The sequence below is a fragment of the Panthera uncia genome, chromosome E1 (genome assembly GCF_023721935.1).
Source record: "Panthera uncia isolate 11264 chromosome E1, Puncia_PCG_1.0, whole genome shotgun sequence".
Classification (NCBI taxonomy): domain Eukaryota; kingdom Metazoa; phylum Chordata; class Mammalia; order Carnivora; family Felidae; genus Panthera; species Panthera uncia.
Window position 1 is genome coordinate 6,502,266 of NC_064814.1, and position 53,695 is coordinate 6,555,960.

The window sequence follows — 53,695 nt, forward strand, 5'->3', positions numbered from 1 at the left end:
GGGGGCAGACCTAAATGACAGGCTCCTGAAGCCACGAGGACTGTGATCAGCCCAGGGTGCTGCCGGATAAGGATCCTCGGCCCAGCATTGGGGTTCAATGAAGGCTTCCTGGAGGTGGTGTCTGAAGAGACCCAAGGGAGCTAGCCCTGCAGCTGGAAGGGACTGAAAGGAGTAGAGGGAAGGAGGTCGTTACTGCCCGGACCAGGTCGTGAGCGCAGACTTGGTGCGGCGGAGTTCCGGAGGAGGCAGTAGGGGTGGCGGGGCTGGTACTAGGGAACCAGCGCGGTGACAGCCGGCCCGGGGCCCCTCGGGCGCAGCGCTCGCCGCAGCGGCCAGCTCACCAGCCCGTACCTGGGGCTCGCGGCGAGGCCCGCCAGGGCGCAGGGCAGCAGGAGGCCGCGGCCCAGCCAGGTCCGAGCGCCCAGCATGGCTGCTGGCGGCCGAGGCCGGGACGCTGCGCACCGGGAGGAAGGGCGGCAGGCTGCGAGGGGGCGGGCCCCGGCACCCACCCGAGCCGCAGGCGGGTCTTCGCCGGGACTCCCGGCCGCGTGGCCGGTCTCCGCGCGCCGCCCGGTGGCCAAACTTGGGATTGCAGACCGGACCGCCCGGGCTTGGGAGGACCGGAGTCTGTGCGCAAAACTGGGCCGACTCAGCGAGGCCTAAGCCAGCGGCCGGCGGGAGAATAACCCCCCTGAGGAGAACATGGGCGGTTATGAGGATGCCAGGGCCTCGGGTCATTTTGTCAAACTTCGCTCCTTTTACAAATGAGAAATGAGGCACCAGCAGAAGGCATGGCTTGTCCAGGCCCGCCTGGCCAGTGAGCTTTGGCTCTGCCCCTCCCTCTCGAGGGCCTGCCCAAATCCCACCCACTCCAAGAAGCCTTCCCTGAATAACGACGACGAGCCAACTTTGTGTCCCATCATGTACTTTTACACTTGTCTCATTCGCTACATTTTGCCAATATTTATTGAGTGCCTGCTGCCTGCCAGGCACCCTGCTTAGGTACGAGGGTGGGTGGAGAGAGACCAGGCTCCTGCCCTTGTGTTGCTCACAGTCTGTTGAAGGAGACGGAAGCTAATCTGACAGCCATACACACGAATGTACAACCACCCACTGTAAGAAGGGCCGTGACTAACAAGGAGCCTGGCCTGGTGGGAGAGGCTTCCCTGAGGAAATCACATCTGTGTAGCAGCCGTGGAGGAACAAGGTGGGGTGTGGAGAGGGCGTGGGAGGAGTGCTGGGGAAGCAGGAGGAACATGTGCAAAGGCCCTGTGGCATAGTGGTGAGTCAGAGGTGAGGAACTACGGAAGGCCGGCATGGCTGCCGGGCAAGCATCCAGGTCTTGGAGGGACTCCGGAAGTCTGCGTAAGCAATTCTGGTTGCTGATGAAAGAAGAAAGATGTTGAAGGGCTTTGGTCAGGGGAGTGATCCTGCGCTTTGGAAAGGTCCCTCTGGCTTCCTAGTGGAGAATGGACTGGAAAGGGGCAGGAGCGGAAGGAGGATTGGTTGGGAGGCCGTAGCAGGACCCAGGGGAGATGGCGGAGGTCTGCAGCAGGTGGACGCAGAGGTAGTGAGAAGGGTCTTGAGGCCTGTAGAGGAGGAAACATCCTAAAAATTGGCAGTGAGGGAGGGGGAGGCATCAAGAGTGGTTTGCAGAGGGGGGATTATGCTGGGCGAGGCCATTTGCTGAGGAGGGGGCACTGAGAGGCTCACGTGGGGGTTCATGACGTCATTTTTGGACATGTTCGCTTGAGGTGCCCTTGGGACGCGTGTGTGGAGACAGCACGGCTCTGGGACGCAGAGGAGAGGTTGGTGGGAGGGATCGGGGTGTTCATTGTGGAGACAGTGCAGGCATGGAAGGGAATCATCTGGGGAGCATCAAGAGAGAAGCAGGCTCAGGCCTGGGCTCAGGGAACTCAGGAGTGCCCCTGTGAAAGAGAAGCACTAGAAGGTCAAGGGAACCCCAGGAGAGGTGGTGTCCCAAAGACAAAGGGACGGAGAGTTGCAAGGAGGGAGGACCTTCATGGTCGGACTCTGGAAAAGCCAACCAAGATGGGACTGAAAAAAGCCTACTGGTTTCAGCATCATGGCGGCCATTGGGTGGGCTTAGCATACAGTGTTCCAGTGAGGCAGGGCTGACAGCAGAAGCCGATGAAGTGGGTTAGGAGGACGGGAAAGAAGGGACATGGGGGGCACCTGGGTGGCTCAGTCAGTGGGGCTTCCGACTTTGGCTCAGGTCATGGTCTCAGGGTTCCTGAGTTCAAGCCCCACATTGGCTTGCTGCTGTCACCACAGAGCCTGGATCCTCTGTACCCGCACCCACCCCACCCACCCACCCCCGGCTCTTTCTCAGCTAGTGCTCTCTCTCTCTCTCAAAATATAAACATTTAAAAAAAGAAAGGAGACAAAGGGAGGTAGTATGGGTGTTTGATATGAAGGGAAAGATGGAAAGACTTTCAAGATGGATGAGGCAGATTATGACAAATATCAAGGGACAGGCTTTGGTTGAGAGAAGGCGATTGATGACATTGATCATGGCAGAGAGGTTGGCAAGCCAGAGGGTATGGTGGATGCCAAGGAATGAGATTAAGATCAGAGAACAGGAAGCCTGCCTTGAATGGGGAGGAATTTGGGGTGATGACAAGCCCAAAAATGTGACCATGGGTGAGAGGTCAAGGCCATCCTCCTGAATAATAGAGTCACGCGGGGTTAAGCAAGATCTGGATGAGAAGACTGTGAGCCAGGCCTGAAGCCTGGTGAGAATGGGGTGAAGCACAGCCCCAGGCAATGAGGAGGCACAGCAGCCCAGTGGCTTGAGCCTCCAAGAAGGAAGGCTCTCATTGGAGGAAAATGGTCCAGAAATAGCTACAGGGAACAAAACTACCAATCTCTTCTTGGTGGCGGTCAAGCAGGACCCCTTGGGAGTCCTGAGGAAAGTCAAGTCCACAGGGAGAGTCAGTTTAGAAGAAGAGGAGGGCACAGGTAGGGAAGGGGTGACAGGTGGGACAGTGGCCAAGAACGATGGAGACCTCCCAGGTGTAGGTGCACATGCCAGAAGACAGATGGCGGCTGGACTCGGCACTGCCGGGCAAGACCAGGAATGAGGGGTATGATGGGCTGACTGCTCAGGGTTAGTCTCTGAAGGGGGTAGGCCCTGGGCCAAACGGACACTGACCCGGGAGGAGCCGCCGAGCAAACCTCATAAGGAAGGAATTCTTGTTCCCGTCTGACAAGTAAGGAAACGGAGGCACAGAGTCATAGAGAGGTTAAGTAATTTACTCAAGGTCAGGGAGCATAACCACTTATTACTAAGTGATTACTATTATTATTAATTGCAAATCTTGGAGCAGAGTTCTGAACTCTGGGGGTCTGACTCCTAGTAGGTGCTCTTGTCCATCCCGCCTGTAACAGTCACAGCAGAACTCCCTCTCTCCCTCTAAAAAAACACCAAAACCTAAACCAAAACCCGGCAGCTCCTTTCCCTGCATCCCCCTTCCACTTAAGAAAGACAGCAGCATCCTGTCCCCCCCCCCCCCCCCAATTTTCTTCTGGCCTATAGAAGGCCATCTTCCCTCAGTAGCAGGCTGCTTGTAGGGCCAGACTCTGAGCACTGAGGACAAATCAGCGGTTGGGAGAGCATTGAGCGGAAAAGGAGTAGGGGTGACCAAGGTGGCCCCAGGATGAGGTACCAGGCCCTGCCCCTCCCTTTGGTTTCTCAGACCCCACGGAAGCCCCCGGGAGGGGTCAGGCTCTCTCAGCATGGCTGAGATTGAATTTCTTGCCCTGGTGAAGAGGGGAAAGGGTAGAGCTAGATTTAAGGTGACTCAGTAAAGCAAAGGAACATGAGGGCTCCTCTACCCGGCTTGTCTCCCCAGAGTTCTGAGCTCCTGGAGGCTGTGGGCTTAGCAGCCCTTGGATCCCTCCCAGGTGAGCCCACCACTTTGTTCCGGGCTGTTAATATTTGCAGATGAAACCGGGGGGCCCAGCCCGGGCGCTCAGGGCTGTGGAGCCAGACAGTCTGAATCGCAGCCCCAGTGTGTGCTAGCTTTGTGACCTTGAGCATGCCACTTAACCTCTCTGAGCCTGTTTCCTCACCTCTAAAGTGACAGCAGGACCGAGGGCTGTACACTTGGTTTAATGCCCTGCTGCCCCCAGTTTGCTATTCTTAATTTGGAGCAAGGGCCCTGCATTTTCATTTTGCACCGGCCCCCACAAATTGCGTAGCCAGTCTTGAATGGGAATAGTATTATCTACCTCAGAGGGTTGTTGCAAGGATTAAATTAAATAATCTGTCTAAAGTGCTTACAGCACAGAGAGCACAATGAGCGGGAACAACTGCCTATTGTTCCCTGCCATTAGATCACCCCCAGTGCAGATCTGTGGTAAATGAATGAAATGAGAGAATGAGGGAGAGCCCGGGGAGCATCTGGAAGCGAAGGTGCCGGGGCTGAGGGGGTGGTGCGGGAAGTGGGAGCATTTTTGTGCCCCACACGGCGAAGCACTCGTTCCCACGGCAGCCGGTGGTTTGCGCCGTGGTCCTGACCCAGACACCACGCCTCGAAACAGTCCACTCGGTGGGAGCTGAGGACGCGGGCGTGGTCTCAGCCCCGGGCAGTCCTCAGGGTCAAGCTTCCAGAGCGGCGAGAGAGGGTCGGCGGGGGCCACTTGGAGCGTCCAGGCGGGACTGGGGGCGGAGTCAGCCCTTCCGACCTTCCCGGGGGCGGGCCCTGGGGTGACAGCCCCGCCCCGCGCCGGGGACGGGCCCTCGCGCATGCGCCGGCCAGCCGGGGCAGGGCGGGGCCGCGCTCAGAGGAAGGGGTTGGTGCCGGGATGTGGGGGCGGCTGGAGCGGCCCCGCGGAGCCCGACGTGGGCAACAGGGGCTGTGGCAGGCTCGCGGGCGGCGGCGTGAAGGCGCCGGCCTGCGGGAAGACGCTGACCGAGGCGGGGAGGGTCACGCCGGCTGGCACGCTGCTGAGCGGGAGAGGCAGGGAGGCGCTGTAGGTCATGGAGCCCAAGGGCGCCCCGACCGGCCCGCCGGCCGCCAAGCCTAGCGCGGGCGACCCGGTGCGCATCTGGTTCAGGGTCGGCCTGGCCTGCTCGCTCCCACCGAACGGGTTGGTGGGGGATGGAGCGCTGAGACCTGCGGAACGAGAGAGGATGGGGAGCTTGGAGTGCGCCGGGGGGGGGGGGGGGGGCACAGCCCCAAAGGGGGGGGCGGGGAGAGGAGGCACGATCTGGGGTCTCAGAAATAGGGAAGAAGAGTAACATTTTTAGGGCAGGGGCTGAAAGGAGGGATGGAGAGAGCAGGGGCCCCCAGTGTTGAGACGCGGCAGGGACAAGGGGTGTCCTACCTGTCAGAAAAGGGTTTCGCGTCTTTGCAGCCTGGGGCGCCTTGACTAATGAATCAAGGTTGACCAAGGAGGAGGCCGAAGGGCCCAGGAAAGACTCAGGAGTCCGGCATGCTCGGGCCTCCTTACTGGGCTGGGTTAGCGCTTCCTCCAGTACACCCAGGTCAAAGGATTCTGGCTCCTTGGTGCCATTTTGCTTGGAACTGGGAATGGGGTCTCCAAACAGGTCCAGCTCTGGAACAGAAATGATTGCGCTCATGGGTAGGGATGGGGAGTGGTCACTCTGGGAAGAAGAGGACAGAGGCCACCTCTGGGCAGGTCCCTCATTCCCCAGAGCTGTATCATCCCCTGCCTCCTGCTTACCCACAGGACTGCCGGGCTTTCCCGAAGGCAGGGCCTGGGCACACTCCGGCCCCTCCTTGGTCTCTGTGGATACTGGAGGGTTGGCAAATGGGTCAAAAGGTGAGGTACCACCTAGAGCTAGCCAAGGAGGAAGAGGAAGATGAGATGGGCTGGCAAAAAGGTCAGGCACTGGTCTGACCCCTTTTAGGCAAGCAGCTGTCTTGACACAGACAGGATGTGCTGCCCCTTGGCGCTGGAGGGAGGGGACCCGGAAGTCCTCCCAGCCCCTCACCCACACCCTCTGGCCCTCTACTTACCAGGTGCATTGGAGGTCTCCACCGAGGCTCCCCAAGGGTCAGCCCCAGTGTCGGGGAGTTGGTGATGGGGGGAGTTCTGTGCCCAGAGGTCTGCGGATGGGGGTCTGGCAGGCAGCACTGGGGTCCGGCCCCAGGGCTCTGAGGAGGAGAGCATAGGGGGCAAGTCCCAGGGCTGGCTTCTGGACAGGGCACTTCCCGAGGGGACAGGAGACCAGGGGTCTGCGGAAGGCCCCCAGGAGGAGCCACTGGGCTCTGTGTTGGGCCTGAGACCTAAAACGGAAACAGTACAGACATGACCCCAGGCCCACCTTTACACCCAGCCCAGGGCCCTTCCCAGTTACCCAGACCAAGTTGGGAGGCCAAGGGTCCCATTTCACAGATGGGATGCTGACTCAGGACCACCCAGCAAGCTGGAGCCCATATTCGTCAAGTTCTGCCAGGAACGTGGAGTCCCGGGCATGGGCAGCTCAGGCCACCTTCCCAGTCAAGGGCAGGGACGGGCTGGGGCTTCAGGAAAGCCAACGTGACCGGGGGAACCGAGAGAACATCTCCGAGTTTTCCATGAGCTGGGCTCTTCAGATGTGCGCTTCCATCCCTCACTACAACCCCATGTCCCAGAGGAAGCTGAGGCTCAGAGGGGTGAGTGTCTTGCCCTCAGCTGGCCCTCAGCTATGGGGAGGGGCTTTCTGGGGCCAGCCTGGAAACCTCTTGCAGCCCTGCATGCCCACCTGGGATGTCCCATGGGTCAGCAGAGCAGCGTGTGGAGGGCGGGGCCGGGGCAGGTACGAAGATGTCTGCCAAGTCCAGAATGGAAGACTGTGGAGGGAGAGAGGCAGCCATGGCTCAGAAGTGGGCGAGACCAGAAGAAGGGCGGTCCTTGGCCTGTCCTCCTCAGCCCAGCTCCTTCTCGCCTTTGTTCACTTCACAAACACCTACTAATGATCCCTTGTCTCCGTACAGTGCTTTGCAGTTTATAAAATGTTTCCTCATCCGCTTGGTGCCTCCACAACAACCCTGTGCACTAAGTAGTGCAGGTCGTGGTGTCTCCATTTTACAGACGCACGAGCGGAGGCTCAGAGAGGGGAAACGGTGGGCAGGGAGCCGCACAGCTGGGGAGAGGCAGAGCTGGGATAAACCCAGGCCCGCCTGACCCCTTCAGTTGTTCTGCTCCCCAGCCCATCCGTGGTAAAAGACAGATTTTATAACAAGTCTGCTTTCCTAAGTCAGAAACCAGCCACAGTGAACACAGGCAGAAAGGGGATAGAGACATCCTGGCTCCATGCACGGCTTTGGAGGGTGGCCTTGTTCCCAGAAGCTACCCACTCCCCTATTCTTGGAAAGTATGTATATGAGCCCAAGATATTGTGAGTACCGTGTGCCTGAGCCCGCCTCCCCCCGCCCCCAATCTGGATCCACAGTATCACGTAATCCTAGAATACCAGAGATGGAGCTGCCCAACTAAAGGAGGAAACCGAGCCCACAGCAGTGATGTGCCCCAAGTCAAATAAATGACAGCAAATCCAGAACCCAAATCCGGGGGAGGGGATCAGGATTCTTTGTATCCCACTTTGCTGTCAGCTCAGTCACCAGCCCATGTGGTCTGGGCCCGAGGGCTGCTGCACCCCCTCTATCCCTCTCTCCATTGAATAAACACTTAAACAGTGCTTACTATATATGAAGCGCAGTTCTGAAGTCTACAAATACCGACTCAGCTCATCTCCCAGGCTCAGTCAGCCGGTGCAGCCCAGCCCCTCCCTACCTGGCTGGTTTTCAGCTTCTCCTCCTTTCCCTCTTCTCTCTCTGGCTCTTTGTCTTGCCAACGGCGAACTGCAGCCCCAGCACCATTGGCCACAGGGGAGTCCTCTCCCCGCCAGGACCTCACCTCCTGTGGAAGGCACAGAGGAGTGAGGACAGCACGAGCAGCCCAGGCTGGACTTGAGGGGACCGGGGGAGCTGGAGTCAAGAGGAGTGCGGGGAGAGAGGTTAGGCACAGCGGGACCACTGGGTGCAGTGGGAGGAGCCTGGTTAGTGCCTGTGTAGCACCTGCACCAGCACCCGCACCAGCACCTGCACCAGCACCTGCACCAGCACCTGCACCAGCACCCGCACCAGCACCAGCACCTGCACAGGCTCGGCCTGCTACCTTCTCGTGCTCCTGCCGGCTCAGGCGCAGAGCCAGCTGCAGCTGCAGGTCCTCATCCCTGTGGGAGGCTGGGGGGACGGGCTGCAAAGGAGGAAGAAAGGGGTGAACTCGGCCCAGTGCTCCCACTCCTGGGCGGGAGGGCAACGTAGCCCCGCAGGGGGAAGGGAGGTGGAGAGAGAAGGGCCCACCCTGAGCGGATGTGGGCATCCTGACCCCAAGGCATCAAGATGTGTGTGGCCTTCTCCCTGCCCAGGTCTGCGATGCAGTTTCCAAGATCAAGGAGATTGATCCTTTGCTTCCGGGTCCCCTGAGCGTCCCCGGGCCCTGCTGTGTGAGGCCCGGCTGCTTCCTGCCCAGTCTGCCGGGATCGAGGGGGGGGGGGGCGGGGAGGGGGGGGGGGGGGGGGGGGGGGCTATCCCTGCCCCCCTAAAAGGACAGCAACCCCACAGCAGGGGTTGTGGGGCGGCATATCTCTGGGTCTCCCAGGAATGTGTCTGTCAGCGCACTTGCCTTCCCCGGGGCCGCGACAGGCCCGTAAGACACATACGTGCCCTCACCCCACTCAGCGTTCGCTGCCCTTTCCAGGCGCAGCCAGAGGGGACCGCAGGCAGGGAGGCAGTCCCTGCCAGGACAGTCCCGGGGACACGGACAGGCCCTGTGCTGTCCAAAGTAGAGGAGCCTAGGAGCCAAGGGTGTGGGGCACCAGTGCCCTCCCCAGGCCACCGGGGGGGCCCTCACCTTCTCAGCCTCCTCGCGGCTCATGGCCAGGGCCAGCTGCAGATGCAACTCCTCTTCTCCTGACGTCTGGGGCCGGGCCTGCTCCAAGTCGGATGTGTATCGGGGGGATGAGGAGGAGGCTGCAATGACCGTGGACCGTGGGCCATCGTGGCTCCTGTGACCGCGTGCCTCCCCTCCCCTGCCCCTCCCCCCACAACCAGGAAGCTCTAAGGCTCAGAGGGGGAAACTGAGGAAGGAAACGACTGGCAGCCAGGGCCCCAGGGGGACTGGCAGTGTGCTTAGCACTCTGTGTGAGGCTTCCCATGCCCCCCCCCCCCCCCCCCCCCCCCAACTAGAGACTCCGGTCCCTCCTTTACAGACGTGCCAATATCCAGAGGTTGCCTGGCCAGGGTCCTAAGGTAAGACTTGGAGCCAGGTCCCTTCCGGTGGGGGGGGCGCGGGGAAGGGGGGGCAGGGTGCCCATCCTGCCTGGGGTCAAGTGAGGTGGGAGGGAGAGAGTTCCAGCCAATCAGGGCCACGGCTCTCAAAGCCCTTGGCACACTGTCAAGGGCTTTATGAAAGGAGGACCATCCTGAGTACCCCTCAGATCCCAGAAGCCCGCTTTGGGGCAGGGAGGAGAGTCCAGAACTGCTCTGCAGGGGCGCCGGGGTGGCTCAGTCAGTTGAGCGTCCGACTCTTGATTTCGGCTCAGGTCACAATCACATGGTTCATGGGATCAAGCCCCATGCTCGGCTCTTCGCTTACAGCATGGAGCCTGCTTGGGATTCTCTTTCTCTGCCCCTCCCCCACTCACATTTCTCTCCCTCCCTCTCTCTCTCTCTCTCAAAAAACAACAACAACAACAACAACTCTGCAGCACCCTGTTTTCAGGAGGGGGTCGTGAGGAATGCCACTGATGGAGCACCTTGTGCCCTGTGTCTGGGCACAGGGCCAAGGGCATTCCTGAGCCTGGTCTCATTGATTCTCACATCCAACACCTGAAAGATTTTCCCTGCTTCACAGATGAGGAAGCGGAGACTCAGAGAGGCGGCCGTCTAGACCCCTCCGCTCGAAAGGGGCAGAATGAGGAATGCTGCTGGACTCCAGAAGCCTGAGCTTCTGCTACCACAGCAGCCCACGGGGCATGGTCCCACTGTCGTCTGCGCTAACTTGCGGGGCACCTGCTGTGCCAGGCATCCTGCCTTCCATGCTCCATTCGTCACCTCCCTGAATGCTCGCGGCATCCCTCTGACCTCGGGCTGCCTCCTGGCCCCCAGCCACAGCCCCGGGGCTCACTCACAGTTGTAGGAGGACGGGGATCCGTGGCGGCGGCCCAGGCCCAGCTGCCCGCTGCCGATGCCCATGCCCTCCAGCGCCATGCGCTCCTTGGTCTTGAGGGCGTGGGTCCGCTCCTGCCGGAGGCGCTCCTCGTCCCTGAGCAAGGCCATCACCTGCTTGACCTTCTCGCGCACGTTGACGCCCTGGTCCTTGCCGTCGCGGTCGATGTACTGGAAGTCCTTGAGCGTCTGGATGGTGTAGAGGTTCTCGCGGCACTGGTGGGCCACCCTCTCGGAGCCCGTCTTGAGCAGGTAGTCCAGCAGCGTTAGCGCCTTGTACACGTGCCGCCAGTTCTTGCCGCTGTCGTTGAGCCGCCGCCACAGCATGCCCATGACCTCGGCGAAGGCCACCGTGTTGAAGGTCAGGTCGGCAATCTCCGACATGAGCGTGCTGGGCGGGCCCCACGGGTCATTGCTGGTGGCCTCGCGCACCTTGATCTCGGCCTCCGAGTAGTTGTGCACGATGTTCTTCACCTGGCGCCGCAGCGCTGAGGTCGTCATGGCTGGGGACTTGGAGATGGGCGGCCCCCGCCCCAGCCGGAGGTGGAGGGCCGAGGGCCACCGTCTCGAGGTCACGGTCTCCAGGGATGGGCCACCGAGCTCTCAGCGGGGCGGCTGCGTCCTTGGGTTCCACATGGGTCTGAGGAAGAGAGGGACTGGAACTCAGGAACTCAGGGGCAGTGGCTCACCTGGACAGCCACTCGGGCCTGGCCGGGGTCCCCGCTGCCAGGAACAGCCTCTGGCAGGTGCTTATTCTTATTTTTCTTATCTTACACATTATTCAGCCAACACTTGCAGCTTTGCGTGCTCTTTGCTCTTTTACAGTCCCGCTACAAAGACGGGGTGATTATTATTATCTCCATTCACAGATGGGGAAGTGAGGTTCAGAGAAGGATTGAGTGACTCGTTCGAGTTCGCAGAGCTGATGCCATTGGGAGTGACCCCGGCAGACGCACTCCCCACATCCTCACCCTTAGCGACAGGCAGGAAAGCGACCCCCAGGAATGCCTGCTCACCTCCCTCCTGTTTAATTACCTCTCCCTCCCGTTTCTGAGGCCAGGATCTCACTTAGGAGCTATCCCTCCCAGCTCCTCGTTCCCCACTCCTCGTTTCTCAAATCACTAGTTTGTGCAGCTTAATTCATTCGGCACCTAGTTCCCGGGGCCTTCTCTGAGCCCGACATTGTGCCAGGCACAGAGCACAAGTCCTGGTCCGCACACGTCCAGATGCGGGGCATAGACGATCCAGCCTAACACGGACATGCACAGGAACACCCAAGCTAGGAAAATCAGGGGAGACTTCCCAGTGGAGGTGACAGCCTGAGATCTGAAGGGGAGGGTGAGGAGGAGCAAAGCCACAGGGCGTGGAAGGACAGATGGGAGGGAATGCTTGAGCTGGGCCAGAAGGCCAGAGAGGGACATGGGGCAGGAACGTAAGCTCCCTGAAGGCAAGGCTGGTCTGGGCTCCCCAAACCTGAGGCCCTGGGTGCGTGGTCGTCTCCTGATAGCCCAGGGGGGAGGGAATCAGGGTCAGCCCTCTGCCCTCCCCACAGCGTCAGGACTAGGCCATCTGGAGAAAGGAAACCCAGGCTCATGACAGAAAAATGTTCTTCCAGGGTCCTACCAGAAACCAAACCCAGAATCCCCCTGCCACGGCTGTTTTTCTGGTATGCATACACACACACACACACACACACACACACAGGCTGGACCCACAGAGCCTCCACACCAACCGTGAACCCCCACCCCCACTTATGGAGAGGGCGCCTCTCAGCACCTCTCCGCTCAATCCTGGGGCTCAATCTTGGGACTCTCAGGAGTCAGAAGCCGCCTGTCCTGCCCTCCCCCAGTTTGGGCTTTCCCTCCACCCGGCCCTGCCAACCCTGGGCTTGGTTCAAAGCGGCCAGCAGGCCTTGGCAGGCTTCTTCAGGGCCCAGGTGCCTGGGAGAGCTTGGGCCCGGAGGAGGGGATCCTGTGGGAGACCAGGCGGATGGAGTGCTGACTGAAAGGCTGCCTACCTTCTGTCTGCTGTCTGTCCGTCCAGCCTGGCAGGCCCTTCTGTGGGGATGCCACGGCCAACGCTTGTTTAACTCCTGTCCTCCTCCTCACTAGTGACTCAGACCTATCTTTACCTCCCCAACCGGTGGGCTGGAGGGTGGCAAGAGTCAAGATGAGAAATAATTGTGCCCCAGAGCCCGCCCGGAGTGCACGCCCCTCCCAGTGCTGGCCTCAGAAACCAGCAAAACCAGTCAGGCATCCTGCCTCCACCAGCAGCCCTACTAGAGCCTGGCTGCCCGAGCCCTCCAGCCCAGCCTGGGGGAGTGGGAGGGGCCCTCAGTGCGGACCCCCTGGCCCTGTCTGGACTTTCCTCCTAGAAGGGGGAACAGAGGAAACTCCTCTGCACACCTCTGCTGGAGCTGGGGGAAGAGAGGGATCAGAAACTCCGGGGAGGTGCCTGGACCTCCCTCCCCTGAAGTTAAAAGGGACAGGTTGGGGGGGGGGGGGGGGGGGGGGGGGAGAGGGGGCAGGGTGAGGCCCAGGGAGCACGGAAGGGAGGGAGGAGTAAAGGAAGGATCGCGGGAGGGAGCCGCTGGGAGCTCTGCCAGCCGTGTTACAAGCAAAGGGTTTTATCGAACACAATATGCCCAGAAATAAAAGGGAGTGAAACAGAAACCCGGCAGCCAGTGGCGGCAGCGGCAGGCCCGGGAGGCCGGGTATGGAATTACTGCAGTGACCTTGAGCCAGACCCTGTCAGGTGGAGGGAAGGACACTGAGAAGGCAGAGCCTGAGAGGCTAATTCAGAGACGGGGTGGAGGGTGGGGGGCAGAGCGGGGAGGGGAAGGCTGGAGGAGGAGGCGGGGCACGGAGCACAAGTATCTGCTCTCTCCTTTATATAAGGTGCCCAGGAGAACTTTGGGGGGGGGGGGCGGCTCCTTTTCTCGGGACTAAGGGAATCCTCAGGGCTGAGGAAGTCAATGGCCATCCCCCGAGTGGGGATTCAGGGAGAAGGAAGGAGCCTAGATATGTCGAGTCACGTGCGAGAGTTTGTCCAAAGCGTGTGTGCGCCCCACCAGCCCACAGTCCCTCCCATCCTCTGCTAAGGTGCCCCGGCCCCTGCCCTGCATCAGGTCAGCGGCTGCTAAAGGGTGGGGGGTGGGAAGGGAGTGGCGGTGCCCTAACTCTTGTCCACTGAGGGACAGGAGCGAGCTAGAGCTCTAAGCTGGAGTCAGCCCTGAGGTGGCTGTGTCCTGGGGCCCCGGAATGGGGTAGGGGCTGCCCTGAGGCTAGAGGTGCCACAGAGGCCCAGGGGGAGGGGCGGGCAGAGGAGAACGGGAGTTTGCGGAGGGAATGTCACCGGAGATGTTAGTCCCAGGGTGGGGAGCCGATCCTTGAGTCCTGCTTCCCGGGGGCTGCAGGGAGGGGAGGAGAGAGCGGCAGCGGGCAGAAAGCCTCCAGGATCCGCTAGAGCCCTGCCCTCCTCACCCCTCTCCGTGGGACCCGAGAGGGAGGCTAAGCCCCGAGCCTTCCATGAGAGGCACCACCGCCTCCACGGAGGCACCAGCTTACCTCCGGTGCAGGCTCCCTTGGCCCCAGCCCTGGGACCACGAGCAGCCTCTGCAGTGACCTTCCAACCTGCGCGGCAGGGGGACAGCACAGCCTCGGGAGCGTCCCCAGAGCCATCCACCACGGACCCCGGTCCTGGAGATGCCCACCCTCTCCCAGGAGGCTCAGACCCCTTGGAAGGGTGGAGGCAGGGTCCCCAGGAGGGGCTGCAGCCCTGCCTCTTGCCCGTTGGTCTTTTAGCCGCCCAGCCGGCAGGCAGGCAGCACTCGGAGGAAAGTTGCCCAGCTGGCCGGGCAGGTCTGCCTCAGCAGTAACAGGACACAGGAGGAAGCGCAGGGTTGTTAACCCCTTCCTGCTGGCTGGGCAGGCGGCACGGGCAGAGGGGGGAGGCCTGCCGGCTGGCTGTACCCCGGACGTGCACATCCAGACCCAGGGCTGGTAGCCCACTCCCACCCAGCAGTGAGTTAACCCTTCCCCTGCCTCAACAGGAAATAGGGTGGGGAGGGCTCCAACACCCACCCCACCCCTTCCCCATCCCCCCCGGAGCCAGGAAGACCATTCCCAGGCCATTTGGCGGAGTCTTGTTTTCTGTGGGCTCCAGCTGGCCCCCTCAGCCACCCCAAGAGGGGCACGCAGGCTCCAGGCATAGTCTCTCTGAGGAACGAAGTGACCTGATCTTTCCAGAACTCCTCCCGCTCTCCACTGGAGGATGCTGAGGCCCACGAGGTCCTTATCAGAAGCACCACATGCGAAACCAAGCGGGCAGGAGGCTATGGCCACTGCCCCGTGTCCCACCCACACCCCTGCTCCACCAGCACTTAAAGCAATGAGCCCAGCATTAGCACAGTTGTTCTTTGAACTCTGGGAGCTGGGACCCGGAGCCCACTCGCACGGGAGGCCTGGCCCAGAATGAGGATTTCGGACAGACAACCCCGTTCGGGTATGGAGTCTGAGCGGACAGCACTTTTCTTTCCAGGGGCCACCTCTTGTCCACTTCGCACTGCTCTGAGCAAGGCGGTGGGCATTCAAGTCCAGAGGCTGTTTTTAAGGCAAAAAGTGGCTCAAGGAAACCAGCTGGTCTGACACGAGGAGGGGCAGAGACAGGCTGCCGAGGACACGGGATCTGGTCTCTGGGGTGGGGCGGTGCAGTGAGCATGATCCCCAGGGCCCTTGGACCCAGCTGAAGTGGGAGGATCTCAGGGAGCCAGGCCCCATGGGGTCTAGTTCTCCTGGTCTCACATTGGTCATACTTGGTGATGACACTTGGGAAAGACCTGGCTCCCGGAAGTGTAACCCCAAAAGCCTGGGCCAAGGAAGGTCAGAGGCGGGGTTCATGACAGGTGATGCTGTCCTGTCACCGGACTCGTTCCTTGTCCTGCTACCAACCTGCTCCTCTGCTCAGCACCCCACACATCACCTTCCGGGTGTGTTTCTCCTACCTCCTGTTGGATGGCTCCAGGAACCGGGAGGAGGGGGATCTGGGGCAGGTGGGACACGGGAGACCCGGGTCATGACCTGGCTTCATCAAGATCCAACATTCAAGACACAAAGGCCTAAAAGTTCTTTATTGACTTGTTTGTTAATCAGTTTCCCAGAAGGCACCTTGCACGCGTGAGTCAGATACAAAGACGCAAAGTCTCCTCGACATTCTTTATGGGTCTGAGCTCATCAGCCAGGACCATGAGGTCAGTCACTAGGGTGTCCAGCAGCCCGTAGACCTGGAAGAATGGGATGAAACCACAGGCCAGGGTTTGCTCTGTGGGAAGCCCCTACACAAGGGAGCACCCGGCAGGCTACGAGGGACATGTCTACACCAGGACAGAAGCGGCAGAAGGGATAAAAACAAACTTGTGGAGCTTCTGTAGAACTGTTGTTTTTGCAGAGAGCTTTATTTTTCGGACCAGCCTGCAGAGGTCATCCTGCACTAGCCCCTTGGACATATGGGGGCCTTAGAGCCTGGGGTGGTTGAAGAGGCAATTCCAAGGAACAGTGGGGCGGTCCAGTTCCACCCTGGCCCTCGGGGGTGTAAGATCCTTCCTGTGAGATCACAGATCCACATACCGAAACGTCTCCAGGACCAAGCCCTCCCGTGGGGCCGGACCACATGAGCCTCGGCAAGCTGATTCTTTATTTCAAAGAGCCCTATGATTACTCTCTAAACCCCATCAGCCTTCGGAAATCACAGCGATGTCACCAGTAGCAAATGGAACTTCTGATCAAATGGGATCCGGAGCGTTACCACAATGTATGATGCAATCGCGGCTACCTAGCTGTCCGCACCAGAGGAAGATAAAGCACTGCCATTAGACACGGTGACAATCGAATGTGGCTTCGTGGACCTCCGCTCCGAAATAACAAAGAACAGAACACAACACCCGGGTGACTCTCTAAGGACTTACCGCTTAAGAATAGACCATTATGCTCAGGTCACGATCTCCCCGGTTCATGAGACCCAGCCCCGCGTCGGGCTGTGCGTTGACAGCAAGGAGTCTGCCTGGGATTCTCTCTCTCTTTCTCTCTCTCTCTCTCCACCCCCCTTTCTCTCTGCCCCTCCCCCACTCATGCATGTGCCCTCTCTCTCAAAATAAATAAATAAACATTTAAAACCAAGAAGAATTGGGGCGCCTGGGTGGCTCAGTCAGTTAAGCGTCTGACTTCAGCTCAGGTCATGAACTCGTGGTTCGTGAGTTCGAGCCCCACATCGGGCTCTGTGCCGACAGGTCAGAGCCCAGAGCCTGCTTCGGATTCTGTGTCTCCCTCTCTCTCTCTGCCCCTTCCCTGCTCGTGCTCTGTCTCTCTCTCACAAGAATAAATAAAACGTTAAAAAAAAATTATAAAGAAAGAAAGAGAAAGAGCGTATACCATTAGGAAGTCTCTGCAGTGCTTTACAACCCTCACACTTGCTGAAAATCCACCCTACCTAATGTTCCCCCATCTGCCGTGACGCACCTAACACAGACAGGAAGTGGGGGTGGCAGAAAAGGAGGCACTTCTGCTCTGTTCCCCTAGTCTGTTTTCCCAACCACAGCCAGGGTGATCTTCTAAAGCCTAAGTCAGACCATATCACTCCTCCGTTCAAAACCCTGGGACTTCTCATTTCACTCAGAAAAACCCCAAGGCCACACACTGACCTACGAAGCCCCACACGCCCTAAGACTTGCTCCCTCTCGGTGGCCTCTGTGGCCTCTGTCCTCCCGGCCACTCCCTCCCCTGCCTTAACTGCACCCTCTGCCTGGGGCACTCTTCCTGGATGTCCACATGGCCGCCCCTCACCTCCCTTCGGGTCTGTTCGTGTCGCAGTGAGGCTCACCTGCCCCCACCCAGGCCTTCCCCACCCCCTGGCCCTGGGTTATCTCTCGCCCACACTGCTGGTCACTGAACACACCCGGTGTGCCATTTATGCCCGAGGCCTGTCCCTCACACACCAGGATGCCCTTCACAGGGGCAGCTCTGCTTCCGTCTTCCATCACGGACACGCTAGGCGTTTCTCGCTCGTGGAATAAACCGGATGAATGAGGGAGGGGAGGGTGGCACGCAGAGCAGGTGTGAGCGAGGGGAGGGCTGGGCACGGGGCTCGGGCCCTCACCTCCGTGTGCAGCCTCTCGGTGTATTTCTTCATGACCAGGGGATCTATGGGTTCCTGGGAGGTCATAGTGCTGTCAGGGGCAGGGTCTTCCAAGGAAACCCTGTCCCAACTTGAAGATTTCAGCGGTTTCTTGTCATCCTTTGCCTTGTGCTTCTTGCTGTTTAAACGGTCCTGCGTGGAGAGACGGAGACACGCACAGCCTTCAGGAGCTCCCGGGGGAGGGCCAGGGCTTTCTCAAGAGCAGTTCACTGGGAGGCCCAGGGTCTCGCGCTGGAGTGACCGTCCACCTGCCACAGCCCCTCCGACGCCTCCCCGGCCCCACCTGAGGCCCACACTATGTCCCGGCATGCCTCTTTCCCCGGCAGCTTGGCAGGTTTTCTATCCTCTTTCTCTCTGATTCCCAGCTGCTTCTTTTCCTGGGCTGCCCCTTTCCGGTCCTCCTTCCCAACCTTCCCGGCAGTCACTTTCACTTCTGTGACAGGCGGGGACTTGCCATCTAAGGGAGGTGGATGTAAGACGGCGTGACCTGGCCTCGCTGACCCCACAGGCAGGGTCGGGAAAGCCAAGGACCCTGAGCTGTCGGTGCTCCGAGAAGGAGCAGAGCACGTGATCTTGGGCAGCAGGACTGCAGGGCAGGGGTGAGTCATTCAACCTCTCTAGGGCTCCGCCTGTCAAACCAGGGGACTGAGCGAAGGTGGTCACTCAAGTCGCTTCTGGGTCCCAAGTCCTGGCAGCAGATAGAAGGGTAGTGGGGCCCACCCCGCGGATCCACCTGACGGAGTTTCCACCAGAAGGGTGCAAATGGCTGAGGGGCCACTGCCAGCGGGGCGGAGGGGTGGGGAGGGGCATGGCTGCAGTCTGACCTTGCTCTTCTGGTAGGTCCAAATAGATGGTCTCCTTCTCAGGCAGGCCCAGCAGAGCCCTCAGCCACAGGGAATGGCCCACCAGGCCATCAATCACATCCCGCCATAGCTGCAAACTAGAGAGCAGGGATACTGGAGAGAGCCATCACCCCTCGTTTGCCCTTGAATGTGCAGAGGCGCGGGTCCTTCCCTTCCAGGACACGGGTGCCAAGGGCTACCACGGAGGGGCCATGCCCTGTCTAGCCCAGCAGCCTCACCAGTACCCGTGCAGGTGCTCAGACGGGGATCTGGCTCCCCTCAGGCAGCCGCCGGGAAAGAGTGGCCCCGGGGCTAGGGGTAGGTCAGTCTAGGCTCCGGCTTGAGACCCTGGCTAGACTTGGGACCGGCCCTGTGGGAGCAGGGTAGCTTTTGCGAGGTTCCCCGAGGGCCCCACTGAAGGCGCTCATGCATAACCAAGCAAGTTCCAAGCAAGAAGGGAGGCTTTTCACGGATTCTGCTCTTCTCGCTGTCCTCCGGTTTCTCCTCGGCCCATTCCTCTGCTGGTTGAGAAGGAACCAGGAGAGGGGGTGGGAAAGAGAGAGCAGCTGCTTCCTCCGCTCTGGAGAGCAGCCGGTGCCCGAGAGGCTGCCGCGGCAGGTGCCAGAGTGTGGAGGGTCTCCAGCACCTTTTTTGCGACCTAGGACTGCGCGCGCCCAGAACCACAGGCCGTCAGATGCCCCATCGGGGAGCCCGGGCCAGCTCTGCCGGGGGGCACCTACCACATCTGGTGCAGCAAGTCAGATTGCAGGGGCCTCGGTTCCTGGCACAGCTCCAGGGCTGCTTTGTTGAGCCCGATGAGGGCGTCCTCCCTCTGGCTCTCCTCAGGGAGTGCCATCACTGCCTGGCAGGGTTGTAGGGAGCATGAGCAGTCATTCTGCCTGGGACACCAAGGGTCCCCACGTCCCCTAGCGATGGGCCTCGTGCAGTGAGGACAGAGAGCCGTACAGGGGTGCGGCCATGGACGGTGGACCTCCCCCAGAAATATGTACCCGTGATCCCCTTCTCCAACGTGTGCCTGGGTCGGAGAGGGCACCCCTCCTATCCCATGGTGGCCTAGGCGCCCGAGACAAAAAGAGATGACCCAAGAGATTGCTTTCTCTGGGCCTTCACGAGAGTTTGTTTCTTCACCCAGGGGGGCAAAGGGGACAACTGGGGCCCTCCCTCGGTGCGCTGGCACCTCCACCAGGGCCGCCCTCCTACCGACCCCTCAGGGTCAGGGGAGCACCTTTCCGAAATCCTCCAAACAGAGGTTCCACTCAGGTGGGGGAAGGCCATCCAGCTCCCAGGGGCTCTTGGTGCTCCCCAGGTCTGGGCTCTCCTCCACCAGGATCTCCTCCATAATGCTCTTCCGCTGAGAACTCTGAGCCCCCGCTCCAGGCTTCTGGGACCCTAAAGCGTCTCGGGAGTCCCTGAAGGCCTCACTCTCCTGCCGGGCCACTTGGGATTCCGAGACCGGGCTCTTAGAGTGTGCCGAGGGCTCCACGTTCACGGAGGCCTTCTCCAAGTAGGCAGCCCGGGCCCTGGGGCTGTGGCGCTCCTCCTCACTGGGCCTGGTCTCCTCGGCCTTGGGGGGCAGGGTGAGGTACTGGCGCCACAGGCTGTGCAGGTTTTGCACCACTTGGTGCTGGTAATGCAGCTGCAGCAAAGGCAAGGGAAGACACGCGTTGGGGAGGCTAGGCCGTGGGGCACCCGGAGTCCCAGCCGGCCCGTTCCCTCGAGGGCACTGGTGGGGGGGCTGCAGGGAGGAAGCCAGCAGGGGCCGCGGTGGCCGGAGTGGCCCCTCGCATCCCCTTCAAGCTGTTCTCGCATTCGCGACCCCAAGTTAAGATCGCGTTTGAATGAAGGAGTTCGCCAAGCTCTGTTCCCGCCCCAGCATCCACTTACTTGCTAAGTTACGTAACCCGCCCTGGGCCTCAGTTTCCTCACCGGAAAGCGAGGATGTAACTAGTACCCCCGTCACAGGCCTGCACCTGAGGATTTCTGTGGCGGAACAAGTCCTCCTCAGTGAGATAGGCGTCCACGGGGGACGGCGCACGCTCTGGGGTCAGGATCCCACTCAGCAGCTCCTGCAGCACGCTGTCCACAATGGTGACCACTTCGTGGGCAGCCAGCTTGTCCTGGGGAAGGGAAGGTGGCACACGATGGGGGCTCAGCCTTTCAAAACCCCCGCTGCATCCTTGAGGGGAGCCGGAGCCCTCAGGACTTTGTGCCTTCCCAGGGGCTGAGCTCTTTCTACCGTCCGTCTCTCTCACGCGTACATACACTCCCGTTTCCGGACTCAAAACCCCCTCGGTATCTCCAAACATCCATGTTCCCTACAACTGGCTGAAAGCCTGTAGGAGGGGAGCCAGTCCGAGAGAAGTTGCTCTCTCATGGGGCCAGAAGGTCACACAGTCAGCATTTCTCACAGATTAGGAAGGAGGGCAAGGGGCGGGGGCCACATGGTTTGGGTGCACCACGGGCGGAGCCTCAGCTAAAGTAGTTGGCTTATGTTTGGGGGCCACAGTAGGAAAAAAAAAAAAAAAAAGCCCAGCTTTCTATAGAATGCCCGAAGGTACAGCACCAGGGGCCAGCTCTGGAACTGACTGGGGGCCGGGGCCGGCGGACTCCCAGTGCCCACCTCTCCCAACAAACACTCCCCAGGTCTTTGTTGGCAAAAACAGCGGCCTGTTGGTGAAAAATTCACCTCTTGGGCTGGAGGAAATAAGATCCCCGCAGGCAGTGCCAGGAAGAAAAGCAGAGGAACCTATCTGGTGTCCAGGGGGAGGTGGGGCGGGGGGGGCAAGATCCTGGGTTACCTTCAGTAACTTCCTCTCTTCCCTGAAAACATCCTGGGTCAGGGAGACTGCGTGGAGGTTGACCTGCAGGAGAGCACCTCCTAATAAGGCGGGGTGGGTTCCAAACTCCCAACATTCCCTGAAGATGCCAGCATTCAGAGACTTGAAGAAGAAGGTAAAGGTTTTCGTTTCTCCAGGCAGAATCACACCTGCGAGGGACAGAGACGGAGGTTTTCACCACATGGGAGCTAGCTGAGCCCCAAGCCTGCACAATATTCACTGAGCCCTAAGCCCATGCATACAGTTAACTGGGCCCCTGGCCAGGGTGGTGACCAGAACCGAGGGGTTTCCTGGGAAGTGGGACTTTTGACTTCCTGCGCAAAAACTGGCAAAGTCCCAGGCAAACGGGGATGAGGCGTGTGGGGTGGGGGTTCATCCTAGCCTCAGGCCTGAGCATGTGGGTAACTGAACCCCTAGACAGTTTCTGCTCCCTGGTGAGCGAGACTCTCTGTGTTCTCGAGTTCGGCTGTTCCCCCAACAGACATGCACAGTTAGGAGAGGACACAATTCACAGAAGAAATGGACGAGAGGAGGCAGAGGAGAGGGGTTCAAAACTTGCAGGCACTTCAGCTAAACTTTGTCTCCTCACAGACCACAGACAGGAGCCCGGGAGTAGGGCAGCTGGGTACCTTCTCGATTGTTAAAGTAAAACCGCTCCATCCTGTTTCTCTTCAGGTCTTGGAAAGAGTCCAGCTGAGACCGCCTCCGCCAGTTGTACCAAATGGCCACGGTGCCATTATTGACCACGGTCAGTTCCGAAGAGGTCTTCTCCCTTTCTAGAGTTTCGAAGGTCAAGCGAACAGCGATTCCAACACGCTTCTGGGGAAGGAGAGGTACGAGAAAGGTCTTTGAGGGAGGTTCTGGGCCAGGGTGACCGATTCATCCTTGATTGCCAGGGGCGTTTTTGGGTTTGGTCCTCCGGGGCCTGGCTGCTCTCAGGGTGCCATCACTGTACCCCAACAACGGCTGTCTCTGAGGCTGCCGTCCACGGCAAGAAGGGAAGATAAAACAGATTTTGTATCTGATGGACAATTCTGCTCCTTTAGAACCTTCTTGAAGCCACACCTGTTCGAGAAGTTTCACTTATTTACATGCTTGGGGGGCTAGGTACGAGCTGGGTGGCTTGTGACAGTCTCTTTTCAGTCTTGTGATTTCCTTCTAGCTTAAGTTAGCCTTGCTGTTACCATTTTCAGACCTGCTGAATGCCTGACTAGATAAAAATGCAAATAGGTGACTATCCAGGCTCCTTGTGACTGCGCCTGAGGGAGGCCCTGCCCGCAGGTAGGTGAGGGTGAAGGCAGTTTTACCGTGTCTTCTGGGTTACGGCCTCTGATCCAGCAGGCTGGCTTCCCACAGAACAGCAGAGAAGGGCCAAGAACAGGCATGGGAACATCGTCAGGGTAACTGGCCAATGAGTCTCTGGAAGAAAACCCGAGGACTTCCTTTCCCTGAGGCTACCACGGTCTTGCCATGTGCAGCCCACGGAAATGGCTGCCAGGCCCAAAGAGGGGCCCGGCTCTACCCTCTGATGGAGGGCTCCGCTCGGGCTCAGCTCTGTCCTGCTCTATTCCTGCAGGTGGGCGCTTCTGGGACACAGAGACTCTTCACGCACAGCCATTTGGCGTGCACGGCATTTCGCAGCATTTCCATGGCTGGAAAATCCCCATTAGGGGCTGGTTGCTGGAAGGGGGCAGACGGTCACAGAAAAGCTGGTGCAGGTGTTGGAAGGGGCCCATTGAGAGGCCGGGACAGAGGCCGCCAGATTTCAGAGTGGGGAGTCCTCCCTTTACACTGTGGGTGCGGGGTGGGGGTGGGGGAGGGAGGCCGCTCTTTCCAACCTCTCTGCCTAGGGCCCAGCCCGACTCACGAGGGCCCTGTGTCTTCAGAGGAACTTTCCTGGCTCCTATCGAATACTGGATAGTCTTCCACGGTAACGGTCGAGAAAGGCTGCCCTCTGCCCACCACCTCCAGGCCATCGATATCCTCAGGGAGACCAAGAAAGGGAAGATTAGCTGACTGAAGACAGGCCCCACGTTAAGGGGTTTGCCGGCACAGAGGGGCACTGACCTGCTGGCTGAAGTCCAGCTCTGCCATGACGCTCTGCAGCTCCTTGCGTCGGTAGATCAGGAACAGACTCCGATCCCAGGTGTAGCGGTACCAAGCATCCTTCTGGGCCGGCAGTCCTAGAGTAGCAGGGTCCAGGGACCCTCAGCACGGTCTGCTGTGGGGGCCTCTTCTCCACCCGCCGTCAGGGCTCTGAGAGCACCCAGCCCGGCACCACTTCCGGGAAAGGGGAAAATACACCTTCCCTGTGCAGCTGGACTCTGGTCCGCCTGCCCCATACCTACCGCGTCCGCAACGCTGCTCAGGGCTCCCACAAAATCAGCTTGCGAAGCTGCAAACCTTTGGGTTATAACAGCAACAGCAGCTCCATTTAACTGTGTTAACAACCCGCCAAAGCCTCTCACACACGCGCCCTGTCTCATTTAACACTCTCTTGTCCCACGGTACTTTACAGATGGGGAAACGGAGGACCAGGGAGGTTAAGTAACTCACTGGAGCTCACAAACCCAACACAGCTGGGGTCTGAACCCAGGCAGCCCAGCAGCCTTTAAAGCAGTGCAGCCGCACAGAAATACCACACAAACCGCACATGCACGCCACCAATGTAATTTCAAAGTTCCTAGATGCCACGCTGAAAAAGGCAAAAACAGGCGAAATTAGCCTTAGTAACCTAGTTTAACCCAACAGATCAAAGATAGTATCGGTTCAGTAAGTAATCAATATAAACATGATTCGTAAAAATATATTTAATGGCTTGTATTTTATACGAGTAGGAATCTTCGAAACCCAGCGTGTAGTTGAGACTTACAGCACTTGAGTTCACACTAGCCACGTCCCAGGTGCTCGATGACCCCAGTGGCCACGGTGGCCGCGTAGACAGAGCAGCCCCACAGCTCACGCTCCAGCTCGCCTCCCCATCGCTGTCTTACTGCCGGGGGGACTGGACCTCCAAGGGTTACGGGCCCCCATCCCAGGCCGTTCTCACTCCACAGCCATGCTGTCCCCCGTCCCAGGCCCATCCCAAGCTGCTGGTTTCCCGCCCACCCCTCACCTGTCTCCATCTGGATGCAGTGGGGCTTCCTGACGTGAGTGATCGGTTCCAGGAGGCCACGCTGAGCTTTGGTCTTTGTCATTACCAGACCCGTCATTTCATCTCCCAAGTATTCCAGTCGACTCCAGAACCCACTGGTCTCCGCACAGCTCTGGCAAGGAAGGATAAATGGGTCAGATCACCTGGACACTTCGGAGAGAGGCTGGCAGAGGTGGGGGGTCCGGGCGGACGAGACTGCCCCACAGACTTCAGATGCTCCCTCTGGGGGATTCGCTGCTGCCCTGGGAGCAGGAAAGAAGCACCCGTTTTGAGGGGCGCCTGGGTGGCTCAGTCGGTTAAGCGGCCGACTTCGGCTCAGGTCACGATCTCGAGGTCCGTGAGTTCGAGCCCCACGTCGGGCTCTGTGCTGACAGCTCAGAGCCTGGAGCCTGTTTCAGATTCTGTGTCTCCCTCTCTCTCTGCCCCTCCCCTGTTTATGCTCTGTCTCTCTCTGTCTCAAAAATAAATAAACATTAAAAAAAAAATTAAAAAAAAAAAAAGAAGCACCCGTTTTGTTCTTAGGATGCCCTGCTTCAGCCCCACACGGATAGTGTGGGCCAAGACCAGCCACCGCACTGACAAACCAGAACATAGTGTGGTGCCCTGGGTCATCTGAAAGCCGCAGCCTCAGCTTTTAGGAGACGACACTGAGACTGTTCTAATAACTCAGTACCTGTGATATCTTTCTCCTCAAGCTGACTACCGCTGAGCACCACAGGCTGAGTAACTTAGCTCGCCAGGCCCCCAGCGCCCCATAACAGGACCCATAATAGGATTTAGCAAAGGTCTGGAGGGCTTAACAATGCCTTTCGAAGGAGCAGATTTTTTTTTTTTTTTTTTTTTTTTTTTGCCCCCAACTGTGCAACCTGAGGCAGCCATCCCCGGGTCCGGGCGCCCTCCTCCCAGAGCACTGGGCGACTCACCTTCCCATCATGCTGTGTCGGAAGCGTTCGGTCAATGAGCTCCCGCTCCTCCTGGATCTGCCTGTAGGTCTCCCCAGTGTGCATAAGCAGCTCGCCCACCGGCTTCTTGAGGCGTTCTAGAGGGAGCGAGTCAGGACGAACAGGGGCCCTAGCACTGCTCACGGGTCAGTCCCACCGCCGGGCTGATCTCAGGACCCGCTAACAGCGATAAACACTGGGGAGTGGATGGCACAAGTGCGACCAGCCTGAACCCAGGCTCCGGCAGGTGGAGCGACAGAAAAACCCAGCACTGGAGCCTCGGTGGTTGATGAGGCCCGGCGGGAGCCCTGTCCACTTTGCTCACCACTCAGGGCTTCCTGCTGCTGCTTCCGCAAGGCTAGGTTGCGCCGCCAATTTCTGAGAAAGTTGTGTTGAGGAGGCGGGGCCCAGGGATGCGCCTTCTCCTTCTCTTCTTTTGGGGCTTTCTGCTTTGGCTCCTCTTTAGCTGAGATGAGGGTCACCAGACAGGGCGGGGTGTGTATGAGCTCAGCCAGCTAAAAAGTACATCGAGAGGGGCACTTGGGTGGCTCGGTCGGTCAAGCGTCCAACTCTTTGATTTCAGCTCAGGACGTAATCTCACGGTTGTGAGATCGAGCCCCGAGTCAGGCTCGCGCTGGGTGTGGAGCCTGCTTAAGACTCTCTCTCTCTCTCTCTCTCTCTCTCTCTCTCTCTCTCTCTGTCTCTCTCTGTCTTGCCATTTGCAGCGACGTAGATGGAGCTAGAGTGTGTTATGCTGGGAGAAATGGGTCAGTCGGAGAAAGACAAATACCACGGGATTTCACTCATATGTGCAGCTCGGGAAGCAGAACAGATGAACATATAGGAGGGGGGAGAAAAAAAAAAAGAGAGGGAAACAAACCATGAGAGACTATTCCAGACAGAGAGCAAACTGAGGGTCGATGGAGGGAGGTGGGTGGGGGATGGGCTAGATGGGGGATGGGTATGAAGGAGGGCCCCTGTTGTGATGAGAATTGGGTGTTGCGTGTAAGTGATAAACCACTGAATTCTACTCCTGAAGCCAGTATTGTACTGTACGTTAACTAACTAGAATTTCAATAAAATTTTGGAGAAAAAAAAAAAAAAAGATTCTCCCCCTCCCTCTGCCCTTTCGCCCTCCTCCTCTAAACAAACCAACGAACAAACAAGTAAATAAAAAGTACACGGTGAGCATGTGGATCCTGGTGAGGAGGAGCTGAGCCGGGGCTGAGCAGAGACTTCTTTAGGCCTAACCCCCTGCAGTCCCCCCATGCTGCTCAGAGTCCCTCCTCTCCTGGACCCCAAGGTAGTGAGTGACAGAACCAGGGGGCCTTGGAAGCCCGCGTCAGTTCCCTCTCTTCCAGAGGGGAACCTTTGCTCTAAGCCTGTGGCCGACAACTCTCAGTGTATCTGTCCTCACAACTGATGCTGTTTGACACCAGCACCTGCAGGGTGACAAGAGACATTTTGATATGACCCCAGGCCCCTTAGCACCAGACCAATCGGAGATGTTTTGCCTGGAACCGGGGAAGCAAAGGAACTGAGAGAGAGTGAAGCACCTCACGACGGGAAAGTCAGACAGACGTGTGGCCCTCTTCATGTGGCCCTGGGAGCTGCGGGAAGCCACCTTCCTCCACCCTGTGGACCGGAGAGGAGAGCAGGCCAGACCTTGGGGAAGGGAAAACGAAGCCGGCGCACAGAGGAGTGGAGGGCAGCGAAGGAGTGTGAGCCCTGAGCCCGGATGCCTCTCGGGGTTCAGGCTAACTGCGGCTGGACACGCTGGCTTTGGGGTTCCTGGAGGCACCTCTGTATCCTGATAGTGAATTCCTGACTTCAGCTGAACTAGCTTCAGGTGGCTTCACGGTTTCCAGGGGGAGGGTCACTATCACTTCAGATTCCCCGGGGCCCCGAGACTGAACTGCCTCTCTGGGACCCCAGTCCTGCTTGACTGTGCCAGGTGGTTAAGAACCGAGATGACTTCAGCGACTTCTCTCATCCCAGCGGCTCTGTACAAACAAACCTGGATGTTTCCTCGAGCAACTGCAATTCTCTTAAAGTCCTGGAGACTCCCCAAGATGTGGTGAGGCAGAATCTGGTCACAGCCATGGAAGCTGTCACCCGGACCTGGGGGGGAAGGGGAGGGAACAGAGTAGCTCCTGTAAACGATTCCACATTCGAGGGGTTACTTTCTGATGGTGACTCGGCTTTCTCTCAAGGCCGCTCCACGAATTCAGAGACCAGTGAGGCCAAGGCCAAGGCCAAGGCCAAGGCTGGGCATACCAGAGTAGTCCAGGGGCTTCGTGGCTGCATCTGGAGTAGCAGGATATGCTACTAAGTGGCAGACCTTCCTCTTATGATCCTTGGGTTTGAGTTTACGGATGATAAATTTCTGGGTGACGACAGGTCTATCTTGTGTCTCAATAAAGCGAGGAATGTGTTGCTAAAAAAAAAAAACAAAAAACAAAAGAGGAGAATCCCACTTGAGATCAGGAGGAGGAAATAACACCACCCATCTCCTCTGTCCTAATTCTTGGTGGGGTTCCTGAAGGCTGACAAATCTGTTTCTCCAGTTCTGTCCATACGTTCTGTCGAGGAAATGCCTATGCAACAGACTTACGACTTAGCAATGTCCTGGAGGGGAAAAAAAAATAACATCTAATGCCTCCAGACAGTTCAGGTGAGAGGTGGTTGACTCTTCCAGGTAAAGCGTGGGGTTACGGTTTAGCAGCTTTATCCGCCTCTGTAACATGCTTCTCAAACTCACTTTTCCCTTCTGTGAAGTGGGGATTATAGACACTTGCTTCCATGGGAAGCAAGACACCTCAACATCTCATTTCCCTGGAGTTCTATGTAAATCTCAGAAACATTAAAACAAACAACATAGTAAATTCCTTCAGATGCAAAGGTGAGGGCACCCGGGTGGCTGAGTTGGTTAAGTGTCCGACTCTGGATTTCGGCTCAGGTCGTGATCTCACGGTTCGTGAGTTCGAGCCCCAAGTTGGGTTCCACACTGACAGTGTGGAGTCTGCTTGGGATACTCTCTCTCTCTGTTCCTCCCCTGCTTGTGCGCGTGCACTCTCTCCCAAAATAAATAAACACACTTAAAAAAATTTAGAGGGGTGCCTGGATGGCTCAGTTGGTTAAGCATCTGACTTCGTCTCAGGTCACGATCTCACAGTTCATGAGTTCGAGCCCTGCATTGGGCTCTGTGCTGACAGCTCAGAGCCTGGAGCCTGCTTCAGATTCTGTGTCTCCCTCTCTCTCTGCCCGTCCCCTGCTTGTGCTCTTTCTCTCTCTCTCGAAAATAAATATTGAAAAAAATTAGATGCAGAAGTAAAAAGAATTTGTGCTCAATTCCTCCATGGAATTAGACGCTCCCCCTGCAGTGAGGGGATCCCTGGATTTTATCCTTACCTTCTTCAAGTCTTCCTTTTTAATGGCTAAGGCCAGGATGTCACCCCCTTGTAGGACACTGCTAACAGGCTCAGGTTCTTCCTGAACGGGGGGTGTGAGCTGCTCAGGTACCTTTGCCCGCTTCCTTTCTGAAGAGAAGCAGAAAAGTACAAGTGCTGAAATAGACATATATTTCTAATATATAATATATATTATAGCTATGTAACATATTCAAATATATAGTATCTCTCTACATATATCAGATTTCATGGCGAGAGGCAGAGCTCAACACCTGCACAGACAGCAGAGGCTGCCAAGGTGGCTCGAGTTCTCTCCTGAAGGTCCCCCTACCCGTTCCCCCTGGCCTGTTACAGCGAGACTGAGACTTCTGAAGTTGAGACCAGAAGATATCCCATTCCGGGCTGTGCTACTTATAAGCTGTAAAACCTTGGGTACATACATCGCTTGCCCTCTCCTGGTCTCCTTCCTTTTTGTAAAAAGAGAAAGCTGGACTAAATCAGTGGTTCCTGAACATTAGTCAGATGCTTGCCCGAGGATCTTCTGGAGAGATTTACAAACACAGCTTCCTGGCTACTGCATGGAGCCGGCACTAAGGGAAACCGTTATTTTTTTAAAAACTCCCTAGGTGATTCTGATGCACGGAAGTTTGGTACAAGTGGACTAGATGCTTTCTCAGCCTCCCCCCATTGCTGGCATTGATGCATTATTCTAGGGGAAGGCGTCAGGTTTCCTTCTCTTTTTTTTTTTAAACGTTATTTATTTTATATTTAGAGAGAGAGAAACAGTGCTCATGTGCGAGCGGGGTAGGGGCAGAGAGACAGGGAGAGAATCCCAAGCAGGCTCTACACTGTCAGTGCAGAGCCTGATGCGGGGCTTGATCCCATGAACTGTGAGATCATGACCTGAGCTGAACGCTTAACTGACTAAGCCACCCAGGTACCCCAGCATCAGGTTTCTTAGGACACTGTCTAAAATGCAGATGCTCTGGGGGAAACAGAACATTCCCCTCTGAGCGTATATTTCACATTCTTTCATTTAATAAATACTTTTAGCCAGGCATCTTCTAGCTAGGCACTGTGCTAGGCTCTGGGGATATAAGGCAGAGTCCTGGGCCTCAAAGAGCACAAGCCCATGGGAGACAAGGCTGTCAAACAGGGTCATTGAACTGGGGTTACTATGGAAGCATCCAGGGGGACCCCAGCCCAGTGTGCAGGGAGGCGAAGGAGGGCTTCGGGGGGAAGTGATATTTAAACTGAGAGCTAAAGATGACAGAAGTTAGACATGGGAAAGGCACTGGGGAACAGGCATTGCAAAGGAAAGAGGCCTAGAGGCAACAGAACAGTGTGTGCATGGGGAACTCAGAGCACATTTTTTAAATAGCTGGAGTTCATCAGGGCAGGGTGGGGGTGGCTGGTAGGAAGAGCTTAGTGAGCTGTGGAAAGGACTTCGGTCTTTACCCCGTGGGCCACAACATAGCAAGGGAGGGCTTAGGGGGTGTAAGGGTGAGGACAGGACTAGTTAGGAGTCTACTGCAGGAATGAAGGGAAAAGTGGCTCATGGGACTGGGGAAAGTGGAGAAATCTGAGCCGATTTCCCTCAGGTGCCGGACCCTGAGATCTCACGGGACAGAGTGAATCCTTTTCCAGTGAGGACGCACTCCCTGCCTTCCTCCCACAGAGGTGTTAACGGGTTTCAAATGCATTTTGCTTCTCTGGCTTGGGTCCTCCTGTCTGCTGTCCCCTGGTTTAGAAAGGTTCGACCCAAGGCCTGAGGCTGACACGCGAAATACCATAAGAAAGCCTAAGTCCTGTCTTTAAGGACTTTAAAAACAAAACCTGGATTTGTCCGCTGCTATGCAGAGTAATTTTCGAGGGGCAATGTCACTAAAACATCAAGGCAGGTATTCGGATTATCAAAATCAAGTGTTTTTAGGAAATGCCAACATAGTGGCCAAAAATCCCAAATCGGAATCATTCCAATAGAACTCTAAATCCAGCCTATCGCCGAGTCTGTCTCCTCAGCAACCGGTTCAGCAGAAACCCAGGTGTATCTGTCAGTTAAACCACATGGCGCTGTGTGCACACACGTGCGCGCGCGCGCGCGCACACACACACACACACACACACACACACACAGGGCTGAACAGCTCCACCCTGAGTTCTGGTCCCCTCCGCCATCACGTATGAAAATGCAGCCTTCGGTTTTAATTTCCACTTCCTCTCTCCCTTCTTTACGAAGGCACCAAAGGTGATAGTAGACCAAGAGAGAACTGGTAACAGCTGAAGGTTTGCCTTTATAAACATTTTGGAATTTGGGGTGCCTGGCTGGCTCAGTCGGAGGAACATGTGACTCTTGATCTTGGGGTCATGAGTTTGAGCCCCACATTGGGTGTAGAGGTTACTTAAACAAACAAACAAAGACTTTAAATAAATATTTTGGAATTATTTCTATTTTCCAGGACATTTGCTTCCTCTGTCTGTCACCTTGGCTGACTCTAACACCTTCCCAAAGGATTAAACATCTCCCGATGTGTGCTTTTTACTGGTGCGTGTATAATTACCATGTGTAAATTTATTTTAATTTTTTAAAAAAATTGTTAATGTTTATTTATTTTTGAGAGAAAGACAAAGCATGAGTGGGGGAGGAGCAGAGAGAGAGAGAGGGAGACATCCTCTCCCAAGCAGGAGAATCTTAAGCAGGCTCCAGGCTCCCAGCACAGAGCCCGACACGGGGCTCGAACTCATGAACTGTGAGATCATGACCTGAGCCGAAGTCGGACGCTTAACCAAATGAGCCACCCAGGCACCCCTGACTATGTGTAAATTTACAAACCTTCAACGTTGCTGAAGACTTCTGAAATAGTGAAACTCTGGTCTGAGGTCTTTCTGAGGTTATCTTGGGTACAGTTCAATACAAGCCCTGTTACTGCATACAGTCAGTGAGTAGCGTGTTCTAGTTAATAAAGTATTTATCAAAATGACATATACACAGAGGATATTGGCCAAGCAACTTCTTTGTGCTATAAACTACAGAGAAGATGGTATAAAAGGTTAAGATACGGCTCCTCTTGAGAAACCGAAGACTAGAGCTGACACACACACCAGCATAACATAAGGGCCTAAGTTAGTGGCACAGACGATGCGTTTGGTTACTTGTCCAAGAAGGAACGGATGGATGTGGCTCATACAGTTTAGTAAAGAAAGGTTCGGAAGAGAAGCTGGGGGGGGTCATAGGCGGCTCTCCAGGCTAAGTCAGGCCTTGAAGGAGAGGAAGCCTTTGCCCAGACAGAGCAGCAAACAGAGCTGTTCCCGGTGAAGTCACAGAACGAAGATGGAACGTGGCTTCCGCGAGGCGTGGCGACACAGAATGCGTGTTGGGGAGGTGGGGGTGATGTTGGAGATGAGAGAAAAACCAGGGCATGACAGCTTTGCAAAGGAAGGCGGAAGCATTGGTCTTCCTGCTGGAAGGAAGCAGGTTTGGTCCAGGAGGGTGAGTTGGTGAAAGCCGCGTTTCAAAGTGATACATCCAGTGCGGGTAAGTCAGGTGGCTGGGGCGGAGAGCGGGAGGGGGGGGTGTATCTCGAAACCCACGCTGAATGCGGCTTCTGGTGAGCCCCACAACCAGCATTTTCCCTCGATCTTGGCAGCTGCGAGGGGGTCAAAGACCAGCCTGGGGCAGTAAAGTGACACATCTCTTCAGGAGCCAGGCTGGGCAGCTGGAAGCAAGGTGCTCAGGTCAGGTGGGAGTGGGGGAAAGGGGGAAGCCATGGAGGGGGAAGAAACCCGGCCTCGATGTTTTGGTTTCTTGTTTTATCTAAATATTACTCTTTTTCAGTGTTGATTAAGGCCCTTGGGAAATTCTGACTTTGGGGTTGCTCTGGAGGAACCAAGGGAGAGGCTGTCCCTACCAGGCCTGAGCTTTAATTGATCAGGGAGGGGCATCTGGTACTGCTGGGAGTGCTCCTGGTTTCTTAACAAGAGCAGGGAGAAACTTGGGAGTCCAAAAGGACTCACATCTCTTAACAGGTTTCATCACAATATTTGCTTGCCTTTTTCCTTATAATTCAGAGACCTTAGAAAAACACAGCATGAGATTATGTGTGTTGATTAGCTATATTGTTCTGAAAGGGGGGGGGGGGGACAAAAGTATTGTCCTACTACGCTGACGTCCCCTGAGATACTTAGAGGGGAAAAAGGAATATTGCATGCTAAACTAAACACTCCGCTTTTTTTCCTCCTCGCCCTGGTGCATGTTCTCAACTTGAGGGCTATTTAACAAACTAAATTTCCCCTTCTTAAAAATAAATACGCAGTGATAAATCTTTCCTTGATTTGTTTACAGCAGAAAGTTCAAATCTGATAAGATGCAGAAAGTAGGAGGCAGTAGCTAGGAAAGCCCTTGACTGCCCTTGGGAAAGGGGCCAGCTGTTTTGCTCTCTTCTCTCTCCATCGTTAAGAACTATATCATGAAACAACATCTCAATCCTGCCTACATCTGACTTTTATACCATGAAGAGGGATTAAAGCCAGCTATACTTAGTTAGCAGGCCTCCCAGGGGCCCCTGCTGACCTGCAGACCTGCCCTTCCTCTCACACGGTCACTACTACCTGAGGCTGGCTCTGGGTCTCCCCAAGGCCTGCAAGAGCATGCCCAGACTTTCTGACCTAGCAAGGTGTGGCCCCTGCCTCCCTGTGCAGCCCTCTCTGGCTCTTTTCCCATTCCTCCACACTCACCGCCTCTGCCCTGGCCACCAATGTCATCTACATTCTCAGTTCCACGCTTCAGCGGATGCTGTTCCTTGCTCCCTAGACCTGGAGAAGCAAACTGCCTTTTGGGGGGCTGTGAAGTGTCAGCCACAGATGTCACCTGCTTCAGAAAACCTTCCCCCCAAATTCTAGCATCTAAGACCTAGGTCAGGGGCTCTGAGCCCCCTTAACTGCTAGGGATCCCTATATCACAGCATTGATATTTATCTATTTCCTCCTCTGGCAGTTCACTAGATTCTGAGTTTCTTGTGGGCTGGGATCACACAGTTAATAATGACACCATTGTTGTCCAGCACGGTGCCCACACACAGCAGGCCCCCAGTAAATGGAAACAGCAAAAAATGATGGAAGAGGGGGTGGGTTGCAAATGGGAACACGTCCAGGGGGTCAGTCTGCTGTCACACACCCTGGGACTCTCTCACCTGCAACCAGAGGGTAGCTGAGGAGGCCAGGAAGCAGTCATGTCTGTGACTGTCTCCAGGTTACACAAATGGGACACGTGTCATCCGGCCAGAAAGGGTATATATGTGGTGGAAAGACACGGGAGGCAGAATCGGCCAGGTTAAGCATTTCTCCTGCGTTTTTCCAGCAGGCCTCTTAGGTGAACACCCTCCAAAGAACCCCCCAACTTGTTGGTTTCACGGCCCCAACATGTTTCTTGCATTCTTTCCTGAATTTCTTTTCCCAAGGACTCCTGTTCCCCGCCTTTCTGAAACTCTTTCCTGACTCTTCTGCACCTCATCCAGTGGAGGGCTCCTGCCTTCAGAGTCCCACCCTAAGATTTGGCTAGAGGTAGAAGTCTCCTATGCCTTCCTGCCCAATGCCATCTCCCCAACAACTGATCCCTGGGGCCTCTGGCAGTCCCCTACTTCCTAATCCCCATCCCCAAGACCCTGTGCACTGGGCCTCCTCCCTTTCGGGGGTCGCTGCCTTGTACATCATCCCTGAGGTATGGGGTACGCCTTGTTCCGTACCCCATTCCCTCATGATCTTTACCTCCATCCTGGTGTCACCCCCGTCCTCCAGGCCCCGTGTCGTGAATCCCATCCAAGAACCCCAGCCCCTGTCGGGTTCTCCTGAGCTCCCAAGGTAGCCAGCGCCAACCTTTAATGAGTTCTGCGGCCTCCAAGAATCTGCTTGCGGGTATTCTCAAGCGGGACTCCTTCTTTACAGACTTCATGGTGTGGCCCGGGCTGTGAGCGTGGCCCTGCGCCACGGGGACCTGGGATAACGAGGCTATGCGGCACCCCCCCCCGCCCCGCCGCGACCCCGCGCGCGAGCGCGCCGCCTGCCAGCGGCTGCCAACGCGTCCATAGCAACCAGCGCCCCGCGCGGGGGCGCGCACCCACCGATCAACTTGGGCGGAGACTGCTTGGCAGCCACTTTTTTCATCTGGCCACGCCTACGCGCCCGCCGCGGGCCGCTCCTCCCGCGCTCGGACCCCGAGAACTGCGCCGGCCGGGGGTGTGACGTCACAGGGGCGCCGGCGAGCGCCGTGACGTCAGCGGCCAGCGGGGGCGGGGCTGGAGGGGTAGGTGAGAGGGAGGGATGCGCCCCGCCTGTGGCTGCCGCGGCTCCAGGGCCTTCCTTCGGTGCCTCCAGATGGCTATTTTCACGCCCTGCCGAAGCCCCCCTGCGTGGCTTCCCGTGGGTTTCAGGGACCTGGTGGCCCCTGCCTGCCCCCTACGCGCGCGCCTGTGACCTCCCCCACCCGCGCTTGCGACAGGCCCTCCATCGCTTCCCAAACAATCCAGGCTTTTTCCCCCGACTTGAGCCCTTCTCGTACCGCTGGTTTCAGTCCTTGGAGATGCTGCCCTTAACCGCCCAATCTAAAGTAGCCCCTCTGCGGTCCCAACGTTACAGTTGCACCCGGGTTCCTTTTTTTCCTAGAGCCGGAACGCATTTGCAAATTATTCTGTTTGTTTAGGGGGTTGCCTGTTGGGAAGTTCCCTGTGAGAATGTAAATTCCGTAGGAGCATGGAAGGCCTGTCACTGGTCCCCGCCCCAGCCCAGGTTTAGCACATAAGTAGTCACTCAAACTGTGTGTGGAAGAATGAAAGGGCTTTAAAGCCAGACCACCGGCTTGCTAGCTTTGTGTTCTTGGACCAGTGCCTTGCCGTCTCTGGCCACAATTTTCTCCCTTATAATGTGGAGGTCATATTGCCTCCCACACAGGGCAACTTGAAGGATTAGCCGAGAGTATGCACTTAAACTACCCACCACAGTGTCCTCCATAAGCTGTAGAACCTTCTCAGTCAGTTCTCAAAATCCTGCTGGGGTTGGACGGGGGAGATACACTCTATACCCATTTTACAGATGAAAAACCTGAGGTCTATAGAAGAGAAGAATGTAAAGTCACCTGACTAGCAAGAAGCATCGTTTGAACCTGATTCTCCCAAATCCAACTTCAGGGGTCTTTGTGCCCTGTCTTCTAGGCTAGTTCCGAGATTTGCTGCAGTCTGCCCTAGACAGGGGAGAAACTAGGGAGGATGCCTGTAGGGCTGGTCAGTCAATCTCCAGTCTCCCTGTGTGTTCCCCGTTACCCAGCCTCTCCCAGGGGGTATGGCCTCTTCATGCCCTTCTACATGGTCTCTTATGACTGAGACATCCTCCATGGGCAGCCTCTCTTCTGCTCTGGGAGGTCCAAGCACCAGCCTCCTTCCAGTTCACTCCATTAATGTTTACTGAGCACATAGGATAACCAAGCTGAGCACTGTGTCATCTGGGCTCTCTGGGAGGCAGACACTGAGACACTGGGTCAGGAGCGCAAGATGTTTATTGTGGGGAAGAGTGGGGGTAGGGGAGGGCTTATGAAAGATGAAGGGGGAGGAAGCAGGACTGGGCTGGGAGAGCCACAGACTGCGTGGCAGATCTCCCAAAGTCATGGACGTCTGGGGCAAAGAATGTTCATTAGAGGCTGTCAGCTAACTGCACTCCTTGCGGGTGAACAGTGAGTTCTTTCTTGAGGGAAGAAACCTGGAGCTCAGTGACATACAGAGGACAGTAAGAAGCATTCCCTCTTGCCCTCTAGGTGCTTAGAGCGAAAGACAAACACTCATGCAACTCATTCCAGGAGCCCAGCTTCCGGAGGGCCTTTTAACTTTGGGGCGTGACACAGCTTGTGCATAGCCTGGCTCGGCACAGGACAGAGGGCTGGGGGCCATTCGGGTTCAGCAGAGGTTAAAGGACAAGGGAAGAAAGAGGGGGGGGAGAGATGTATGGTTAGGCTGAGCTCTGCCACCATCCTTTGAGTGAACTTGGACAGATCTCATCCGCTCTTTGTGCTTCAGTATCACCGTCTGCTTCATGAAGGTGCCAGACCAGATCAGAGCTGCTTGACCTTCGAAGAACCTAAGCAAAGCTAGGAAGTCTCCCCCCTGATATGTGCATTTGGATTTTTTTTTTTTTTACTATGGTAAAATACATGTAACATAATATTCACCATTTTAACAAAAGGCAATTCAGTGGCATTTAGTACACTCACAATGCTGTCCAACCATTGTTCTCTGGTTCTAGAACTTTTTAATCATCCCCAAAGAAACCTTGTATCCATTAAGCAGTCACTCCCCATTCCCCTCTCTCCCCAGCCCCAGGCAACCACTGATCTCCTTTCTGGCTTTATTGATTTGGATATTTTCGATATTTTCTATATTCTGGGTATTTTCTATAAATGGAATCACACACTATTCAGCCTCTTGTGTCTCTCTTCTTTCACTCGGCATAATGTTTTCAAGGCTCGTCCATGTTGTAGCACGTATCAGCACTTGCGTCCTTTTTATGGCCAAATAATATTCCCTGGTATGGTTGTACCACCTTTTGTTTATCCATCATCTCTGCATCTGGTTTTGCACATGATTTTGCATTCAATTCCAGGAACTCCCTGGAGTGCACTCATGTGTCCCTGGGGTGAACCGGGCTGACGTCAGTGTGCCTTAGACACGGAGCTGGGTCATCTCAAAGTGGATTTCCAACTCTAATGTATGTGCTCAGGGGGTAGTGATTAATCACAAGTTGGGAAGGCAGAGTGAATATCAAGGGAGCCTTCCTGGAGGAGGTAGCATTTGAGGCAGGCTGCTGAAGGGAAGAATGCAACAGGCAGGTCCTCTTCAGGAGGACACAGCAGGAGCTGAAGCCCCAACAGGATAAAGCTCTAGAGGGGTGGGGGTGGGGGGACAGGACAGAATAGCATGATTTAGCTATTGCAGCTGTGACAGTCTCCTCCCCCCTGAGCAACAGCCAGCCGGGAGCCCCGGGGAGGAGGCGGTGGCTGGGTTGACAGAGGGCACAACCTCAATTACTGCTTCATGTCTCTGTTTGTTTCCACCCAGCCAGGTGCCGGGGGCATGTCATCAGCCACTCTTTGCAGAGGCTAACTAGCCTCCCGAAATAGAAAATGTGTTTCCTCCACGGGCTGCACCGCCCTCTCCCAAGGCCTGAGGCTGGGGCAGCCAGTTCTCCAGCCCCTCGCATCTTTTTTTTTTTTTTTTTTTAATGTTTATTTATTTTTGAGAGACAGAGACAGAACATGAGCGGGGGAGGGGCAGAGAGAGAGGGAGACACAGAATCCGAAGCAGGCTCCAGGCTCCGGGCTGCAGGCACAGAACCCGACGCGGGGCTCGAACCCACCAACTGCAAGATCATGCCCTGCGCTGAATCGGGTGCTCAACTGACTGAGCCACCCAGGGGCCCCGCCAGCCCCTCACATCTTGCTGGCCACCCTCCCCTCCCTCTGGCTCTCTCCTCCCAGTTCGTGCCACTGCTTCCGCCTCCCCTCCGCACACACACCTGGCCCACTCTCCACATCTGGCTCCCTCTCCTCTAATCTGGCCTCCACCCTCTGAACTGTCTACTCACACCACCACCCCCTCCTCCCTGGAACCTTGCTCAGCTAGCACTCAGTGGCAATCCTCTGTTGTCCTGGACCCGAAAGTCAGGCCACAGCTGGACTCTGTTTCCAGGAGGGACTGACTCCAGCATCAGGGATGGTGCAAAGACTCCAGGCACCGCCCCCAGGCTCAACCTGCCCTTACTCCCCCCTGCAGAAGGACACCAGGGGAGAGACTTTAGGAGCCTACACAGAGTAGAGGTCTGGAGCAAGAGGAGGTTTGGAATAAAACGGGGCGGGGGTGGGGGCAGGGGTTACATCTTAACGTTGCCCTTCCTGAGCCATCTCTCTCCTCTTTGGAGTGGGGGCAGCACTGGCCTCAGAGTCGCTGTCACCCTCTGTCGTCTCACCCTGTTTTGCTATCCTCAGAATCCTTTCCACATCCTCCTCCTCCGTCTGTTACCGTCGGCCCCCTCTGAAGCGTGAGGGTCAGGGGCGCCGGCAGTATCCCAGTTCCTGGAAGCGTGTCTGGTACACGTGAGCCATCAACAATGGGTAGGTGTGGGGGGGAGCCTGGAGAAGCAGCAGTAGGTTCATGGCAGCTGCCTTTCAATATCTTCGGGGCAGGGAGAGAGAGCCTGGCTCCCGGGGAGCAGTGCTCAAAGGCAAAACCGCAAACCACAGGGACGCATTCCCAGGAGGTTTGCTGCAAGACGTCTAAGAACCAGAGCTCTCGCCTCTGGTTCGGGAATTGCTGGGACCATCTGCCTGGGGCTGCAGTCAAAGACAAGCCCCGAGGGTCCAAGGTGAAACCTCCCCCAAAAGGAGGTTCTCTGCCGGTTCCTTCCCTCTCTCGCTCCCTCCCTCCTTGTGCTGGTCAGAAGGCTGCTTGCTGAGGGAAGAATCAGGGCCCTGGGGAGCTGCCTCTTCTTCCTTTAGATTGTGGGGGTACCCCGCTCCTCCAGTGAGAACATTGTTCTAGAGGCTCTCGGCTTGGAACTGAGAGGGAAGTTGCTGGCGAAGGGCCCTGGGCCCGAGTCTCTTTCTTTTTCTTTTCTTTTTTTCCTTTTTAATGTTTGTTTATTTCTGAGAGAGAGAGACAGACAGACAGACAGACAGAGTGCGAGCAGGGGAAGGGCAGCGAGAGAGAGAGAGAGATACAGAATCTGAAGCAGGCTCCAGGCTCTGAGCTGTCAGCACAGAGCCCGACGTGGGGCTCGAACTCACGGACCGTGAGATCATGACCTGAGCTGGAAGACGGGACGCTTAACCAACTGAGCCACCCAGCGCCCCCACCCCCCAGCCCCAGCCTCTTTCTACCTGGGTAACTCTGGCCCTGTGTCTCCCTCCTCTCCTCCCCTTGCAGAACAAGCTCCATACCGCCTTCCTCCATCCACTTCCCAGGATCAGTGCAAGGAGAAGTACTCTATGTGTAAGTACTCTAAAAACTACAGATGAAAGGGATTACAGTTAAGGCCCAGAGCACTCCAGTCCACTAGATAATTTCTGTCTTAGACTGTGCGGTAGGCAGAGTGATGGCTCCCCAAGGATTTCCACATCCTCAGCGCCAGAAGCTGTGAATTTGTTACCCTAACACAGCAAAAAGGACTTCGGCCATGTGATCTGCAGATAAGGCTTCTGAGAAGGGGATATTATCCGGAACTATCCCATGGGCCCAGTGTAATCCCAGGGCCCTTATAAGAGAGAGGCAGGGGGGTCAGGGTCAGAAAAGGAGATGGGATGGCAGAGGCAGTGTTGGCGCGATGCGACAGCCTTTAGTCGCCAGAAAAGGCAAGGAGCACCTTCTTTCCTAGAGCCCCAGGAGAAACACGGCTTGGCCGACACCTGGATTTTAGCCATTTCTGTCTTGTGACCTCCAGAATTGTAAGACAGTAGATGTGTGTTGTTTTAAGCCACTAAGTTCGTGGCAGTGTGTTACGGCAGCAGTAGGAAATTAACATAGACAGGGCCATACAGACACTGCTTTAAATTTGGTTCCCTAACACGCTTTTTCAGTATTCCTCCTTGGTCAATGCTAAGTGCTGTCATTACCAAGTTAAGTCATGACTCCCATGTTCCCAGTAAGTAGATCACTGTTTATTGGTCTTGAGTTCCATTTTAGCAGAGCATCCAAATTCCCACACAACCGAGTTCAAATCCCAGCACAATAATTTTCTAGCTGGTGACCTTGAGCTAGGTCACTTAACCTCTCTGAGCCAGTCTGTTCTATGGCAAAAATAGGGAGTTGTAAGAATGAATAGGATTCCATTCAAAAACTCTTTCCTTTCTCAGATATTAAAGGGTCGTGTTCGAGGTTGCCAGATAAAATACAGAATGCCCAGTTAAATTAGAATTTCAGATGAAACAGGGGCACCCAGGTGGCTCAGTCGGTTAAGCGTCCGACTTCAGCTCAGGTCATGATCTCATGGTTCACAGGTTTAAGCCCTGCTCAGCCCCTGGAGCCTGCTTCGAATTCTGTGTCTCCCTCTCTCTCTGTCCCTCCCCCACTCACACTCTGTCTCTCTCTCTCTCTCAAAAATAAACATTAAAAAAATAAAAATAAAATAAAACAGGGGCACCTGGGTGGCTCAGTTGGTTAAGCATCCGACTTCAGCTCAGGTCATGATCTCACAGTTCATGAGTTTGAGCCCCGCATTGAGCTCTGTGCTGACAGCTCAGAGCCTGGAGCCTGCTTTGGATTCTGTGTCCCCCTCTCTCTGACCCTCCCTCAGTCATGCTCTGTCTCCCTCTCTCTCAAGAATAAATAAACATTAAAAAAATTTTTTAAGTTTTTTTTCAGATAAAACAAATAATTTTTTTTTCAGTATGCCCCATGCAATATTTAGGACATATACTAAAAATGTATTCATTGTTTTATCTGAAATTCAAACGTAACTGGGTGTCTATATTTTTATTTACCAGATCTGGCAACTCTAGTCTTGTCCCAGGTCACATAGCTTGTAAGCAACAGAGTGAAGGGCCTGGCTTTGAGCAGATTGGCTGAGCCACACAGCAGCCCTGAACTCACAACTCAGGGGAGGCTTCAAAGACAAATGCAATTTAAGCTTTGGAAACCCATTTCATATCTTAAAAATATCTAAAATGATCATGAAAATCAAATTTTCTTTTCTTTTTCTTTTGTTTATAGTAATCTCCACACCCAGTATGAGGCTCAAATTCATGACCCTAAGATCAAGAGTCGCATGCTCTATTAGGGGAGCCTGAGTGGCTCAGTCGGTTAAGCGTCTGACTTCAGCTCAGGTCATAATCTCCCTGTTTGTGGGTTTGATCCCCACATTGGGCTCTGTGATGACAGCTCAGAGCCTGGAGCCTGTTTCGGATTCTGGGTCTCCCCCGCTGTCTCTGCCCTTCCCCGACTCGAGCTCTGTCTCTGTCTCTCTCCCTCTCTCAAGAATAAATAAACATTAAAAAAAAAAATTCTTAAAAAAAAAAAAAAAAGAATCACATGCCCTATGGACTGAGCCGGTCAGGCACCCCATGAAAATCACATTTTAAACCACTACACAAATAAATGTTTGTCTCTGTTATATGTATACATGAACGTGTGTATAAAGTATATAAAATCAAAACTGATCTGGACCATCCCACAAGTCCCGTGGAGTTTAAGCTAAATGGCGACTAACCTCACTGAGGGCTCACCATGGCCTGGGGCACCTTCTACGGAGCTTAGGTGTACTGACTTTTTTAAAAAACCAAGAGGAAATTCACATGACATCTCATAGAACACAGAGTTCGCCACTTAGGGGCACCTTGCTGGCTCAGTAGGTGGAGCCTGTGACTCATGATCTTGGGCTGTGAGTGAGTTTGGGTCCTGTGTTGGGCATAGAGATTACGTAAAGAAAAATAAAATCTTAAAAAAAAAAAATCACTATTTAAAGTGTGTCAATTCAGTGGTTTTTGCTATATTCGCAAAGTTGTGCAACCATCACCACTATCTGGTTCCAGATCACCCTGGAAAGAAACCTTGTGTCCATTAGCAGTCACTCTTTGATCCACACCCCCCGCCCCCCGCCCCCCACCGGGTTCCCTGGCAAACACTAATCTACCTTCTGTCTCTACAGATGTGCCTCTTCTGGACATTTCGTGTGTATGAAATCATACAGTATGGGCCTTTCGTGTCTGGTTTCTTTCACTTAGCATGATGTTGTCAAGATTCATCCATGTAGCGTGTATTGGTGCATCACTTCTTTTTATTGACGAATAATATTTCTTTTTTTTTTTAATTTTGTTAATGTTTCTTTTTGAGAGACAGAGAGAGAGAGACAGAGGAGTCTGTCCCACAGTGCCCGACGTGGGACTCGAACTCACAAGCCGTGAGATCACGACCTGAGCCGAAGTCGGACACTTACCCGACTGAGCCATCCAGGCGCCCTCAACGAATAATATTTCGTTGTATGAATATACTACATTGTATTTCTCCATTCATCAGTTGATGGGTACTTGGGTTGTTTCCACTTTGTGGCTATTGTGATTAATGCTGCTATGAACATTTGTGTATGAGTTTTTGTGTGACCGTCTGTTTTCAGCACCTTAGACGCATACCCAGTCATTCCACTCCTGGGTCATGTGGTAACTCTATATTTAACTTTTTGAGGCAAAAAACCTTTGTTTTCCACGCAACTACACCGTGCTACATTCCTACCAACACCAGCGGGGTATGAGGGTTCCAATTTCTCCACAAACGTACCGACACGTCTTATTTTCCTTTCCAGAAATAATTATAACCGTCCTCGCGGGTGTGAGGTAAACTCTCACTGTGGTTTTGATGTGCATTTCCTTAATGGCTGTAATGATATCAAGCAGGTTTTCATGTGTTATCTTTCTTCTTTGGAGAAATGTCTATTTACATCCTTTGCCCATTTTTTTTAAGTTTATTTTTGAGAGGGAGACGGAGATGGGGTGAGTGGGGGAAGGGCAGAGAGACAGAGAGAGAGAGAGAGAGAGAGAGAGAGAGAGAGAATCCCAAACAGGCTCCACGACATCAGCACAGAACCAGACATGGGGCTGAAACTCACGAACGGTGAGATCATGACCTGAGCCAAACTCAGACGCTCAACCAACTGAGCCACCCAGGTGCCCCTATGTATGCTAACTTCTTTAATGCTTACGATAATCAAATGAGGTGGAGAATCTTATTAGCATTCCTGTTTTACAGATGAAGAAACTGAGGCACAGAAAGGTGAAGTCATTTGCCTGAGATTAAGCAGCAAACAGGTGACAGAGCTGGGATCCGAGCTGTTCACACACCAGGGCCCCAGAAGGGCCCCTGTTCACCCTGTGCTTAAGCTGGAGTGCCTGAGTAGGATCCTTAAATTGTCCCCGGACCAGAGTGCCTCGGTGGGTCTGTGGGTTGAGCATCCCACTCTTGATTTCAGCTCAGGTCACAATCCCAGGGTCATGGGATTGAGCCTCGTGTTGGGCTCCATGCTGAGTGTGGATCCTGCTTGGGATTTTCTCTCTCTCTCTCTCTCTCTCTCTCCTCTCTCTCTCAAATAAAATATTAAAAAATTTAAAAAAATTGTCCCTAGACCTTCAGATCTTGTTCAAGATTAGGATTGCCTGCTGGACAGTTCACAGAGCTCATTTGTATTGCCCATGAATTACCCTGAAGGGTCAGTGCTGGGTGGGGATTGGGAGGAGGGGGCACTTGTTTCCTCCATGATGTAAAGCTGAGACTCTGCCCATCCTGTCCCCCCATTGGTGTCGCCAAGGCCCTCAGAAAGGCATATAGTCTCTCATTGGGGTCTTTATTATTATTATTATTTTTTTAACATTTATTTATTTTTGAGAGAGAGAAGAGTCAAAACACGAGCAGGGGAGGGGCAGAGAGACAGGGGGACACAGAATCCCAAGCAGGCTCCAGGCTCTGAGCTGTCAGCTCAGAGCTGGATGCGGGGCCCGAACCCATGGACCACAAGAATCATGACCTGAGCTGAAGTCGGATGCTTAACCAACTGAGCCACCCAGGAGCCCTTCATTGGAGTCTTAATCACAATAAGAAAGGTCATCAAGGAGAGTGAGGTAAATCGGTCAGGTTCAAGGGCAGTGGAAGCCCAGGCTAAGTCAGGAACAGCAGGAACAGAGGTAAGAAGGCCCAAGGTCTAGGGAATGAGAGGCAGTGGGAACCATGAGAGACCTAATCAGGAGCCGGGCACAAAGCAAAGGCTCGCTCTGGGAGTGTGCCACAGGGGTCTGGAAGGCAGGTGGGGGCAGTCCCTGCCCGAATAGGTCAGCCACCTGAAGAGTGGGGCCATTCCTGCCTGACCTGCTAGGAAAGAGAGAGAGCACGGAACACTGGTATAAAAAGTCACCCTTCTTTCCACTGTGGGTGATGCCACCTGGGAGCTATCACTCTGCCCTGTGGCCCACACCCTCCCAGCCACCTGGGAGGTGGCAAATTCTTCATTGGGATGGCAGGAAAAATCTTCCAAGGCTACCTACTCACAAGTTTGGGCCTCACAAAGAAATGACAGGTGTCTTCGTCAGTCACCAGGAATTCCTGTTCAGGACCTGCCTTCTTGAGGGCTGGCATGTTTTCATGACAATGAAAACACTAATAGTAATAACGACTGCAGTTTTCAAATGTGCATTTTGTGCCAGGAATTGCACTAGGCTCTTCTCATCCAACCAACTATCCACCCATCCACCCACCCACCCATCCATCCACCCATCCTTGCCAACCTTATAATAACCTTGAAAAAGGCACAGTCCCTGCCTTCAGAGCTGAGGAAATGGAGACTCACAGAGTGAGCGGCTATATTAAGGTCACCCCCCCCCCCCACCAGCTTACAGTTACTTTGGGCTTCTGTCCCATGCACTTGAACCCAAACTTAACTGATAATCACCTCAAACCTCTGGAAGTATAAAGGGGACTTTCACACTTTACCTTCTATGCTATGGCATTGCCGGTGCTGATTGTTATTGCTTTTTACAATAAGAATATATTCATGTCTTCGTTGTATACACGTCTGTTTCAGAGTCCCAGAGAACGCAAATTGAATGCCAGCCCCACCACTTCCTACCTATGTGACCTTGGGCACTCGGTTAACTCTCTGAGTCTGTTCCCTCACCTATAAAACTTATCTCATTGGGTTGTTGTGGAGCTTAAATGCACTAATGCAGATAAAATTCTTGGCATCATGCCTGGCTTACAGCTATGACTGTACGACATAATGCTACCACACACAGGCACTGATGGTGGCGAAACCAAGGAGAAAAGCCCAGAACATATTGTTGAGTAAGAAAACAGCTTGCAAAACTGGCACACGAGTGTGATCCCTTGGGTGAAAAATTATTTTTATTTCTACATCTAGCTGTATATGTATGCATCAAGACATGTCTGGAGGGATGGTTGTCCAAATGTTAGTAGTGGTAACTTCAGGGTAGTAGAATTTTTGCTTTCTTCTATATGGTTGAAAAAAAAAAGCATTATGATTCCTTGAGCAGGAAAGTGAAAAAAGAAAAAAAAAAGAAAAAAAGAAAAAGAAAAACCCTTCGGAAAACAATATAACGATTCACACCAAGAATCATTAGAGCATTCCTACCCTTTGACCCAGCTATGTCACTCTTGGGAACTGACCCGAGGAAATAATTCAAACGAAAGAAGAAGCTATATCCATAAAAGCATGCACTGTGGCATTATTTATAGTCGAGGAAAATGAGTAACCACTTAAGTGGCTTGCATTAGGGTAATAATTATTAAATTATTCACCCATTGGAACACTGTGCAACAATTAAAATGAGAAAGATGATAACCGTGTAGCAACATGGAAAATGCTGATGACCGAATGAGAGGCAGAACGGGTAGATGCAGAATGAGATCTGTGAGCACGGGCAAAAAAAAAAAATCCTGCATGCATTTGGATGAGGACTTCAAGGAACACAGGCAAGTAAAAACCACTGAATTTGTTGGGGCCATTGACTGTCAGAGATTTTTTTTTCTTTTTCATTTAGAATTCTAACGTTTCTATAACGTTGTTTGTGTAATTTTTTTTATCCTTTTTTTTTTTTTTAAGTGGGGAGCCCGACATGGAGCTTAAACTCACGACTCTGAGATCAACACCGGTGCCGAGATCAAGAGTTGGATGCTTAACCGCGCTCCTGTGAAACAATTTTTTCAATGGAGATTGGGGTGCCTGGGTGGCACAGTCGGTTAAGCGTCCAACTCCTGACTTTGGTTCAGGTCATGATCTCAGGGTTGTGGGATCGAGCCCCGAATTGGGCTCTGCGGTGAGCGTGGAGCCTGCTTAACATTCTCTCTCTCTCTCTCTCTCTCTCTCTCTCTCTCTCTCTCTGCTTCTGTCCCTCCCACTGCTCCTGTGTGCACCTGTTCACGTTCTCTTTTTCTAAAAATAAAAATAAATATAAGTGGGGATGGGCTAGATGGGTGATGGGTATTAAGGAGGGCACTTGTGATGAGCCCTGGGTGCCGTATGTAAGCGAGGAATCACTGAAGTCTATTCCTGAAACCAATATTGCACTATATGTTAACTAAATAACATTTTCAAAAATGGCTTTGAAATCCCCTTGGGGAACAGAAGGGGAATCAGGGAGAGGTAGATAAGAGGCTCCGGAGAAGTGAAATGCAGAGTCGATCTAAAATACAGGGCAATATTTCCAGCGTGGCCTTTTACCTGGGTGGCTTCCGAGGTTGCACCCACTTTGTTCCCTGACTTGAGAGTGATCAGACGGACAGCAGAGTTGCCCAGGTTAAGAAGGCTGGTGATAAAGCTAGGGTTGAGTGCTCTTCAGATTGGGGTCATTTGGAAAAGTCCGTCAGGCTTGCCATTGACGAGATTTATAGAGAAGCGAGCGCTAGCTTGGGAGGGTGAACTGGACAGGTTTCTTGGAGGGTGGTTTGGCATCGTGTAGCCGAAGAATGTGCGTGTCCTCAGAATCGACAACCCCACCTCTTAGGACTTATCCTCGACCTAAGGAAATGATTAAGTCGGTGCATAAAAATATTTACGTAGGATGTTCATCACACGCAGTTTCATCGAAAAAGAATTGGTAAACCAAATTTTGGCATAACCGTGCAGTGGTACATTATGGAGCTACACTGGGGTAGAAATAACAACTTTTTTAGATGTTTATTTATTTTGTGAGAGAGAGAGAGAGAGAGCACAGGAGAGGGGCAGAGAGAAAGGGAGAGAGAGTCCCAAGCAGGCTCCGTGCTGTCAGCACACAGCCAGACAGGGCTTGAACCCATGAACTGTGAGATTGTGACCTGAACCAAAATCAAGAGTCAAGTTCACTGACTGAGCCACCCAGGCGCCCCTAGATAACAAATCTGACATGGTAAGATGCTCACCACATATTAGGTAGAAGACCAAGGCAAGACATAGATTATCCCATTTTTGTAAGATTAGGTATGCAGGGGCACCTGGGTGGCTCAGCCGCTTACGCGTCTGACTCTTGGTCTCCAATCTGGCCATGATCTCACAGTTCATGAGTTCAAGCCCTACATGGGGCTTTGCGCCGACTGCTTGGAGCCTGCTCGGGATTCTCTCTCTCCCCTGCTCACATTCTCTCAAAATATATAAATAAACTTAAAAAAAAAATCTGTTTATTAGAAAAAAAAGATTGTGGGGTCGCCTGGGTGGCTGAGTCGGTTAAATGGTTAAATGTCTGACTTCGGCTTAGGTCATGATCTCATGGCTTGTGATTTCAAGTCCCACATCGGGCTCTGTGCTGACAGCTGAGAGCCTGGAGGCTGCTTCGGATTCTGTGTCTCCCTCTCTCTTTGTCCTTCCCCCGCTCATGCTCTGTCTCCCTCTCTCTCTCACAAAAAATAAACATTAAAAAAATTTTTTTAAAAAGATCGTGTATGTAAACGTGTTCATTTTCATGTAAGAATTTCTCACGGTGATTAATCTGAATGGTGGGATTATAAATTGCAGGGGCCAGTGTAGTCTCAACTATGCTGTAGTAACAAACAGCCCCAAAACCTATCAGTTTCCAACAGCAAAGATAATTTCTCACTCGGCTCATGTCTGTTGTGCTTGGCTACTCCTCTGCCCCCCATCTTCACTGCGGGGCCCAGGGTGACATTCTCTTCCCGAACACTGCAGTTCTCTGTGGCAGAGGAAGGAGACGGTGGCCCACCCATGTAAGACATGGCTCTTACAGACGGCACTAGGCAAGTGTCATGGCCCTTCCCAGGTCCAACAGGGCAGGCATATGATCTCCCATGGGTCCTCAGGGAGGGGTAATCAAGGAGGGGTAGTAAACATTTTCTACCACACACGTTATCTCACCCTTGTCTTAGTCCCTTGGGCTGTTATAACAAAAATGCCATAGATGGGGTGGCTTCAACAATACACATTTACTATCAAAATAACACCAGCATTCTTCACAGAGCTGGAACAGATAATCCTAAAATTTGCATGGAACCAGAAAAGACCCCGAAGAGCCAAAGCAATCTTGAAAAAGAAAACCAAAGCAGGAGGCATCACAATCCCAGACTTCAAGCCGTATTACAAAGCTGTAACCATCAAGACGGTATGGTACCGGCACAAGAACAGCCACTCAGATCAATGGAACAGAATAGAGCACCCAGAAATGGATCCACGAACGTATGGCCAACTAATCTTTGACAAAGCAGGGAAGAATATCCAATGGAATAAAGACAGTCTCTTCAGCAAGTGGTGCTGGGAAAACTGGACAGCGACATGCAGAAAAATGAAGCTGGACCACTTTCTTACACCATACACAAAAACAAACTCAAAATGGATGAAAGACCTCAATGTAAGACAGGTAGCCATCAAAATCCTCGAGGAGAAAGCAGGCAAAAACCTCTTTGATCTTGCCCACAGCAACTTCTTACTCAACACGTCTCTGGAGGCAAGGGAAACAAAAGCAAAAATGAACTACTGGGACCTCATCAAAATAAAAAGCTTCTGCACAGCGAAGGAAACAATCAACAAAACTAAAAGGCAACTGACAGAATGGGAGAAGATATTTACAAATGACATATCAGATAAAGGGTCAGTATCCGAAATCTATAAAGAACTTATCAAACTCAATACCCAAAAAACAAATAATCCAGTGGAGAAATGGGCAAAAGGCATGAATAGACACTTCTCCAAAGAAGATATCCAGAGGGCTAACCGACACATGAAAAGATACTCAACATCACTCATCATCAGGGAAATACAAATCAAAACCACAATGAGATACCACCTCACACCTGTCAGAATGGCTCACATTAACAATTCAGGCAACAACAGATGTTGGCGAGGATGCGGAGAAAGAGGATCTCTTTTGCATTGTTGGTAGGAATGCAAGCTGGTGCAGCCACTCTGGAAAACAGTATGGAGGTTCCTCAAAAAACTAAAAATAGAACTACCCTACGACTCAGCAATTGCACTACTAGGCATTTATCCAAGGGATACAGGTGTGCTGTTTTGAAGGGACACATGCACCCCCATGTTTGTAGCAGCACTATCAACAATAGCCAAAGTATGGAAAGAGCCCAAATGTCCATCGATGGATGAATGGATAAAGAAGATGTGGTATATACATACAATGGAGTATTACTCGGCAATCAAAAAGAATGAAATCTTGACATTTGCAACTACGTGGATGGAACTGGAGGGTAGTATGCTATGTGAAATTAGTCAGTCAGAGAAAGACAAAAATCATATGGCTTCACTCATATGAGGACTTTAAGAGACAAAACAGATGAACATAAGGGAAGGGAAACAAAAATAATTTAAAAACAGCTAGGGGGACAAAACAGAAGAGAGTCACGGAGAACAAACAGAGGGTTACGGTAGGGGGTGTGGGAGTGGGGATGGGCTAAATGGGTAAGGGGCACTAAGGAATCTACTCCTGAAATCATTGTTGCACTCTATGCTAACTAATTTGGATGTAAATTTTTAAAAATAAAAAAATAAACAAAAAAACAATACACATTTACTTCTCAGATCTGGAGGTGGGGAAGTCCAAGATCAAGACACCAGCAGATTCAAGTGTCTGGTGAGGGCCCACTTCCTGGTTTGCAGTCGTCCACCTCCTCTCCAGGTCCTCAGGTGGCGGAAGGAGCAAGAGAGCTCTCTGGGGCCTGTTTTATAAAGGCACTGATCCCATTCATGACTCCCGGCCTTGTCACCATCTGAAGGCCCCACCTCCTAATACCATCACCTTGGGGATTAGGTTTCCACAGTATGAATTCCTGGGGTGGGGGTGGAGGGGGGATAACACAAACACTGACTCTATAGCAATCCTATTATTTAAAGTCCTTTTCGGGGCGCCTGGGTGGCTCAGTCGGTTAAGCATCCAACTTCAGCTCAGGTCACGATCTCGCGGTCTGTGAGTTCGAGCCCCGCGTCGGGCTCTGGGCTGACAGCTCAGAGCCTGGAGCCTGTTTCGGATTCTGTGTCTCCCTCTCTCTCTGACCCTCCCCCATTCATGCTCTGTCTCTCTCTGTCTCAAAAATAAATAAACGTTAAAAAATAAATAAATAAATAAAATAAAGTCCTTTTCTTTGCAGAATGTAGTTCTGTCCTAGGAAGTGGGTGGTCTCACTGTTGGAGACTCCACGGGAGGGAGAAGAGACACCCAGTCTAAGCTGCTTGTCACCAGGCATAGATAGCCCCTTCAAGCCTGAGGCCGAGAGGCCTGAAAGAGGTCAGAAATCTGCCTAATTTAGGAGGCAGATTTATCAACCTGGACCCAGGGTAAGTTTAAAACCACAATGTAACAGAAAGTTCTGGATGTCCAGAAGTGTTATGCCAGGTCTGCCACTTACCACTCATATGACCTGAGATTCAAGAATCTCTCTGAATGTCCCCGTATGTAAAATGGAAATTAAAATATCTGCCCCAGGGGCGCCCGGCTGGTCAGTCGGTACAGCATGGGATTCTTGATCTCAGGGTCTCGAGTTTGAGCCCCACAGTGGGCATAGAGCTTACTTTAAAAAAGATTAAAACAAAACAAAACAAAATAAAATAAAATAAAGTAAAATAAAATAAAGGGCACCTGGGTGGCTCAGTTGGTTGAGCATCCGACTTCAGCTCAGGTCATGATCTCACGGTCCATGAGTTTGAGCCCGCATTGGGCTCTGTGCTGTCAGCTCAGAGCCTGGAGCCTGCTTGGGATTCTGTGTCTCCCTCTCTCTCTCTGCCCCTCCCCCACTCACGCTCTGTCTCTCTTTATCAAAAAATGGATCAACGTTAAAAAAAATTAAAAATAAATAAAATAGAATAATAAAACAAAATAATAAAGTATAAAATAAAATAAATAAAATAGCTGATCTGCCTACTTCACAGTACCCGGTGGGGCGGGGGGGGGGGGGGGGGGGGGGGGGTGGTGCGTGGCTCAGTCTCAGGCTTTAAAACTGTAGAGCTCTTGCACGTGGAAAGTTTGGTGCTTCAAGCTGTAACCACACACTCCCGCATATTACATTTCCCCAGCTCCTCACATCGCTTCGTCCCCAAAGTGGCTTGTCCTCCCCTTTGGTGTTCGTGTGCTCCCTGTAAGGGGTAGGTGAGGTGTGTGAAAAGATGACAACTCAAATCTCGATTCGGAGGAGGAGGAGAACCCCTCTGATGGCTGAGCCACGGAAGGCCTGGGCTGCAGAGGGAAGGGCCCCACTCCACATCGTCCCGTCGACAAGTACCCGTGTCCCCCCCCCTTGTTCCTCCTGACTCCAGCCTCTCAGGATGGAAGGCACGAGATGCCAGGGCTTCCCAAACTGGCCTGATCGTTTCAAAAGCGAGCTTCCTGGGCTCCACCTCCCAGAGATTCTGATTCACCTGGTGAGGGTGGGACCAGGCTGAGTCACCGAAGGTGATCTGTGCCACCCCCACCTGGTCCTGGTTCCCGTCCAGGCCCTCTGCATGGGCCTCGTGAGGTGCCCCAGCAAGGCAGGGCCCAGACATCTCAGGTGGCAGGAGCCCTGGCAGCTGGGAGAAACCCGAGTGCACCCAGGTTATCTGATGGCTCACCTGCTCCGGCCCTGTGTTCACTTCTTGAATATCAAGATCAGGGGAAGGCTCTGGAAGACAGGCTTCCCCCCACCCCTCGCGCAGGTCACCCCGCAAGCTGCCCCAGGGCCAGAGGAGGTAGTGAAAAAACATATTCCCCCTTCCTGCTCCCAGCCCTTCAGAACCAAATGCACTGTAGGCTTCCACAGCCTGCTGGCACATCTTTACAGATAACCCGGGGATTTATCTCTTGACACATCTATCAACAGGCCAGTGAGTTCCTCGAGGGCTGGGACAGGTCTCACTCCTCCCTGCGTGCCCTGCACAGGGCCAAGGGCCCCATTAGCGCGTGCTGAATATTTCACGAATAAAGGAGAGGTAGTAACACTAACCATGTTACCACAGGGTCACAGAAGGACTGATATTCACACCCACTGGGCACCCAGGGAATGCACGTGCTCACCTCTGAGGGGTGGAGGGAACCCCAACCTTAGTGCCCCAGCTGGAGGCTGAGCTTCCCCTGCCCAGATCTGCAGCAGTAGCTAAATTACTTTTGACATCACAGTACCCTTTGATGTGATAAGGTATGAAAGTTACAGAGCCTCTGTACAGGAAAATGCCCCTTTCTCTCTCTCCCTGTCCCCCACCCCTCTCTGCCTGTCTGTCACAGGCACACACGCGCACACACACACCCTGCATACAATTTCTAGGTGAAGAGTTTCAGCCCTTCAAAAACAGGGAAAGCTGGGACGCCTGGGGGGCTCAGTTAGTTAAGCATCTGACTTCAGCTCAGGTCATGATCTCGTGATTTGTGGGTTCGAGCCCCGTGTCGGGCTCTGTGCTGACAGCTCAGAGCCTGGACCCTGCTTCGGATTCTGTGTCTCCCTCTCTCTCTGCTCCTCCCCCGCTCACACTTTGTGTCTTTCGCTCTCTCTCTCTCTCTCTCTCTCTCTCTCAAAAATAAACATTAAAAAGAGAGAGAGAGAGAAAGCTCTTTTTTTTTAAATAGATGAATGCCAGTTAACGAATGTCGATAGAATGTTGGAGTCAAAAATGAACACTTTGCATCTCCTACTCTAGTCACTGATTCAGGCAAAGGGTCATTAATGAATGCTAAAATCATTGGGACAATGATTGTCAGAGAACAGGGCATTCATTTGTCTCAAGGTATCACGCTACTGATAAACTATTAACTTCCAAGGTGGGGGGAAATATACTATGGACAGATTGGACATCTGCCACTTTAATCAAGTGGTCAAAATTAGTATTATCGATAGGGGCCTGACCTGGCATTATGTACCTTGAGCTACACAATATCTGTATGTATTCTTGCCAAAAATATTTCACCTAAATCCAATCATTAGCAAAGAGATACACTCAGAATGTGGGACATTCTACAAGACAAGCAGCTTTGATTCTGAAAAACCCAGTGTCATAAAAATAAGCAAAAAGGAAGGGGGCTTTAAAAAAAAAAAAAAGGAGAAGAAGAACGAGCAGACATAACAGCGAAAGGAAAGCATAAAACTTTATTGGAGTCTGTGTTCTCGACACCCGCC

General features: G+C 53.9%; 2 protein-coding genes across 6 annotated transcripts; both read right to left on the minus strand.

The window, feature by feature from the left end:
• Positions 1-3,258: 3,258 nt before the first annotated feature.
• On the minus strand, positions 3,259-14,243 carry EPN3 (epsin 3). The gene is made up of 10 exons (XM_049635837.1): positions 13,772-14,243; positions 10,169-10,845; positions 8,890-9,008; positions 8,152-8,232; positions 7,768-7,893; positions 6,737-6,824; positions 6,009-6,278; positions 5,713-5,829; positions 5,353-5,583; positions 3,259-5,141 (listed from the first exon to the last, which is right to left on the minus strand). The coding sequence occupies exons 2-10, from the start codon at positions 10,704-10,706 to the stop codon at positions 4,807-4,809; spliced, it is 1,905 nt and encodes a 634-aa protein (XP_049491794.1). The 5' UTR covers positions 10,707-10,845; positions 13,772-14,243; the 3' UTR covers positions 3,259-4,806.
• A 1,073-nt stretch (positions 14,244-15,316) lies between these two features.
• On the minus strand, positions 15,317-34,821 carry MYCBPAP (MYCBP associated protein). 5 transcript variants are annotated; one of them, XM_049635838.1, is made up of 19 exons: positions 34,715-34,821; positions 28,600-28,727; positions 27,466-27,625; positions 27,206-27,309; positions 25,514-25,703; positions 25,171-25,286; positions 24,209-24,359; positions 23,161-23,276; positions 22,961-23,076; positions 22,401-22,512; positions 21,723-21,912; positions 21,055-21,242; positions 20,227-20,373; positions 19,482-19,892; positions 18,976-19,097; positions 18,218-18,333; positions 17,705-17,850; positions 17,355-17,525; positions 15,317-15,486 (listed from the first exon to the last, which is right to left on the minus strand). In XM_049635838.1, the coding sequence occupies exons 1-19, from the start codon at positions 34,755-34,757 to the stop codon at positions 15,385-15,387; spliced, it is 2,829 nt and encodes a 942-aa protein (XP_049491795.1). In that variant the 5' UTR covers positions 34,758-34,821; the 3' UTR covers positions 15,317-15,384. The 5 variants fall into 5 exon arrangements, with proteins under 5 accessions (XP_049491795.1, XP_049491799.1, XP_049491798.1 ...); XM_049635842.1 differs by lacking the exon at positions 34,715-34,821 and adding an exon at positions 34,470-34,624; XM_049635839.1 differs by lacking the exons at positions 15,317-15,486; positions 34,715-34,821 and adding exons at positions 15,879-16,038; positions 34,470-34,611.
• Between the last annotated feature and the right edge of the window lie 18,874 nt (positions 34,822-53,695).

Bases quoted from the DNA above. Each gene is read 5' to 3' on its own strand.
- MYCBPAP (XM_049635842.1), bottom strand. From the start codon at position 34,545: ATGAAGTCTGTAAAGAAGGAGTCCCGCTTGAGAATACCCGCAAGCAGA. The intron at 18,334-18,975 runs GTAGGTGCCCCC...CCTGCTCTCTAG, and splicing joins GACTTGCTGCACCAGATGTG to TTTGCAGCTATGGCGGGATG. The intron at 17,851-18,217 runs GTCAGACTGCAG...CACCTCCCTTAG, and splicing joins GGACCTACCAGAAGAGCAAG to ATGGCAAGTCCCCGCCTGTC.
- EPN3 (XM_049635837.1), bottom strand. From the start codon at position 10,706: ATGACGACCTCAGCGCTGCGGCGCCAGGTGAAGAACATCGTGCACAAC. The intron at 9,009-10,168 runs GTGAGTGAGCCC...CGGTCATTGCAG, and splicing joins ATCCCCGTCCTCCTACAACT to CCTCCTCCTCATCCCCCCGA. The intron at 5,830-6,008 runs GTAAGTAGAGGG...CTCCTTGGCTAG, and splicing joins GGAGACCTCCAATGCACCTG to CTCTAGGTGGTACCTCACCT.